At 38.7% G+C, this 72,089-nt stretch overlaps 2 protein-coding genes across 2 annotated transcripts in view; both read left to right on the top strand.

The window, feature by feature from the left end:
• Positions 1-565, top strand: part of tirap (toll-interleukin 1 receptor (TIR) domain containing adaptor protein) — a 3,144-nt gene extending 2,579 nt beyond the window's left edge. Inside the window, exon 3 of the mRNA XM_084716376.1 lies at positions 1-565. This exon is cut by the window's left edge and continues 59 nt beyond it. Coding sequence (XP_084572502.1) covers positions 1-144 — 144 coding nt within the window. The 3' untranslated portion in view covers positions 145-565.
• A 13,756-nt stretch (positions 566-14,321) lies between these two features.
• st3gal4 (ST3 beta-galactoside alpha-2,3-sialyltransferase 4) lies at positions 14,322-54,324 on the top strand. Its single transcript, XM_084717218.1, has 12 exons — positions 14,322-14,728; positions 25,575-25,642; positions 28,803-28,874; positions 34,054-34,135; positions 34,452-34,541; positions 38,282-38,379; positions 38,853-38,916; positions 39,434-39,529; positions 43,066-43,255; positions 43,752-43,889; positions 53,822-53,971; positions 54,070-54,324. Exons 3-12 carry the CDS (start codon positions 28,853-28,855, stop codon positions 54,157-54,159), a joined length of 1,020 nt encoding a protein of 339 aa, XP_084573344.1. The 5' UTR covers positions 14,322-14,728; positions 25,575-25,642; positions 28,803-28,852; the 3' UTR covers positions 54,160-54,324.
• Positions 54,325-72,089: the final 17,765 nt, after the last annotated feature.

Here is a 72,089-nt window from a genome sequence, read left to right as displayed (position 1 = left end):
AATGGATTAAGTGGAGAAGACACCTCAAAAACAGACAATATGATGTCAAAGCATGATCCCACTGGGACTTCTATCCCGCTGGAAGTGCTAGAGAAGAAAGATGGAAGCTTCAGTGATGATTGCTGTGATCTTCATCAAGAGTAGTTATAGACTGTGATGAAGGGCAGGAGGCTCTGAATGGAAAACACTGCTGCTATTGTCCAAACTTTGGTGAAAGCAGCCGACCACTGAGTGATAATAATGTGGTCCCTGTCAACCTTGCTGCCTCACCTCATACATCTTTGGCCAGTCCTGTTCCGTACCCGTCTTCTAACTTATTGTCAAATGTCAGATCCCTCGCAAATAAATAATTTTACAGCAAGGATTTCATTTTTTCAAATCGGTCAGATTTCTTTATCCTTACTGAAACTTGGTCAAGTCCAGGTGAGAGTGTGTCCTCACGCTTATAATTATTTTCATCAGCACAGGCTTTCAGGTTGTGGAGGTGGACTGTGTGATTCACACAGATAATTTCATATGTTCTTCATGCTCTATTGGGAACCTTTCCTCATTTGAATAACTTAGTTTTGTGGATCAACCCTTTTCCCCCTTTTTTTTGACCCCTAAAAATCTAACTCTAGTTGGATTCAGGAACTCTCTGATCTTTTAGCTTTTATTACTATGCCTCACTTTGAAAGGGTCATAATTTAAAGTGATTTTAACATACAGGTATTCTGCTTCTCTCGTTCCTCTTTTACTAAGGACCCTAGAGACATTGTGAAGTCTTTCAGTCTTGCTCAGTCGAGAGAGAGTTGTTCCACTCACCTAAAGCGACTCACCCTGGACATATTTCTCTCCCCTGTTTTTTTTTCTTGAAAATGTTGATCTCTGGGTGGCTAGCTTATCTGTTTTTGGCAACAAAGCTGTTATTTTTTAGGCCTTCCTTCGACCTCATGCTCCAGCACTGTCCACTTATATTTCTCCTTGTGTCTTCAATATATAGATACCAAATTTGTCTGCAGATGATTTACAAAATAATTTCATCATTCAAGTTAAGTTGTACTTGATTCTGTAGCACCAGTAAAGGACAGTCTGGTGGAAATTCTAAAAGACGTAATGTCATCAAAAAGCAGTAAAAGAAATAAGGTCCACTGCAACAAACTGACATAACCCTAAAGTCCTTTTCAAAACCATCCAATCTGCAATTACTTCTTCTCCACATAGTCAACAGACTGAAGTGAGCAATTTTGTCCTTCTTCAAAAACTCGAACTTCAGATCAGTTGTGTCACCAGTGACCCTCTCTACACTGCGACCCCTGTGTCAGTCATTTCAAGGCTCTTTCATTGTGCACTTTAAATGACACAACTGCCAAACAAAAACTTTCACCAAGTCCTTCAGATGTTTCGCCTGTCAGATTTATGAAGGAAGTTTTTTAAAAGTGACCCTCTCACCATTTTATCTTGCAACTAGCTCTCTGTTCACTGGCTTTGTTCCATCCAATGCACCCATTTCTCCTTGCCTTGACCCCCCTGCCCCAATTTCTAAATGAAATTGAAGGTTTTAGAGAAGGCTGTTGACTTAAAGGTCAAATGTGTAACATTTAAGGGGATTCACTAGCAGAATATGGTAGAAATGCAGAAATTGTACGTTCTCCTACATACCTGGAAGAGGAAAATGACACAAGGTGTTTATAATCTACATGCTCACAGCTAGTTGCACCTAAATCCTATACACTGGCCCTTTAAAGTTGATTTCTGTTATGAAAAACATCATTGAAATAGTTCAGTCAGATTTCTGTTTACATCATAGTGTTGAATCTGCCCTAATTAAAGTAATAAATGTTTTTTTTTTACTTTACTTTATTTGCCCAAGACACAATAGATCTTTTTTTTCTATTGAATTGCCATGAAAGTTGGTTTGCATCAGGTACACTGCTTCAGATTAGTTCCAAACAAATCTATTGGACTTTTCAGTTTGATGCCTCTCTGTCCCGTCTGACCTGTGGTGTTCCTCAAGGCTCAGTCTTATTCGAAAGTGACCCTTCATTTGAAAGACTGGTTAGAAAAGTAATTCAGTCATCATATTTTTATCAACTGAGGAGCATCTGAGGAACCGGGTCTTTTCTCTCTTAACCTGAACTCAAGATGGTCATACATGCTTTTATATATTGTCGGGTAGATCACTGTAATTCAGTGTATCCAGGGTTAAGCCAAAAAAAATGATCTCATGCCTTCAGCTAGGACAAAATGCAGCTGCTACCTTTATGTATCATAGTGTATTATATTATTATATTGTATGTATTAATAATAATAGTGATATCTACTAGAAGACAAGACACATCCGCCCTCTTTTAGCCTCTCTTCACTGGTTAACAATAAGTTTTAGGATTGATTTTTAAGATTTTACTGAGTGCTTCGTGGTGTAGCTCCCATTTACATCCCTGAATTGCTGCTCTCCTGCAAACCAGAGCACAGCCTCAGGTCCTCAGGCTGGGCTCTGCTGGCTGTTCCTGCATCCTGGCTCAAGATTAAAGGTGACTGGGCTTTTGTAATCAGGGCCCCTCAACTCTGGAAATCCCTGCCTGGAGATCTGAGACTGCAGAAATGCAGCCGTCTTGAAAATCACTTCTTGAAACTCAATGTTTAAAAAACAGCCTTTTTCAATTATAGCATACTGTTTTATTTCTGACCTGTCTTATCTGTTTTATGATAATAATTTGTATTATTTTTTTCTCCATTCTTATTGTTTGGGTACATTATTTTGTATTATATTAACTGGTGGATTTTATTTGCCTTACTGCAGTCCTAAATGTTTTAATCCAGGTTCAAAGATGTCAAGCACTTTGTAACTTTGTTTTGAAAACCACTGTATAAATAAAATATATGATTATGATTATGATTATGATTATTATTACATCTTCAGATAATGTAGAGAATGAAATAAAAGTCAAGTTACAATTTGCAATGCTTCCTCTTTTACCAACACTGGGTGTGTGTTAAGGATGTTCTTCATACAGGGAACAGGAAACATTTTATTCCACACAGCACAGGGGCTTATTTCCTGTATCAGATCTAGAGCAGTACAGTGTGGTGACCCAGTTAAACAGCAGTTTGCTCATAGTCTCAGCTTGTTACACATAATTCAGTTGAATCGCGGTCCAAGTTTACATGTGATTACACTTAAAATTGCTTAAATAATAGAAATATTTGACAAAATGTTACAATTTTTTAAAGGGGGATAGTTCGTAAATTGTTGCCACATGGCAGCAATGTGCAACTGTGGAAAGTACCTTAAAAAAAGTGAAATGTAAAACAAGGCTATATAAATCCTACTTATAATAACTTATTATAACTGCGTCTGACTCTCACACTTTCCCCTAGAGCCAACGATGAGGTGTCATTTTATAGCTGTGGTCCACGTCTGTGAAACAGCCTGCCTGAAGACCTGAGGGACGCAGAGAGTGTTGTTTTCAAAAGCAAACTCAAGACCTTTATCTCTTTATTTGTTTTGTAATTATTATTAATGTGCATTTATCTATTCATTTCTTTTTATTAATCTGTTTTTATGGCACATTCTTCTATTTTGTTACTTATACATTTTATCCTGTTTTAACTTATTTATTTACTTATTTATTGGTTGATTTAAAATAGTTTTCTATTTTGAGTTTTTAATCCTGCCTCCAGCGCCACAGTTCCTGTTTTTTTATGAGTGCTGTTCTTATTTTAGTCTTCACCATTGCAAAGTATTTGCTTTATGTATGTGTGTGTGTAAAATTAGAAATTAAAATAATAATAATTATTGTATAAAATAATAAAATAATATATATATTTTTTTTTCTTAAAGGAATTTTGCCTGAATATTGAACAATGAGTCAGCTTTGGAAACCTTCAGATCACGATCTTCTCAGAGTCACAAAAAGACCCAATTTAAACAATTTAACAGTAAAACATGGATTTTATATTACAGCCTTTTACTAAAATTGAGATAAAGTGACTGTTGCCATATGACAACACCATACAATAGGGGACACTAAAGCATCAGAAATGCATGTGATCTTCCTTTTCACATAGTTAAAAAAAGATAGTACAGACTGTAATATGATGGAAATATTGTATTAAGAACTACATCTAAATCTTGCTATGCAACCCTGATGTATAAAGAATGAATTTATCTTGTACCTTGTGTTTACCACTAGGTGGTGTATTTTCCTGTTCTATCCAACAGAGGGCACTGACTGCAATGGTAATGAGGAGATACTGCTAATGAAGGTGTGATCTTTCTGGTGTCAGGCCTATTGTTAAGATTTCATGAGAAATAACAATTATTACTGTAACTTAATGTATTTTGTGTAAGTGTGTTTGTGTGTGAGAAAGAGAGAGTGATAGCAGAAGTGCCACAGACTTGACAATAACAAACTGCTGACTGTGGCCTGACCTTTTCACTGAAGCAGACATTAGGGGAACTGTAATAACTACTGAGAAAAAAAACAGCAACTTAAACCTTCCTTTTACTCCCTGTGAACTATCTCTTAAACACAGCAAGAGATCAGACTAATGGCTTTGGTCTGCTGGTATTAATATTCGAAGTTGCACTATTTCTGACAGAATGGTTCTAGCTCTGCTTGCTGGAACAAAGTCTGAACATGTTGAGGAGTTGGAGGGAAAACCCTCTCTGCACCATCCAAAGAAAAACTTTTGAGTTCTCTGTTAGGTATGATTAAATGTCCTTGGCAGCACCTTCTCTTGTTAATCAAGCGTACTGGCACTGATCCATTTCAGAAAGCTGGCATTTTAAACACTCAAAGTAAAATATCAGGTATTCACTGAATCAACTGGAGCAGAACATTTGTGATCCTATATTATTATTATTTTTTTTTTTGACACTGCCAAGGGCTTTTGTCCACCATCTGCCTCCAAGAAGTGCTACATGTTCCTTTTATTTCTAATTCTTATTAATGCTGTATCATCCTCCCACTTCCCCATCCCCCTAAACAACAGCAGGTATTTAGGACAACAATAAAAGACCCTTGATAATCGCATCTTTTGTGGCAAGCCAACATTGTAACATAAAAATTTAGACTAATCTCTGAAAGGCACAGATGTTCTAAAAGGCTTTTACCATAACAAATCCTCCTCCAGATGACACACACATACACAAACACACACAGAGTGAGCCTGCTAGCTTCCAGGGAAAGCAGATTCACATGTAACATACATAAATTATACTTATTTTCAAACCTTTCATAGTCAAGATATATGCATCAACATCAATATACAGATTTGCATTTGTCTTTACTTTCAGGTGAGACGTTTCATTAGTAAAATTGTGACAAATTATATTTGTAACAGCAGGACTATGTCAGAAAGACATGGACTGACATTTAAACCCATCAAATATACAACAAACAAATAGATGACAAATAGCATGGGAAGAAAATGTAAGCAATGTTGAGGAAGAAGCCCTGCTGCCAAAAAATCAGCTGGGGAAAACTACTGCAAACCCCAAAACACACTTCAGGGCACACCACACAGAAAACGATTTTTAATAATCTTATCTTACCAGACTGGTTCTTGGCCAGTTTGCTTCCTGGAATCTGGTTGTCTGGCCAAGAATTTGTTTGACTCATAACAGGGGGCAAAATGGCAAATTGATGTTTTCAGACCTTTTTTGTATGGATTAAGCAAATGAGATATACAATTTCATATATTATGAGCTTTAAAGGTGATGGTAGGCAAATTTATTTGATGTTCAAAAGAGCCAGGCTAGCTAAGCTAAAAAGCTGCATATTTACAACATTTTCTTGGCAAGAAAACAAATGAATGTGTTTCCCAAAGTGCTGGACTGTTCTCTTAAGTTATATTATGTCATCTGCAAAAGACAGCGGGGTAACATTTGCATCTAACAATGTGATATTGTTTGCATGCGGAGTTTCACCCAAATCTAGCTTAATTTGGATTGTGAAACGCGCCAGTCATACTAAAGCAAGCGTAATATCTGTAAACGCAACAAAACTTGATAGTCAAGTCCCGTCAACACTGGATGGGACTGTGTCTTCTGAGTGAGTCTGAGTCTGCTTACAATGCTTGTTATTGGAATGCACAGCAACATTTGTATGTTTAAATATTCAGAGTAGTATAGCCACCTATCTTTGAATTTATGCAAAGATATTCTTTCCAAACTTATGCAAAAGGTAGTGGCGTGTTCTGGCCAATTCTTAGTACCAGTTTTGGTTAGTCTAAAATCAATTTGGATGATTTTATATTAGCATTTTTGGCTTTTATCCCTTTAATTTATAGAACAGCTGAGGATATGACAGGAAAGTGGGGGATGACATACAAAAAAAAACTAAATGCCAAATGTATAAATAGGTAACAAAATTAAAGTAGTCCCTTATTGGCCAGCCCCTGAGCAGGCGTGCAAAGTGTCAGCCTCTGAGAAATTTAAACATGAAGCAAAAAAAGGCAAGCTGGCGTGCTCTGGACCACCAACAGTATGGAAAAGCACTCAGCTGTTAGCCACCATGGTGGTCTCCATACTGGGCGCGGCAGTACAGACCCGGACGGTTCTATCTGTGGTGAGTAAATTGAGCTTGCCGTGCTACAGTGAAGCACCAGCTGAGTTAATTAGAGGCGAGCAGGAGATCCAAACCTTTTTCAGGGTTTCTAGTGAATATAGGCCAGACAGTGCAATGAGACACGAGAGGGCTACAAGTGCAGCAGCACAATGGTTTTACACATCAAATGCAAGAAGAATTTTAAATACTATTAATCTATCACATTAGATGAAGTCAGGTGATAAATTGTTTAGGATCTGCTTTACCAGAAAACAAATACACTTCAAATAAAACTCGAGATGGTGGCGAGTGTATGGCACCCTGTTGCAGCAGCATTCTTACCTTTACTCTGTGTATCACAAGCAGTTTATACAGGTTTGTTTGTACAATACAGAACTATTTATTTGCATCAGTTTGGAGTAGGCTACCATAGTTGCTTACACCTGCAATGAGCTCTCTCTTGGAGCTCAAGAGCGACAGGACATTTGAACCATTCAAACCTTCAACAACAACAAATAAGATGAACTGAGTGCTTTGGTGAACAGCCAGTGTATATATAAGGAGTGCAGTTTGCTCTGCTTCACACAGACAGCAGTTGTCCAGCATCTCTTCAACTGTTTCTTGCGGTTCAGAAAGGTGCCTAAACTATGGAAGACCTTCTGCATTGTTCATTGCCAAAGTTGTTGCAGCTCTCTCAGTGACTAGTGGTACTTAACGTCACATATCATGAAGACCTTTGAAAGGCTAGTCCAGTGGATAGACTGTATATTAAATAGTGAATCTATCATGTGATTGAACAGTCATTCCAGTGCAACACTCAAGGCTTGCGAAACTCAAATCAAACTAGATCAAGATTATGTTACTACCTCGCTTGTTTCTCACCTAAAATGTTTTCAGACTCACATTTTAGGATACTATTTAGCTGTAGTTTGGGGCCATGCATCGCACTTTCCTTTCCTATTGAAGAGACGAGCCAAAACCAAGCACTGCCCAAGTCGCTGCATGTCACTCGCCAGCTACATGCTCATCAGAACTGTGCGGCCTCTGGTTGCAAAGACAGCAAACCCATAATGCCAAACTCAAGGCTTGAAAACAGTAGTCCACAAACCAGTGTGTGAGATTACAGTTGGAACACACTGGGTCCAGTGCAATATGAAGATCCTGCTAACTGATTTCCTGGACTCTCTGCCTGTCTCCACTAGGAGGTGCTATGACTATCTACTTATGTAGATGTGTGCAGGGTGAGACTCTTATCAAACATGTGAAGTTTGGTGTTCATTGCATTGTTTAATCCAAAATTATAGCAATTTTGTGTTTCATGGCAAATCATGTAAGCTTGACGCCCTGCCGCAGCCACACTGATCAACGCTGACCAAATCTTTTAATAACTTTTGATCACAAAGTAGTCTAGATGGCAAAAACTGATTTTGAAGTCAATCAGATTTCTGGAGGAGTTTGTTAAAACTCTAAGACTTCCTGTTGGGTTTAGCCAAGAGACTCCAAGTGACCAAACTCATACCCCTCAAGATTATTTTTCACAACAAACAAATTAAATCCTCTTTAGACAAACCCACAGTTAGTAAAAAATTCCAAACATTACATTAAAGAATGCAAAACTATGTCAGTCCAGTTCCATGTAATTCAGTTCTGTTCACAAGGTAACATAAAAACTTCAAGATTTCCTGCTAATGCAAACCAAAGTCAAAACATGGAATTATACCCAATAAGAGAACCCCAGACCGACGAAAAATCTTGCGAGAGTGACACCATGATTTTTCCACAATCGTAACCGAGTGGTTTATGTCCTTTAACCTACTATATTTATTTAGCCATAGAGTTCTCACTTTTAAAACAAAATTATTGGGTTGTACAAGGTGCATAATGAGGAAACAGATGCGCAGATCTCACAATAGTTCCACAAATCAAGGGTTTCCTTCTAGACTTGGCAACAGTTCAGTTCAGTTCACTCTCAAACAGAAAATTCAGACCCCAAAAGTTTGAGAAAGAAGAAAATAAAATGGCAAGAAAGAAAAGATAATAGCCAACAGATGTAATCAATGTATATTTAGCATGATTTTATAAATCCTTGTTGACTCAACGATAAAATGCCATTTCAGAGTTGGATCTGTTTTACTGTAAACATCCTGTACAAAGAGTGAGACACGTGTGACAGACAGCTCGGTCTGGGACACTGATGAATGTTGCAGGCACTGTGAGACAAGTTGAGCTGTCAGGTAGCAGAATTTTCAGTTCAGCAGATAAATAATATTAGAGATGCACAATATGGATTTTTATTTCAGCCGATGCCGACAACTGACAATTTCCTGCTCCTCATGGCTGATATTGATGAGATAACCAATAATTTCACATTTTTGTATTTTAAAAAGAAGTTCATACAACTAGGGATAAATTATTGACTGATATTGGCCTATTACATCAGTCTATATTGGTATTGGCAAATATTAGCTGAAAAATATTGGCTCTAATAATGTCTGATTTGACAGATGATGTCAAAGCATTTCATTTGAATTCTTCAGTAAAATGTTCTATAAAAGTAAAAGTATGCTTGTTAAGTTTTTTGGTGAAAAAATAAATTAACATTTGAAGAGTCAGAGTTGTTCTTTGTTTTTGTTGTAATAATAATGTTTGTCAGATTTAGTTCGATCAGAGCTGTGGAGTATTGACTTTTAGTTTTTAAATTAAAGTAAAGCTACAGGTTATATGAACTTATTTCAAAAATATAAACGTGAAATCATCGGTTATCTTACTGGTATCGGCCGTGTGAAGCAGGTAATTACTGCAAGGGCTGAAATAAAATCCATATCGTGCATCCCTCCATACAGTTTAACCTGTGGTTTACAGACAGCTGAGGGAAATAAGAGCCAAGATGTCGAGAACAAAGATCAATGATTTGATATTCCAAAGTTCTGACCGAACCAAATCAAACTCACATCACTATATGACAACAAAAACAAACAGCAGTTCTGACTCTTCAAATGTTTTTTTTTTTTAAACTTCAGAAACATACTTAAGCTTCAATAAAACATTTCCCCAAAAAATAAAATGAAATGCTTTTGCTAATATATGTTGATACCAATATAGACATGCAGTGGAAGTTTAATCTGTGCGTTAATCATCCAGCTTTTGAAGAAATTAACTACTAGTTCAAACAATTGAAATATTTACAAATCAAACCATTTAGATTTCCACATTTCTTTTCTTATTGTTTTACAGATTTATATTTTTTTATGGTCTCCTCTGACTCCGTATATAAACACACTGAGCCAAAGATCAGGAGCGAGAGTGAGAGAGGAGCTCAAACTGTTTATATATTTTTTTCTTGAACGTCTCAATCTGGAGATCCGGACGGAAAGAGTTAGAGAAGCTCACTCACACTTTGAGAAGATCCAACCAACAGAAAGTTAAAAAGTGAGAGCATCACTGTAACCATAGAAACTCACTACAACTGACCTCCCTCTGTTGCAGCGAGCCTGTCCTCCTGTTCATGTCAAGAAGGGAACCCTTCACTTGTTAAACTCCGCCGACTGAGAGTCACGTTTATTTTATTTGTCCAGAACACTCTTGTCAATTCCATTGTTCAATGCACGAGGATGCCTAGATAATGACTGTATTTTTTCCTTTAACTATCCCTTTAAGGTTTGAGATTTTTCACGGGTCTGGTGTTCCCCTCTCATCCCTGTAAAAATCGACCTTGGTTCAAAAAAATGAAAGCCATAGTATTGCTCAGCGAAAGTCACCCATTGATGTGAGAGTTTGTATTTTTTACCTTTTTGGGGGGTCTGTAGTGACCTGACCTGCTTCAGCACCTGGTCCTCAGGCCTCACGGCTTCTGGCAGGGGAAAGGATGAGTCACACACAGATATACTGTCACATACTGCTAAATGGAGCAAGCTAGGGCACCAACACACACAGAGTTCTGATTTAACTTTTGTCCAGAGCTGGTCCAGACCTCCATGGGTCCCTAAGCAAAATTCTGCTAAGGGGCCCTCGTAACTAACTGTAAAGCCATGTAAACCGTTACACCGCCACACAGTTACACCCCAGTGCCTCCACTACAGTCCTCCCTCCCCAGTTTGCTCCATGTGTCGGTCAAAGAATAAGATCAATGAGGTACAACAAAAACGATATTTATTGAATAGAATAATTTGTGTAGAATCTTCTTCTTGGCATTGACATGAATAAGAAGTGTTAGAATATAGAAAATATAGAAAATACTAAAACATAACATTGAGCTTTGGGTCTGATGCCTGGTAATTAGTTAATTGATTTTAAATTCCATATTTAATCAACCATCAGTGAATGTCAGTCCATTAATTTCCATCTTGCATTAGTTCAGAGTTGTAATCACTAGTGGATTGTAACTAAGTACCTTTACATCAAGTACCGTACTAATTTTATACTTTACTCGAGTTCCATTTTATCCAACTTTATGCTTCTACACTACATCCCAGAGGCAAATACTGTACTTTTTAATCCACAAAGCTGAAAAAAGACTGTTTTCTGACTTTTTAGATACATGGTTCTCACAGGACAGTGATGCTACAGACATTTGATGGTCTTATAGACCATGATGCATTGCTGTAGATTAAACTCGCCAACAGTGGCCTATGAAGTAGTTAAAATGAGCTCAACCTTAAACATATACAGAAGTAAACAGCAGTAACATTAAAGGAATAACATTAAGGCTGTTGCAGTGTGAACACGGTTATCTTCTCTGAGTTACAGATTATAAACGCTGCTGCACGCTGGCACTCATCAAACGTGATGAAATAGTTTCATTTCATTCTCACGTCTGTCGGACACAAAGTCACAGAGCAGCCCTGGATGTGTCTGTAAGCAGGACACAGACAGACAGAGGGAGGAGCATCAACTTAACGTTACTGTGAATAAATGATATCAAACTTGGAGAGGAGAGGAAGTGGATCCAGTTATCATTCAGAGAGATGAATGGGAGACAATAGAACTTTGACCTTGGGGTCCAAATCAACAATTTCATAACTGATCTCATAACTCAAACACTTTCTTCTGGTAGGGACAGAAGAGACTGTCTTTCCTGAGGAGATTCAGATGACCCAGAGTGTGCAACAGGCTCCAGAAGATCTTCTGTTAGTCTAAAGTGGCCAGTGGTGTTCTGGGGTGGTAGCATCAGGGCTTGTGAGGCCAGCAGACTGGTGAGGAAGGCAAGCTTTGCAGTAGGGCAGGGAATGGACAGTCCGGAGTTAGTGTCGGACATGACAGTGATGGATGAGCTTGAACCTCTCCCCCTCTGTGGCAAGCTAAAACAAAGAACATTTGTTCAACGTGTAATCTTTAACTTTACAGTTCTGCAAAACAACTTTGTTGCCGGCTGATACATCAGAAGAGATATAAATAGACTGGTGAATATGATGATTAATAATTAAATGAATGATTTGTGTTCTAAAGTAAGATATCAGTTTGAAAAACACGTTATAATAAAAGGATCCACTTTTCAAGTCTTTCAAATAAAAGTATAAATGCACTAATAAAAACAAATGCCTGATAGAAGCCCAAGTTGATCTTGTCTCAGACTTCGACTCTGTTATCTACTTTAGAAACAGACATTTATAAAATTACAGCCAACAGCAATGTGACTGTGCAGATGTTGTTTGCTCTGGGGGAAATATGCTGTCAGATTGAGGAGGGCTATAGGACAAATCATCATCATTAGCAGAAGATCACTGACATGGAAAAGTTCATTAACCTGTGTATTTTTCAGCCCACAGGCAGCCTGCATTTATGCAGCCGTGCTGTTTGGACATGTTTGGATCTGCCTGGCTCAAAGTTCATTAGGGATGAACTCACATCACATTACTGCTTCCCTCTGGCCATAGAAAGATGCATATTTCTGCATATTCTCAAGCAGTTTCCTTGCAGCATAAGGCTCAGCTCAAGAACCTGGAACACTTAAGAGCAGCCATACTTCAACTGCTTCTGATTGCACTGTAGTTTCTCTCGTAAGGGCCTGTGAATGTGTCTACATGAGACTTTTCCCTCCCTAATATTTCACTGTCCGGACACAGATGTGGCCTTATATAGACAAAACAAAACTGCAGGAGTTTAGGATAAAGCTTGATAACAATGGGTGGATTTTTCAGTGTGAGAGTGAAGACTGCTCAACTGGCTGGGGACATCTGATCAATCTGGTTAAACAAGCCATGAAACTCTTTGTTCATTATGCACTATTACCCAACATGAGTAAAAAGCATCTGGACACATGTCAGGTGAGAGACCAAAATCAATTCCTTGTTAATATTTAACAGAAATTCCCAAAACAGGAGCTCAACTCAGTACATTTACTCAAAAAATGTACATTTGCCTAAAAAAAATCTGCATTATTTGGTATAAATTAAGCTATAGCAGGAAATAAAGTAGTTATAATTAACTAACTACTAATGTTGACACATTAATATGACAAAAATTATAATCAAATAATATTATTCTGAAATGTGTCCTTCTGCAAAATGGTAGAAAACTGAAGGGTACATGATTTATCACAAATTCATGCTTCATGAAGTATTGGGAATCTACATGAATTGACAATATCTTATGCATGACGTAATGAAAAAACAATATGTAAGTTAGCGCAACAACTAATATATTTTAATCACCATGAGTTCTGAGTTACTAATGATGTTCATGTCTTTAAGGGACAGGCCAAAAGCATGACCAGTTACTGCAGTGAGCACTGGTGTAATCATGATTAACTATGCATTTCTTTCTTTATGATGTCATCATGTTTGTGGCCCTAATTATTTGGGTACGAAAAGAAAATGTGTGTATATCATGTATGCATAAGCAACAAATTATTAACACAGGTGATTTTACAATTATGTCACCATTAATCACATTTTATTCATCAGTGTTAAAAATGCACAGGTCGGCGTTTTATTTGAAGGGCACCGAACATGATGAACTCATGAAAAACTGAAGCTTAATCATGATTTAAAAAGTTACACTTACTAATAACCAAGAAATCAAGATGACTGAAATACCTTCGTTGTTCCATTAATTAACAAACTGTTCTTGCATTATTGTCATGCATTAGAAACTGTTAATCCTTATATTTCCTGATAGTTCATGAAGTACAGCGTGAATGAATTCATGCTTCCTCATGCATTTAGTCATGCATGAATTCACAACAATTAATTTACCCAGTCTATAAAGTGATATCAGTACTTTTACTTCTTTCTTTTGATGCTACTATGTAGGGGAGACTGGAGATTAAAATATAATGGGTTAATAATTTATTTTTCCAGTGCACAGTGTTACAATTGTCTCCACCCTGCATTTTAATTTAACATAGTGTTTTGATGAAATTTTCCTAATTGTTCTTCATTAATTTAGTGCACATGTAAAAGTTTGACTAGTGTATTTCAAGTAGGTCTAGGCTGTGCGTTAAAGGCAAATGTTAAAGAATATTACAGTTACCCCCAGTCTCCCCTACTTTTACTTAAGCAAACTTTTACTTGTCACAGAACTGAGTACTTCTTCTACCACTGCTTGTCCCTGTGTTTCTGTTATCTGTTGCCTTCGGAGCTTTTAAAAAAAATCACAGCCAACAGCGAAGTCTTTCCAGATGTTGTTCCCTCTGGGAGAGAAGTCCAGTTCGAGGCGGATCGAGGTGGACCAAACAATCATAATAAACTAGACATCACATGGAAGACATGGACAACCTGTATACTTAAAGTTCAACCCTGCGAGCACCATCAGGTTTCAGCTTGTACATTTTTTTTTATTTTTTTTGCAGCCATGGTTTTTAGATCCGATCTCTCCAGCGGCTCGGTGCGCGCACCCACACGCGCATGCGTCCCTGCTGCTGCTGAGAGGAAAGGGAACGCGCTGTAACAGAGAGAAAGCGTTCCTGTAAACCGCTATATCTGCCTGCCTGCCTGAGGACTTCATGCCAGTCAGACCGACAGTTAACTCTCTGCGGTTCTTGTTTCCGCTACATTGTTCAGAGGGATGAGCTTTGATGCTCACATCACATCCCTGCTTCTACCCGTGTGTGCGCGCTGCAGCCTCACGCATTTTTCTCGTTTTCCCACACAGTGATCGTCCCCAAAAGCAACGTGAACTTGGTTGCAACATCATTGTACAGTACAACGGGCTCGCTTCACGGATTAAACCTCATCTGTTGGGCAGCAGCACTGCTGGTAAGTAAGACTGTTCAAACCCTGTAGTCCGAGGAGCAGCACCCTGTGTGTGTGTGTGTGTGTGTGCGGAGTTTTGTACATGCTTACACTGATCTGTTGGAAGTGGCCTCATTGGATCACAAGATATCAAATTTAATTTGGCTGGCACGACTCTTGATTTGTACATTTGTGTCAGTGTGGATAACTTTGATCTTTTTTCTTCTCCTCTGGTTGGATGGCTGTACACTGAGATGGAAAAGACTTTGCTGCATTATGATAATGACATATTCTTCAACCACAGACAGTTATTATGTTCCCTGTGATCAAATCTCTCTTGAAGTGGAAGTTTAAGTTACAGTCTGGCACTGAACCACAAGCCTACTGGTTTTATCTAATAATCAGGCAGTGATGTATCGGTCCTGTGAGTTAATTACTGCTGCAAACCCAGATTATGAGTTTTTTTTACACTTCTCACAAATTTGCTGAATCCTCCTAAATTTACTTTTAAGAAATTGATGTAAAAGTTATGTTTATTTACAATAATATTTCTTAATTATTATTTTCTTTAACTTGAAAACTATCCTGTTGCATTTAATGGGGCTCTGCAATATATTTTTCCCAACTTGAAGCACACTGGCTGCTGACCATGCCTTCTGCAGCACTGACTGCTGTCAAGTACTCCTCCTTGAATTGGTTGCATTCTGGCTGAAAACCAGCTAAACTGAGCTGAACTCACATCTGCTCTCTAAACACTCAGTTTAAGCTAATTCAGTCAGACTTTTTTATGCTGGTTCCTGCAGAAATTAGAGCAAAGAACCATGTTTGTTTTATTGTTATTATTACATTTTACATTTTCTTTTTCTACAAGAAACCAGAGCTTTTCATGGTATTTTACACTATTCGTTGGCTACAACATTAATTCAAAACATTTGCCTTCATTAAAAAAAAACATTTTAATATTTCCCAAAAGTAAATGACAGTCGAGTATATTTAAATTAACAAAATGTTTACCAACTAAATGATTAAGTGCTATGCAATATTTCTACATATAGGCTATATGTAGACTATACAGAGGAAACAGTGAAATGTAACATCACTCCAGGCTTGGAAGCCCGTTTCCGCCACTGAAAGAAAAAAATATCCTCAAGGTAAGTCATAATTATGAGATAAAAAAGTCGAAATTATGAGATAAAAAGTCGAAATAATGAGATAAAAAGTTGAAATTTTGAGATAAAACTTCAGACTTTTTTTATCTCATTATTTTGACTTTTTATCACATAATTTCGACTTTTTATCTCATAATTTCGACTTTTTTAGTTACTGATAACCTGTTAAAAAATGTAGTCAGAAACCAAATCCAAGTATCACAATATTAAAATAACGTAACTTGATTACTTTCTGTTACTTTTTAATTGCCTCAGTGCCAAATATGTTCAAATAGTTTAACCTAATATGTTTTATGTTGATTCATAGGGTTTATTAATTATTTGTCCTTTCTTTGTTCTGCACAAATGCATGTTTAGATTAATATAGATAAATATACACATTTAAATGTTATTTGTTAAGTAGCTACTTCACAATCAAACTTCAAGTAAACTGCCATAAATTTATTCTGAGGCTTGTGTTTCTACCCTGACTCCACCCTGGTCACCAGCATTTTTTCAGTAGTAGCAGTACTGACAGATTAACTTCCTGACCCGTATAACCTCATTTCTGTGTAACTAAGGTTAGTGATGTCCTACCTGAAACATTGAAAGTTTATTTAAATTAGATGTTCAGTCTTGCATGATGACAGTGTTTTCATAGCTGAAAGCAGAACTGTGTGGTGATGTTCTTCTTCTTTGATTTTAAGGCAAAATAATGGTGAAATTTTCACCAAGTGAAAGTATGTTTTCACTGGAGGAAAATGATAATGAATCGGAAACAGTGAGATTAGCTGGTTTCCCTGAGACGAGAGTGGTGCTGTGAGACTCATGAAGATTCATATTAATAAACCAAGGAAACTTGAGCGGAAAACACTGACATGTTAAAACTTTCCAGTCATGTATGAACTAAGATTCACCAAGTCTACAGTATCTATAGTTTATTGTCAAAAGTATCAGAATATATCGATTTTTCAAAACCATGTGATTAAAAACAATACAAAACTAACATTTCATAGTACTGAAAGTACTGAAGCTATAAAGAAACATCTAAGTGCTCATTGAAGACCTCAGTTCAGTTCAGTTTTTTTTGTCCTGCCGGAACTTTTTTCTCTTTTTGCCAGGGTATTGAAAGAGGTATTGAATTTATTTATACTGTTATTGTATCAAAGTTTAAAATTTTGCGATCATGATGACTCTCAAAACTCATATAAACTCACATAACATGCAGTGTGTGTAGTGGTGGTAGACTGTACGTCACCTTGGAAGTCCAACCTTGGCAGAGAGAGAGGTTTACAGATTTGCTTGAGTGACTAAGGCAGTGGACAGAAAGTATAATATGTCTGGTGTGTAATGCACCTGGATTGCATTTGCTGTATTGAACTGAATTTAAAAATAAAAACTTGCATTGTAATACAATACCATTAAAAATGCTTACAACCATGGCTGCAGACATCGCCATGGAGGTAGTTTTGATGTTTTGACAGACAGTGTTGTCCCTCAGCTATCTCCTGAGTGCAGTTGGGCAATTAGAGTAGTCAGAGCAGGATATTTTCTTTATGACATAGATTTTTTTTTTTTTTACTTTTCTTTGTGATCTAAAGCCAAACATGATCCATGCATCACAGCAAATAAGTGTGTAACACACCCTGAAAATCCTCATTTAAACAGCAGGTACATTGAAACCATATTGATAGAGTACTCTATCAGTGTTGAAGACATAACCGTTATACAATGTTGATTCAGTGGCATTTTAAACAGCAACCTTTCTGACCACAACTCAATGCCCAATTTACAACCTTTTGCAGCCTTTTAGAAATATGATTCTTGTATTTAGTCACCATAGCAGCAGCTACATAAGAGATATTTTTCTTTTGCACAGATGTTGCATTTAATGGGGCTTTAGAGATGTTTTGCTCATGGCAACTTGTGGCAAATCAGCTGAGACATCATGATATAGGCCCACCCTCTGCTGTGATGACTCACAATCAATCTTGCCTCAAAAGTCTGATGAAAACACATCTGCCCCCAAAACGTTCATCTCAGAGAAATGTCATCATACTGAATGTAGCAACATCTTATTATATATTATCTCTCTCCCTTTCTCTCCCTCGCTCCCTCTCTCTATATATATGTTATTTGAAGGTGATATCATATGAAACAGAATTGATTATATTATTATTTTGTTCACTTTCACTTTTTACTGCCCCAGATTAGACCTCAGATCATCCTATCAAACGCTGCACACCATCCCAAGGTCAGCACTGAAAAACAAATGAGGCTTTCTGTTAGAGCTCCACCCTTATGAAACAGCCTTCCAGAGAAGACATAGTCACTGTCTTGTTTATGCAGTCATCATGCAGATTCTTCTGAACTGTATCCCACCTCATATATATTGTGTTGCAATCCTGGACAAATACGGGAATAAGACAAAAATCTCTAACAGTATCATTGCACCTCTAATAATGCTTAGAGCTTGGCGCACAAACCAAAGGTTAGGTCATAATGTGTACTGCTCAGAGAGATACTTTTTTATACTTCAAACGGTCATACCTTATCTGTCTGTCCCGCTGATACTTTCTTTTGCCAGGTTTGTTCCACTGCTCCAGTATCTGTCCTGACCTCTCTAACTGTTGCAAATTAGCAACTTTCTCTGATATTCCTGTGGGGAAAACGATCTCTTTCCGAGGCACCTTTGCTTTTAGATGCCACTGCGTTACAAAAGATGTTACATCTCTCTGCACTGTGCAAACATTTAATCACATGAATTATGTGTAACCTTCACCCGAGCAGCATGAATGCCAGCCAGACCGCCCACCAACACAAACAGTGTTCTCTGCTGTATCTATGAGCAACCAGGCCGGGCAGGCCACACAGTGTAGGACTCAGAATAATCAAAACATAATAAGATTTAAATGTAATTATTACCAACCGTGTGTGGCTGGGGTTGTTTTCACCTTGTGAGTCTGTGTGTGTGTGTGTGTGTGTGTAAAAAGTTTACAAATACACGCACATCCAAATGCAATAAATAATAGGTGGTAGACAGATGTATGTGTCAAAAAAAAAAACATTGCTATGAACATTCATTCTTATACCACCACGGTGGTATTTCTACTTTTTTGTGTGTGTTATCATGGCAAAATATGTCTGTGGACAGATTTTGTCGATGTGACAGCGTCACAACAGTAAAAGATACAGTAATGAAACTTCACTGGTATGTAATGATTATAGCGTCACAATGTGTGTGGCCCAAGTTAGGGTGCCAGAAATAGGAGGTATAAGTCAGTCTTAGTGCAACAGAAAATTACAGGCCCTATAACTTACAGAAAGACAGCAAAAGTTACGCCTCTTCCGGCATGCCCCATTGGACCTAACTTCAGAAAAAATATGAGCAATGGTCTACGGTGAGAGACAATGACTTTTTGACTCCATTTGAACTGTGTCTTGAATTACACGTTTTTTTTGTCCATTTAAAACTTTAAAACACATCAAGAAAGTTGCAATTTGAGCTGTTTGTCATAATTTAGTTTTGTGCGAATATCGCTTTCCCTTGTGATGCCGTCTAGTTAGGTCCCAAAGTGGTCCAGCGGTGAGGGCGTGACTTTGCCTCTCTATTACTCCTGGCAGGTTAAAAAGATCCACCTCATATCCAGTCTCACCATACCAAGCGATCGGAGATCTTGCTGCCTACCGATCGTCTAGGATTTCTCAATGCCAAATAGTTGCATGAATGGCAGCAAGTACAGGCGCTAACAAATCTATGCCCAATACACTTTTTTAAAGACCTTCGGTGCTTTTCATTGCACTGAATTTGCCTCCTCGTCTCCTCTGTCAACCTGGAAGTCATGTCCCCTCTGCCATGATGGATTTTCCAATTGCTTAAATGCACCTGGAGGAGATAAGGAGAGAGGAGGCTTCTTGAGGACCTCAGAGCGAGGATACACCGGTGTATCCTATGCTGAAGTCTTTTATCAAAAGGAGTTATGTTGATTGGACAGTTTCGGTGACAGTCGTTCTGCATCATCAGAACAGGGAACAGAAGGAAACAGGGAAATCAAATTCTGACTGACAGAAGTTTCTGCAGACCTTTAATATTCTAATGTCTAATGTGAATATTTATGTCCTCCGGTGTCAGAAAGAGCTCACGAAGAAATAACTGATTATAAGCATTATTAGTATTATTAGACTGCAAATTGCTGCATGTTCTGAATGACACAAACAGGATGAAAAGGTGTCTTGTACAGTGATGATTCAGATATTATTACTTTGGAATTAGTGTAACACACTTTTTAATGGTCTAATCAGGGAAAATACCTGCTGTGGCATCCTGACTATGTAGTGTCATGTACAGGGATGTACAGATAATAAAATAAAACACAGTTTATAATAAGATAATTTAATTCCAAAGAGTTGTGGCATCACACAAAGCAGCAGTTTGTCTTCTTTTTTTTTAAATTTCACAATAAAGTCGATACACACTCTTACACAGCTGTGTGTGTATTACTGTGACGATAACAATAATGAAAGTAAATAAATAGTAATAAATAAACAATAAACAAATAACAGTTATCTGTTGCCTATATAAATTTGAAGATTTAAAAGGAATATAGTCATATAGTCATCTATTTTAAACAGTTTACAGGTCTAAATTTATACTGTCAGGTGTTGAAATTGTTCTTAAATAAGTGTTTGTGTGAACATTCGTACCAGTCAGTTTAACAGCTGATACAGCTGTTATCAGCTCCTCATCAGTATCTGTCATTGCTTAAGGTAAAAGGAACCGAGGATTTTTCATTTCACAACTTCGTCTCCGCTGTCCTTCCTGCGTCTCTTCTTCACATCCCTTTCGCATATCCTCGTTGGGTGGAGCTAAGACGTAAGAGGAGGAAGTGAGTGGAGAAGAGAAGGAGATGACTTTGCAGAATGAAAAGCACCCTTTATCAGACACGACAGTCTCCCCCTGTTTGCATGTCACTGCCCCAACATGAAGTGCCTCCCTGAAGGCTTTGGATAAGTTCTAAAGTGCTGGTTTTTTTTTTGCTTTTTTTTTTTGCAAACTTTGTTTCCACCCAGTTTTAGGAATGAAAGCTGGGAGATTGTCTTCAGTTTCTACTGAGTGAAGCATTTGGAGACTGGCTTGTGTGTCTATTTCACATGTCGTCAGCAAAGTCTTAAGACCTTGATGACGTTAAACAGTGAAGCTTGTGAGTTTTCATGAAACAGCAGTGCCAGGATGACTCATGATTTGCCATGAAACAGGAAGTTGTTGTAAGTTTAGTGTATAGTGTGGCTGGTATCATTTTCACCTTTTGTGTCTTTGTGTGTGCGTCATCATGGTCAAACATAGTCCTAAAAATACCTACTATAGCAGGAAGAAACACACGTAATTCTCCTTTGTCCTTTGCCAGGTGTTAACATGTCTTTCTGTGGACAGACTTTGTTGCTGTAATGTATAACTTCCCTCGTAGGTATCTCTGTTTCCCAGAAACAGTTAATTCTGTTGTTTGTGTTTCAAACTTTATGATCATATATCAAAGTTATACTCTTGTTCTTGTGATGTTAGCAGAGTGCTCTTCTGTTGCTGTTCTTTTAATACGAATAGAGATAATACATGCCAACAACTACCCAGAGATGTGACACGATGCGCAATCGATTTCTGATGGGATGGATGAAAAAACCCAAAGATGTGCAATCTTGCGATGACAAAATGCAAATGACCAGTTTCTGCCAAAATACGACTGGACAAACTTTCTCTTCCTTCAGCTAATCATGATCAAACTGATTCCCAAAGTAGTGAGAAGGATGAACATACAGTCACCAGTCCACACACACACACAGACACACACACACACACACACACACACACACACACACACACACACAGCAATACACAGTAAAAATTAAAAAGTTGAGAAAATGCAAAATTTTAAGACAACTTCATTAGTTTCAAGTCAAACTCTGAAGTTTTATCGACTAATAATATATTATTGTGATAAATTGCTTTTAACAAATAAAACAAACAAACAAAAAAAGTACAAGTACGCCCAGCTGAGAATCAATGTTGACGCATTCATGTGTGTCTCAGAATAGCAGACAGAATAGCCTACATATTGAGTAAAAATGTCAATATATCGAACTGTTTAGAGATGTAGGTTTACGAAAAAATCTTTGGATATGGATAAAATAATAGTGAGTTGTCTGAAATCTGGGAATGTGGAAGTTGACAAAAGGATTGGGATACTGGAGGAAAGCCATTTCCCAGGATCATAATTCATCGCGACTGCCACAAAAAACCCCTACAGGGAAATACCATGTCTCATCTACTGTACATTCTACATAGTTATGGTTCCCTGAAGATGCCGTTTCACATGCAGATGCTTTTTGAAGCAAACGGGGGTTGATTATAGGCTGCAATTTCTTTGAAAGGCTTTCTTCGTGAAAGCGGTCAAAATGTTACAAATGGGCACCAGATTTAGCTCTTCTGACTGGATTAAATTCTGGGATTATGTGTTTTAGAGTCGATTTTCTATTGTGAGCATAATGCACATGTGACTTTCTTTAGAAAGTGTGTCAGCTGGTGGGTGAAAGGGGGTTTAGAGGTCATTTGGATGTATTACTGGCATGTTTGTTCTGACCACATTGCAAGGACTTTTACTTTACACTAAATTTCACAATAAATGTGTTGGGCCTTGTATTCTGTGTTCAACTGTTAAACAACTGAAGACACATTCTAACAAAAACTCATAATTAATACGTGATACAAACTCCATGCATCAGTTTAATCAGTAATATTGGTTAAAGTAAAAATTATGAACTTGACTGAAGCAATGAATTCCTCAGTGTGTGCTATATCGACCAAGAAAGCACTTAGGCTGACCAGTTTAAAAAAAAAAAAAAAATCAAATTGCAGTTATTTTTACTGGCATTGCAATTGTGTTACGATTTGCAATATTACAACGTAGAACAAATTATTATTTTTGCAATGTTATTTTCATTTCAATTTAAAAACAGATTAAATTATTATGCTGTGATTTTTGTAGGGATCTGTATTGTACGGTTTTTATGCTAGTCACCAACCCAAAGTGTCTTCATTTAACGACCAGGTAATGCGACTCAACAAGACTGTAGAATATGACGTGAAAGCCAGGACATCAATTCGATACTTCATTTAAAATGGTATTTTGACACACATTTTGCTTTTAATAAATATTGCATCTTCTGTTGGATTAACTTGAAAAATGCAGTTGGCCAAATTTTAATTTCAATAAAATTTCAATTAATTATTCGGCCCTACAAAAGCGCAGAGAAAGAGTTTTCCTGCTCGCGTTGTCATGCTGGCAGTGCCTACATGTACCGGGATGCACTGCACACAAGCTTCTAACGTTCACGACTATGTTGTCGTGTGTCACCACCCTAGCATGTAACTATTACTTTGTTGGCCAAAACATAGTGTTAGGTGCCAAATACACTCATCTCTCAGTAGCCAGGAGAGGCGGAGCCTAGAGATCCAAGCTAAAATCGCCTGTAGTCCCAATGACATCACTGTGACATCACTGTAAGCAGGAAGAACAACAGATTTTGGAGCAGGAGAACTCAACTTTCTCTGTCACTATAGCATCCACTGAGAAATGTATTGCTTTATTTGATTTCATGATAGTACTTCCACATAAAAAGTGCAGAATTTTCCCTTTAATATGAATGTAATGATTGTTTGCTTCCATCTTTACTCAAAGCGACTACAACAATGACACCTTAAATACAGAGCTCATATTACTGTTAAACCATCTTTGTCTGTTGACATAAATATAATATTATAATTAGATTGACTGACAACATTAGCCTAAGTACCCATAGCATTAACCTTGTCAACCCTCACCTTTCTTGAATTTTAGGGCTTTAAACAACAGATCAGTGACAAATTTCACTGAATTTCCCAAGAAGTGCTTTTGGCAAAATTGCTTCCACTGAGCTGCCTGACTCATCTTTAATCATTACAGTGTGTGACTAAGCTCTTTAAGTGGTCTGTCTGCATTTCTTTCGTGATCCACGGTTAGACTTTTAGTGCAAAGCTGTAAGAACATCTGTGGTGAAGGGCATGTCTGACAGGAATGAATCTAAATCTTCCTCCGCTGTCGCTCTGTGGGTCCCGTCACATCTCCAGGACCGCTGCCAGTGTCAGTCAGCCGGCCGGCGTGCCTCACGGCATCGCACAGCGCAGCTCTTGACCCCTTCTGCTCTCTCAGTCGCAGCCTGCCCCTCTCTTCCCTCCACACACTGTTATCACACACAACCAGTCATTGTGCTGCTCAGCTCTTGTGTTTCCTGTGATTCTGTGCCTTCTGCGCCTCCTGTGCTTCACGCCCCTGAGAGCTACAGTATGTTCAGCTGTTGTAACTCTCTTATGTTCAGGATGATAGGTAATATTTTATAGCAGATGTTGTTGTAAATAGACGGTGATAGGGCTATGTAGGGCTTGTTTAGTTTACAGAATGTTAAAAAAAAAAAGAAAAAATGCCATGAAGCTGGCACCAGCAAATCTCCCCATTTCAGAAGGTGGATTTTAGCTTCATCCAGTGTGTAATATTTACAGGGATTTATTGGCAAAATGTGGCAGAAATAGAAAATAATATTCTTAAGTATGTTTTGCTTAGTGTATAATCATCTGAAAATAAGACTCATTGTGTTTTTGTTACCTTAGAATTGTATCTACAGAGGATGTTGGTCTTACACTGAATCTGCTGTGTTGCGTTACCAAAACCACAGACAAACCAAACAGTAGCTCAGCTTCAGCCTTTCATAATGTGTATGAGTTGCCATGGTACAGATTTTCCTGCATACTTGGACGGGTAGGGTGCAACGGTGTGCAAGCTCGCCACTAAATCCTACACACTGGCCCTTTAAACATATAATTGATTATTGAAATGGCAGTGTGTTTATTCTCTGTCAAATGATTAAGCCATAATAATAATTTCAGAATTATACAGATGTATCGGCTCATATCAGAGCTGCAACTAACAATTATTTTCATTGTCGATTAATCTGTTGACCACTTCCTTCATTAATCGATTAGCTGTTTAATCCATAATATGTCAAAAAATAGTTTAAAATGTTGACGTCAGTGTTTCCCAAAGTCACATGTCTTGTTTCATCCTCAACCCAAAGATATTCAATTTACTGCAATAGAGGACAGAAAGAAAAAAAATACATTTGAGAATCTGAAATCAGAGAATTCTTAATTTTTCTTAATATATTACTCAAAGTGATTAATAGATTATCAAAATAGATTTAGTAATTGATTGATCATCGCAGCTCTAATTACAATATCATAATACAGCTGATAATCAATACAGTATCGCTAAACATAATGTTGTGATACTCCAGTGATATTTTCTTACTACCATAATTCATAATAACCATGTCAGCATTAGCTGTATGCTATAAAATAAAGAATAGAAGAAGATCAGACAAACATTACTATATTTCAACATGTCATTTATTAATGCATCTGTTTTGCTGCTGCATCCATCCCTGAATCCTTGTTACAAAGTGTAGTTCCTGTGTGCAAACATCCCTGCTGTGCATTCATGGAGTTTCCTGTTAAGGAGTGACTTTCCGTTCAAAGCTGCAATTTTATTCCAGTTTCCTAATCAAGTATATAACAAGCTGATTGTGCGGATATCCAGTTGCCTTCATATGCCAGATAATGTTTTTTGCTTTTACAACAGGGAGAAGCCCAGACTCTTTACATCTGTACCACTGAGGATTCAATCATTGGAAATGAAAGAGGGAAAAGGTAAGATGCCATGTAATGATGTTGTAGGTTTTTTTTTTTTTTTTTTTTGTGGTTCAAATGTAATCAGCAACTACACAGTTTCCTTGGAAACATAGGCATCAGTTTGCGATATTGAGGGATGAGTTAATAATGAAGTGCTATAGGAGAACCTGTGCTCGAAGCTGCTGTTTTCTAACTGTGCTTCATAAAGTCAAGCAATGATTAGCTGCATCAGCTGCACTGGCTTTGATTGTTTGTTTTGTCCGAACCCAAAGATATCATTACAATTATAATAGAAAAAGCTGCATATTCTCAAATCTGAGACTGTTGGACCAGCGAATGTTTTAGCATTTTTGCTCAATAACGTCTGTAGTTTGACTGATGATTACAACTTCGGCTCTACAGTTCTGCCCCACAGTGAACACAGCCACAGAATACCTGGATCCTGTGCTGCCTCACCAAAGCACAGTAGAAAATGTGGGAAAAAAAACAATTATCTTGCTTGTTTGGTTTGCTCCTGTCCACATTAGGGTGTTCATCATTTCCTAAACAATAACTTAGGAAACAAACAGCCCAGCCTCACATCCGGATGAGGATGAGAACAAGCTCATTCCATTACAGCTCCAAGAAAACTACACCCTGAGTCAGGCGGTTGCAGTATCGTATCGTATTTTATGTTTACAGGGCAGGGCTTGAGGGTCCATATTGCACAGTAAAATCTGCAGAGCGTCCCTGTGGTGGTCTTAATTGATCATGTGGTTTCCAGTCCATCCGCTGGCTCCAAGTTTGGGTGTGCGTGATTTACTCATAGCTTTACAGCAGTATTACATTACTGATGTTGCAATGTAGCACATGCACACATGCACGTCTTAAAATAGATATTCAGCTGTGCACTCCTCTGGTTTGCGATTGATTTTCAGTGCTGGTTTTGAAGCAGTGTCAGTCATATTGAGTGCAACCATTTGGCTGTATGGGTGGCTCCAGCCTCAGGAAGATCATGGAGAAGATAAGCATTGTGCATTAAATAGTCAGACGTGTGTCGCGTTAAATGACTTTTAATCTGATCTAAACTGTAATCTGAGCTCTCTGAAGCACAGTTGAACCAGTCAGACAGTGTTGGAGCTGATGTGATGCTGTAAGATTGCAAATGTCTCTCTGTTCAGATCCTCTTAAAGTGACTGGGCTTCATCTGCTGCCCTTGTCTCTTTCAGCTTCTGTCTCTGTCTATATGTTATCTTCTCCTCCAGGGCTGCGTGATATGGTTAAAAAAAATACTGGTATTGTGATTATTTGGACAACTTTTAAAGTCATTATGATGGGACATTTGTTGGGGTCTGTACCAGCATCTGGAGAACAAGATTTGTAGGCCAAGGTATCTGTGCAGCACTACAGTACTTAATTATAATGCTGTTTTGTTGCAACTGACCCTTCCCAAGTCCCTCCCCTTCTCACTGCATGCTCCAATGACGGTTGTGCAAGCCTGATACCTCGGTCAAGTTCCTCCTTTCCTGTTTCCTGTAAACCAAATTTTTGAAGATGGCTAAAAAATGTTATTTCAGTACCTGTAAAAGCCATATTTATATTCACATGTTAAGTTAGCTATTTTTAACAAATTTTATTATTGTAACATAAACCATAGACAGACACATAAAAGCATCAAAGCAAATAACAAGCAGAAAACGCTATGAGAAAAAAAAAAATATATATATATAAATAAATAACGTCATTGTTATCCTTCTTCTAAACTTGGCCTTAATCTATTCTGTCTTTTTACATATTAGCTAGTTAGTTAACTAGCGTTTTGCTAACATTAGCTAACTTAACACTCTGGGGTCGGTACATGGCCAGTGATATAGACACTGTATTTATAAAATAAGGTGTGTTTTTTCATTAATATCTTTTTATTTTTTACCATACAAGCATGAAAAAATATTGACAGAAACCTTAAAATGTACACATTCCAATAACTCCACTAATAATGTAATAAATGTTTTTCCATTTAGCTAGAGTACCACAGTCCCCACACCCATTCACACTGATTCACACATCCTCCTCCCCACTCACATTTTATTGTTTTTTTGTTTGTCCATTTGAATGAGCCAAATTTCAAATCATTTTGTCAACTTTTCATTGCAAAGACCTTGTACAACCACTTTAAATAACCAAAACAATTTGCCGCAATTTCTCAGCATGTGCTTTTTACAGTTATTTGTGCACATATTTAGAACTACTGTTCACAATGTCTATGTGTTCTGTAGATTTAAGAACAAATTACAAACCTGGCATTTATACTGCTTTCATGTTATTATAACTGAGTTTGTGCTGAAAACAAAAATATGAAACACCTTGGAATCACTGTTTGATGTTGCTGAAATGTACAAAAATATCAGAGCATGATACGATCACCACAGTTTCTCAGTTAGGGCTGAGACCTCTGAAGGGTTAAAATGTGTCACAATATGTTGCTTTTACAGGAAAAGGAGAAAGTTGACGTGACACCAAGCTTGCTCAACTGTCACCATAGCAAAGAGCAAACATGGGGCAGGACGTAGAGTGAATTGCAGTTTCTGCGGTTTCGATATTGCAGTTGAACAGATTGTGATTTTGATAGTATTTCGATTTGCTTTGCATCTCTGCTTCATAGGGATGGATGATTTAAAAATATATATATTTAATTGCAATTATTTTGACTGATATGTCAATATTATATGGATTGATATACATATGAAAATGGTTATGGTTTGATTTTTGTGAGAAACTGTTGTGTAGGTCGGGATGTCTCTGCAGCACAACAGTGTTTAATTTGAAATGATATTCTGACACACATTTTGCCTTTAACAAATATTGCGCATCCTGTGATTTGAAAATTGCAGTAGTCCATACTCCCGTTCGATAAAATTTTTATGAACTGTTCTGCCCTACTACTTTTGTGTGTGTGTGTGTGTGTGTGTGTGTGTGTATCCTCCACCTCTCTTCCGTGTACCCTTCTGTTGTGTCTTTTTGCTTCCTTCATCACTTTTTTCATTGCCACTCCCAGTCACCCCTCTGAGCTTAAGCCCAGTCATTTTCATTGTGTTTCCTCTTTCAGATCATGTTGTCAGTTGGGAGTATGCTGTTAAGAGTGCAGTTTAGATGCGGTGCTAATATATGTGCTCTGTCATTTTCCTGTACCTGTCACCAGGATAACCTCATGCACTGTGTCGACATGAGAGGACCAAGGAGCACGTGAAGATGTCCCAGAAGGCAACTAAAAGTAAGTGGTTGAGGACATCTCTGTGTGAAGATTTTTTTTTTTTCATATAAGATCCTGTTATCACTTTGCTCTGATTGGTTGTGAGCACACAGTGGATTACTTGAGTGGGACTTTACTCTCTCTTAATATTCAGTAAAGCGCTAATCTGATCTGTGTGTTATTTCTCATGCAAGTATGAGAGGATTATGGGGCAAAACGTCTCTCTGACAGATTAATGAGGAGATCTATAGCATTGTAATCACAGTTATTTTTCCACTAGGTTACCTGTGTTCAGTACCGCCAGCTACTTTTATGATTTTCGCTTGTGAAATTGGCAAAATGTTGAGACTATTCAACTTGAGTTCACAGATAATAATCTACAACCATCACTGTAGAATGACACTGTACGTTCAGGTCTGACCAATACTTTGGGGCCAGGGCTGATTTAGGTGAAAAAATGTTCCAATATTGATATATCGGTAGCTGTTCTTTATATAGAATATAACATACAAAATATAGAATAAACATTTTTTGCAATGATCTCTCAAAAGACAAAGATATGTAATGGAAGCAGGATATTTCATAGTTTAGCAATGAATTTCTCAAAGTGGCATCTGCAACAGTAAACTTTCATCAGTATTTTTTAGGAATTATAAATAACTAAAAATAATTAAAAAACACAAATGGAATAAAGTTTGTGTATATATTAAACCAGACTTAGGAAAAAAAAAGATCAAATATGCATAAGGTGGTATCTGTAAAGCTAAGAATCAAAAACAAGTCTGCATTAAGTTAAAAAAAATTGTCATACAGGCGCATATCAGGCAACACATATGCCGCTACTAATATCGACAGATGTAGCTGTGGTAGGCCAGTACTGGTAAATATGGGGATGGTCTATACCAGTGCTAAAATCATACTTTTAAAACTGTGCTTAAACAGCACCTGAACTGATACTTTAAGAAAACAGAAGGATAAAATTATTGAATTAATTAAAGAACGGCCTTTTAATTGCTAACGCAAATCTGAGCTTGAAATTGAAAGATATATTAACTTTTCACCATTTGAAGTATACTTAACTATTTAAATAAATAAAAACAAAACATAATAAATCCACACAATAAATAAAACCTAACCAACTACAGTAACTTAATGCTAAATGACAGTTACAGTGCTAATAACAGCAAAATATATTTTGAGTTGGTATTCTTGGTATTCTATAAACTCTAGTAAACTCTAGTGTGCATCGTATTTGCTAACCTGAGGAACAGGTGTCGTTGTCATCATTATCAGTGGTCATCATCATCATCATGCATCATATCGTCATGTGTGTTTTATATCTATGTGCCCCATCATCAGGGTCAGGGACGCCACACTGCTGGCGGATGCATTTGGCATGGGGTCACACAAGAAGTTGAGCATGTTGCATTTATCTACTTTCAAGTGTGTCCCAGGTGTCACCAGATGCTTCCCCCCTTTACATGTGAACCTTTTTAAATATTTGTTAGGCTACCCACAGTGTTTCGGAATCCATTTGAGTAAAACACAGCCACACCTGATACCGCTTAGCTTGGCATGTAACCAGTGGTGGCTGGTGATTTTTTCTCCAGGGGGGTCTATAGCAAAAATCAGGCAAACATCTTAAGGTATCGCATCGGTGTATTTTAATGTACGAAAAGGGCCTTAATGTGTACTTACAGAACTAAATGAATGGAACTTGCTTTGTTAAGGTAAGTTAAGGTACTTCGATTTGTGCAAATCCTTTATAATAATTATATTTTATTTTACAATTTATGCTGAAAGACTAAAGTAGGCAGAAAGTAGCTCAAAAAGTATGAAAGAAATCTGATACCACAAACCTTCAGACAATGAAAGAAAATTATGAACACCCTAAAACCTACTAGAAAATAACAAGATTTAAAAATAAATTAATTAATTAATTAAAAATTGCTGTGTACTTTCTGTACATAAATTCTCCCTGAGAGATGTAAATGTCTCAGTGACTCTGTGGTTAAATGTCTTTGACAGGTTTATATAAAGTACCTACTTTAAGGTGTGTCACACTTTTCTGCATAAAACAGCAACTATTTAAAAGTTTATAAAAGACCAACACCACACATTCAACTTCTGTCATCTGCAGTGGAGGAATGTAACTAAGTACATTTACTCAAGTACTTTACCTCAGTCCAATTTCAAATTACATCCATATTATATTACTTTTTAGTTGTATGTAACTTTTTTACTCCACTACATTTACCTGACAGGTACAGTTACTAGTTACCGACAGGGAACATTTTACTGTACAGTGAGTACTTTTACTTTTCATACTGATAACAGCTGATAATGTTTACATACTTAAAAAAAAAAAAAAGTAAAGTGAAGTAAAAGTCTTTAAAACATTTAACCTTACTTGAGTAAGGTTCTAAATGCAGAACTTTTACTTGTAGTGGATTATTTTCACAGTGTGGTATTGGTGTTTTTACTGAAGTAAAGGATTTGAATACTTTCTCCAGCCTGGCTCACCTGTCTGAAGATCACCTGGTCCCAGAGTGAGGCTGAGTTCCACTGTCACCATGTTCTCCTCAGATATCATCATCTTCCTCTCATTGTTGTTGCTTTATTATGTCAGAATGATCAGGTTCTTTAACTCTGAGCTTCTCTTCTAATGTTCTCCTCTCAAGACACATTGTTTATGCTGACTTTGCAGATTTTATGTCTCCATTCTAGCAGCTAATGTACTAAACTCTTCCAACTATCAACACATCTTACTCTGCTGTATTAATTGTCAGATGTAGATCGAGCCAGTCACTCGCCGCTGCCATTCAGAGGTTGACGATGTGTGATGAATGCTGTGTTGTGATTCGGTACCCTACCCTAGTCAACATGCTGTATTTTATAATGATAACCATCCCTACTACAGTTTTGTTGCTGTGCTTGCAGCTACACAACATTAATCACTTCTCAAAAATGTCAAGTCTTGTTTGCTCCAGATGTTGCCCACTGTAAATTACCGTGGGAAAACACGAAACCGTCTTGATGCTTTTTAATCTTTTGTCCTTTGATTTAAATAAGGGCCCTTTCCTTTGTGCCACAGACAAAAACCCTTTGCGGTGGTTCCTTTTCAACAAAAAGAGCTGGAGTGGCAGTTGCGCTGAAAGTTGCTGGATTTTGTTGGAGTGTTTGAAACATGGTCCCTCACTGAATCCCAGTTACAGTAGATTTCTTGGTGCTTACCATGATTTTGCTAGGCAACCAGCAGAGACTCCAGGAAGTCACTGTGCTTGGGAAGGACACAGCCCCTCACACAACCTCCTGTAACACTGCAACTTGTCATTTTTTTTAACAGGAAATACAGCTTTTTAATTGTTGTTATCTTTGGACAGAGCTGTTTTTGCTGACCGTCTGCTGACTCTACCTTCATATTCATTGTCTGCTTATTGCCCAAAATATTTTAAATATCCATAATTATTATTTTGTATGTGTGTATGAAGCGTCAGCTGTGGATGGACAGGTTGAAAAGAAGCGTACAGTATTTCATCACGCAAATAATTCACAGAGTTGCCTGCACTTCTCATACAGATCTGTTAAAATTCAAAAGCATTTCACTGATGTCCAACTTTATACGTGGTCCCAGGACAGAAACTCACAGAGTGTAGTATATGAATGGAACAAAAATAGAGTAAATGAGCGTCTTGAGGATAATTTAATAATGATATGGTTAGATTTCCTGTCTTCAAACAACTCAACACTGACTTTTCCAAAACTCATTCAGTAAAAACTCATGATTACAGTGAATATCAAATTTCATTCATGTGTTTACATTTGACTGGTATTTTAAAGGAGAACACATTTTGGTCTTACTGGTATATAGGTTATAGTGGGTGTAGGCTCTCCTCTATTTGTAAGCTAGCTTCACTTTTTGCTATCAAGTTGAAACCACAATGGGTGGGGTCCTTCCTGTAGAGCTGTGTACTCTCTAAATAGCAGCACATACTTCAAATTTATTAATATTCATCTCAGTTCCATTTTTCAGTACCCAGCCTGGCACTGATACTACACCTGTGGCAAATCTGACACTAGTTTTCTTTCTTTTCTTTCAAAAACTTTTATATGTGGTTAATCAAAGGCGCACTAATGGAGATAATTCTCCGTCACAGGGTCAGCAGTGAAGTGTTTCTTTACGTCAATGGCCATAACATCAAAGAAAACTTGAAATATCTCTTTAAGATACCAGTTCACCCCAAAGTCAAAAATACATATTTCCCCCTCTGGCTTGTAGTGCTGTTTATCCATCCAGATCAGGCCTGTTCAGTTGGTGGCCCGTGGGAAGAATCGGCCTTGTAACTTCCTCACTCCGGCCCTTTGATCATGTAAAAATATTTCAAAAACTATAATTGTGATTTTATTTAAATAACCTGCTAATATTCTAAGTTTCTGAATGTTTACAGTGTTCATTAGGGAATCATCATTTAATTAGGACCTGTTTGTTCTTAATCACTGGTACTTATTGTGAAAAGAAAGCACAGGCAGAGGGAACTCAAACTGAATAAAAAAATGTACTAGGTGGACTGGTAGCTCAGTTGGTAGAGCGTGTATCCCATGTGCCGAGGCTGTGAGTCCTCTGCATGTTGTCTCTCCCTTTCCCATCCGATCAAGTAAAGGCAGAAAAACTCCCCAAAATATATTTCTTTAAGAGATAAATTCTACATAGTGTTTATTATTAACAAGCTACTTCTAATCTAGGATTACAAAAATGCATTTTTATCCTGTAATTTGTACATAATGATTATTTTCTAATTGTGAAAATAATAAAAAGTTTTACACATTAAAATTCCTAACTTGACAGGTCAGACATAGGAAATGTAAACGCATAAGCAGCCCTTTTACACTTTACTTTTTCCAAATCTGTCCCTTTTGAAAAAGTAATTGAATAGTCCTGATCAAGAGTGTTTTGGTGTGAGTTTCCCAGTTTTGAAGAGGTTTCTGTCTTCTCTCTAATATAATGGAAGTCACTGGCACTGGATTGGCACAGTCTGGATGGATAAATAGCACTTCAGGCCAGAGGAAAAACATGTATTTTTGGGGGAACTGTTCCTTTAAGCCACAATGTGTTGTATGTGAAATTTGATAATGGTGTTTTTCTTTCTTTTTTTTTAAATTCTCATATGTTTGCCTCTGTTTTTGTCTTCTTTGACTCCAGCATGGTGCCTTAGGCTTCTCCCAGTTCTCCTCTTCTTCATCTCCTTCGTCACATACTACTGTTCCTATGCCATAATTCAGAGGTAATTACACACACATGCTAACACAACCAGTCCTTTATTTCTCAGTAGCTCTGGTATCGAGGTCACACAATTACAGAAATGCCCATTTCTGGTAAAAAAGTAAGCGCAAGTTCTCTGCAGTGCTGAGTCACTAAAAGTGAGGAAGACAACCCCACATTCTGATCATCCGGCGGTCTGAGCTGCTGGTCAATTTAGGCCCTCACTTATGCCCATTCTTGCACTTTTTAAGTGTTTTGGACCCAGTTACTGGCACGCTATGTTTTTATGGATTCAGCAGCAGTTTTCATGCCAGTTGTGGTGATTGTCTGTCTTTCAGCTACGGAGGCACCAGCAAGTCTCTGAACAGTAGCAAGTCGCTGTGTGGTGGCTGGCTAACCCAGAAGAAGTGGGAGAGCCTTAACTTTAAGTGAGTAATGGCATGTCTGTGTTTTTTCTACAAACTGGAGGGAGTGGATGGCTTATTAAGGGAGAAAGGTATGCCAATATTTTTATTTGAACATAAGGTGCCAGGCTCCTTGGAGCTGCTCTTTACCAGCCATGAAGGAAAAGCATATTTTAGTGAGAAAGAACAGGACTTATTATAAGAAACGATTTTCCATCTAAATCATGATTACAGAAAGTTTCAGTAACTCAAGTGGAATGTGTTGATGAAATGGTCGAGAGGGAGAGTTGATGTAAAACCCAACGATGGTCAAGAATGAGCTCTTGATAAAAGCTGCGTTTTTCACAGCCAGACAATAGCTTGTTTGTCCTCCTCAGGTTCTGCCTTGTTAAGTAATCATTGTTCCACAGCCCTGAGCTCCCTCTCATTTATTTTCTCTTGCTCTATTATCAGTTTATTCAGCTGTATATTTACTGTTGGTCTTTTTGTGGGCTCTGTTCTCTTACAAAATACTGATATGCTCTCCATCTGTGGACCTCCTCCAAGGTCACTGTTTATTTCTTCAGCTCAGTAGACCCTGCACTGCTCGCCCTTTGACCTTTCAAACAGTGAAGATTCATGTCCTCTGTGTTTACTCCTGTAAAAGAACATGTAGGGCTGTGACATTATGGATTTTTTTCTGAGCGCAGTGAAAAAGCAGTGTATTAGGTTGGGGGATGGGGGATTTACCACACCTGCCCATATTATCATGTTTTATTGGACTTTATTTAGGAGTAGCGTACCTTTTTTAAGGAATAAGGCTGTGCGTAAGTGTGTGCACTGTGCAAACGAGGAAGAGAAAATAGACTGTACAGCTCGTAGCAGAGCGGAAACTTTAGCAGTCAGTTGTTAATCTGTTGTTAATCTGCCACTGTAGTTACAATGTGTTACTCCTTGTCTAGACCATAAACATCATGTCAGCATCATCTTGCACACTGAAGCGCCTGTCTATATGAGATCCAACTTGTCTGCATTTAAACACACCCAGCAGCAAATGGGTAGTCACATTTTATGTGCAGTGTACATCTTTCCTCATATGTGTGAATATTCCTGATCTATTTTCCATCAACATGTGTGTGTGTGTGTGTGTGTAGAAAGAACAAAACAAAGTGCCAATGGCTGCACCCAGAGCAGACAGGTGTCGGCGATCAGAATAGACGGACTAAAATTTAGCAGGGAGGTTGTCTAGCAGCAGTAAATGTACAGTTTGCCCATAAAACACTGGAGAAAAAGTTCAAGTTCTGTGTCTTGCTTACCAGCTGCTGAGTGAAATGAAAGCAGAGTCTCTGGGATTAAACTGGAGCAGAATGAGCTGATCTCGATCTCTGCACCACCAAGGTTACAAATTGTGGATTAAATATGTTTTTATTGTCTTTGGGCACCGACTTGGCGTTAGCACGTCTTGTCAAAAAAAACACTAGGGGTGTGTCTCACTGACTGAGATGGATTTGATGCGTATCTTGATACATATTCAATGATACGATATGTCTTATAAATCTTTAAATGACCAACGATTTGGTTCGATACGATTCAGCTCTGCCACAATACGATGTGATACAAGACAAAGCAGTGTGTCAGTCTTTACATTTTGATTCAATTAATGCTACATTTGCAGAGTGCTTTTAATTGCAAAAAATCCTGATAGTTTTACTAAATGTACAGTAGAGACAGAAAGAAGGAGACATTACAGTGATGTTTATATCTTATTATGAGTCTCGTGTAAATGAGATCCTGTAGCCTAAATGAGAATCTGTGAACAAACTTTAAAAGTGTTTAAAATTTCTGCAGTAAGATGATCTGCTGCACTGTTTCATATGAAAAGTGATGTGGTTTTCATCAGTGTGGAGGAACAGTGAAGTGTTACCTGCTCTCACAGTCACATGACGTCTCTGTGGGTCAGACTCGTGACTCTGTTTTTTGCTGTCAGACACGTTTTGCATAAATGATTTGCAGCAGCATTTCTCATCTTTCTTATAAAACTCAAACTTATTCTACACTTGAGCGTTATGAAAGTTTGGTGGTGTGATGCAGTACAATGTCACTTCTGTTGCTGTTTTCAGCGCCATCTGTTTTAAGCAAATGAAGACACAGGAGAGGATGAGGGGAGTGCTTGTTTTTGTGATAGTGGCAGCAGGTGTCCAGCGAGAGCGGTGCAGACAGAGACAGCGCGAGAGAGACGACTGAGGAAAGTTAACAGTGGCAGCTCCCTGATGCCAAAAATGAAACGTATGCACATCCTAATGAGATGTATCGATACGCTAAGTGCTGCATCAATTTGTTTCTGATTTATGTTCAGCTTTTTACCGATACAGGCCGTCTGAACTGATGCACTCATATCTTACACATTAAAGTCTGATGCATCGGATGCATGAGTGAATCGTTACACCCCTAAAAAATACACTTAAGCTTGTGTTTACACGTGTCAGATGCAGCTGACACAAAGAGCTGCACTGATGAAAATGAAAGCGTTTCTTTGCAAGACGTATGGAAAACATGTCTGTTGTGATCTAGACAGGGGGTTAGTTAATAAATGTTACAGCTTCTCCAGACCAAGAAAAGCCTCGTCTCTTTGTCTCTTATGGGGAAGGCTGGGTCGCCGGAAGTAAGCTGAGCAGGAAAAGCTGATGTTAAGCTAATGCTAATAGAAGCTTACTGCTAGAGTGCTGGATCCAGTGCAATCGTATACCTTTTAGAAGCATTGTAATGCATCCTTGAACTGGAGTGTCTGTGAAAGTCTTCTTTGACTATTTTTCTGAGTTGAAAACAGGTGTTGTTGTCATTAGCATGTTGTTAGCCACCCACTGGCATTCCCAAGATGCCTTGGATCGAGTCTGTTGAACAATCAGAGGCTGTAGTCTTGACTTGTCGTGTGCGTAACTCTGATCTCAAACACATTGTTCAGTGGAATGACATGAGAGCAAAATAAAATTTGCTGTGATGCCGATAATAAGCTCAACCCCGCGGTAGGCATCACACGACTGAGGTAACGCGGTAATCGTCACAGCCCTTAGAACATGACTCGCATTCACACATTATGTTTTTAGTACGTTGTTCTTTTCTTTTCTTTTTCTTTTCACATCAGTCACTACAGTCACAGGGAGGCCTTCCAGGCAATCACAGTGACATTTCTCTAATTAGACCCCTCCCCGGAGATTTATCCTGATCTCCTGGGCAGAGCTATCTGGCACACGAGGGTAATAAATGTCTGTGAGACTCACTGTCAAAGACAGTAAGGTCATAAACAGCTGGAGTCTGAAGCCAGCGAACACAGAACAGCAACAGTTTCACATATTACAACCTGCCACATTTGTCTCACTCCACAGGCTCTGTGAATATTATTGTTTTCTTTTCCCTCTCCTCAGTAGAGAAATGCCAGCAGAGGGTTTTAATGAGGGAAATTGCTATTGAATGACATCATGTAATTGGCTGGTTTACTTATAATGAATCTGGTTTACCTTCTTAATAGATACCAGAACATTTGGGAAAGTGCACATCAGGCTTTTCCATGTGCCAGTATGAACTGTACTGTACTGTTTGGCATCACGGTTGGTATTGTTCATTGTGCGGCAGAGGTTTCCTTCATCCTTGCTGTCTTACGCCTCATTCATATCCTCTCCGGTCTCTCAACCACAAACCTGGCTGTTATATAATTCATCCATACAGTGAAACCATGTGCGCGGCTGCAATATTATGTTGTAATTTCTGCTCTGACATTTTTCATGCAGCATTAGCAGACGGACGCAGCTCTTTCTGAAACTGGAGGATTTCTTCTGGCGGGAACATCTGTCTACGCTCACATTACCTTATGGCATTAAGGGTAGTGGTATGTTGATTTTACATTATCCTCTGCTCTGTCTGCTCAGTTTACTCAGCACATGTCTCACATTTTGGTGTAGAGTGCTGCAGGATTGAGACCTAAAACCTGGAAATGAGTTAGCATATCCCATTAGGTTTTTGTGGAGGGAACAAGAGTGACGCTAACCTCCAGGCTGGTTGACAAAACACATCTTTGCAGTACTCTTTTACTAGTTGTTTCATGTTTATTCACTCATGTATTCACACATCTTTATAGGTCGGCTTCACAGAACTGAAACTAGCTATAATAATACTCTTTTAATACAGTCATAACCGCAACATGTTATAATTAAAACATTGCGAACCTTTAATCAGACCACATATCTATTGTAATCAGGACATTAGATTTCTGATGTGGTTTTTTTTTCTCTTAATACAGTTGAAACACCACACAGCAGACATTTTTGTGAATTGTACTTCTTCTCCCACTTTCCCTCCCAGAGCTGCTGCTGCTGAAAGTTCTCGCTGTAATTGCAAATTATCAGGTGCCAGCCAACATCGAAAAGTAAGTGTGAGCACACTTAAGCTAGCCTGGAACAAAGCTCAACGTTTTATTCCTTTAACCCAGGTTTCTATTATTTTTCAGACATGGTTGTCATTTATTTTACTTGACTGATTCCATTGTCCATAGTGCAGTGAGTACAATAGTAATTGTAAAATACTTTGCAGCAACAAATATCTAATAACTGACTACAATAGGAAAATTCTTCCAAACATTATGAACGGTCGAAGGTTTACCAGCTGTACACATCCTGTAAAACATTTTTAGTGACTTCAGGTACTTATGGATTTCTGTTAGCGCCTCATACTCAGCCACAAAACTGTTTCATATAACAGTCACGAAACCACCCGAGGCGGCTGTCTTTCTAGTGACGAATAAGTTGTCAGTTATGTCTCTAAAAAGGACGGCATTTTGTTCTTGTTTATTTAAAACTGTGGGAGGAGTCGATGAACATAAATGTGCCACATTTGAACTGTGTGTGTGTGTGTGTGTGTGTGTGTGTGTGGTGTTTTCTCCACAGCCTTGAATGCAGAACCTGTGTAGTCATAGGCAATGGTTATGCCATTAAAAACAGCTCTTTGGGAAGCATCATCAACAAATATGACGTGGTCATTCGGTAAGCACTACCACTCCTACTACTACAAAAATGTCTTTTCTAAAACTACTTTGTAAAAGTAAGGAAAGGAAATTATCATAATCTCAGTGTGGAATCTCATATCGCAGCCTGAGGATGTATTTTATAGGGAGCAATTGATTCTTCTTACTGTAGGTCCCACCCCTTTTTGCTCTGTGATCAAATAGCTGAGCAAGCTTAGTATCTTCCTCTTCCTGTCTTTGTTATGTTAGCTAATGTTGGCAAAATGTTCGTTAATTAGCTAGCTAAAGACTGATGTAGATTAGCTAGGTAACATGGCCGTGTCCCTTTCATGTGTCCCCAGCAACATATTTTATCCATCTTATGAATTTAACACATAGCATATCTAAGGACAGGGAACAGGAAAGGAGAAAGCTGACTGAGGTTCGGAGGTCAGTACCAAGTTTTTGGAGCACAAAGCAAAAAGGGGCAGGACTTAAGAAGGGTCAGTTACATTATATATAGTCAGTACTATGAGGTGGAAAAAGGTAAATGCTAAATTCTAGGGAAATTCAAAGTACTCAGTCACACATCTTGCATGCAAACCACAGGTACTTTGGGTCAAATAGCAGGTGTTTGTCCTTTAGTGACAACTGTGACCAATGAGCTGTGGAATTGTGCCATATTGTATGGAAATAAATAACATGAGAATATTATGAATATGTTAAAATACCACATGACAAAAGTAGTTAACTACTGATAAAGCTACTACCACCCAACTACTTCAAATTGTAGTTGAACTCAAGTTTTATAAACTTGCTTTGCAGCATTGTAATTTCAGTGACTGTACTGTATTTTCATATCTTACAAATTGTGACCCAGCAACAACAATAATTATACAATTTTAAAACTCAAGACTTCTTCGTAACCCCCTCAATGTTTCAGGATCGTTAGGACTGAGAAATTAGGAACAGACAGATCCTCGCAAGATGACCTTAAAAAAGGAACGTGGTGAAAGCAGGATATAATTCACTTGGCCGTACACTAATGATGGACAGTATCCGACTGTGTGACCGTCTGACCCTGACACAGAGCCGTTCCTCTCAGCAATTAGCAAACTTTTAGGTCAAGTGAAGTTCTTTACAGGAGAAAAGAAAGTGTTTAGTTTACTCAGGGACAAAGGCACTCTGCAAATCTGACTTTACAGCCTTGGAATGAACACATGCATTCTGAGTTTTTATAAGCCTCTTTCAAACAGCCAGAATTTGGCCTGGCCACAATGCATTTTTCTCCCTCCATCAGTCCCCCCCCCCCGCCTCCTCCCCTCCCTCACGTCTCTCCCTCTCTTCTCAGAAGCTAATCGTTCCCTGGCCAAGTAGAGTAAGGTTATTGACATTCAGAATTCAATGCATGCCGGAGACTTTGACGTCATCTGGCTTTTTCTGTCATAGGAACACCGTTAGACTCTATTAAAGCCTGTGGAGGCTTAAGTCTCCAAAGTGCAGACCAATCATTAAACCAAACAAGGCCTCAGTCTGTGCTACTGTCTTAATTATTCGGTAAAGGAATGAGTTATGATGTAGTTTTTGAAGACGTTGTGTCAAGAATCTGTTGAAAATAATAAAGCTGGGATGTTTCCAAAATGAAGCGCATGTCGAATTTTAAGCTGTGAACACTCTTGTGTGTGTATTATTAGACAGTCAGCTGTGGAAAAGTGACAGGATATAATGTGGAGTGAGACGGATGACCTCAGTAGAAAAACATCCAGGTTGCTGATTTAATGACAAAACCAACATCAATGGGCTGTCTGGACACGAAAGTCAGCATGAGAACATTTAATACCTGTTTGATTTAACACAAAAACCCTCTTCCACATAGAAAGAGAACAAACTTAATTCACTTAAGAAACAGTAGTACTTATAAATCATGCTCAGGAGAATCAAGTCGCAGGGAAAACAGCTAGCTTGCATAGCCAGTAGTCTGACTCACCAGATGTTGGTAAGCCTGCCATTGATCTCTTGTTACAGCTGGCATTGCAGCATCTACTATCTGCATTTTCAGAGTCAAAGGGAAACAACATCTTCCTGACCTACACGCTAAAAATGGCCAATTAGCTCCTGGGCTAATTAGCCATTTTATGAGCTAAACATTTTATGAGCTAAACGTAAACATGCTAGCAGCTGTCACCTTTTCTTTTACAGGGATTTGGTAATTTTAATGCCAGGGCTTGCCTCCCTATCTGCAAATGCTCCTTCAAAACAAGTTCCCCTTCAACACTTTTTAGCAGGGGCACTGTCACTGTATCCTGGCTTCAGATTACTTGAATAGCACACAAAAGCTACAGCCTCATCTAGCCTGGCACTTACATCATTATAATTTTTATCCATATTTGTCCATATCCATATTAGTCACTAACACTCTTCTTTGAAATTAATCATTCAGACTTATTTGTAATCTACTATCTAAAAACTTCTACACCTTTCAACATGTCTAAACTTGCCGCAGTCTCCGACTTTCTCATGACTTGTCCCTTGTTGAACTGGTGACAAGGGATGAGCGGATTGATTCTGCAGGATCGATACATGGATTCTTACAAACTACACATGCGATATTGATTCCTTTGTAATAATAAAATAACATCAGTGCATCACTTTCAAATGTATTCAGTGCTTTTGTATAACATTTTGTACAAATAAACAGCACTGACATTTTAATCTAGCTGGTCCATGTCACATGACTGTGGAAACCTATGAGACGTGACAACTGAGAGCGCAGTAGAGGACAGTCACAACTTGTGAGAGAATGGCTGAAAGGAAATGGAATAAAGATAATCGAGATAAAAAATACAGTGGGATTTACTAACGGAGAAAAGACAGTGCCACGCACACGTGTGGATAACCTCTTCAAACATTTAAAAACAACACATCCAAAATATTAGAAGAAGGCTGAACAAAAACAAGAAAATATCTATTTATTTTATTAGCATTTTATCATGATTTTTGGGTTACATAATAATAATTTTACACAAAGGATTATCAGTGTTCCTGTCAGTAAGGAAATACTGGTATCATATCGAATTTAAGTTTGGTAAACCTCATCCTTACTCGTGACATTTAACCTGAAAGTCTGTTTTAAAGGCCACTAAAAACAGTAATATTGAATAAATAACAATATGAGATTTTCTTTAGTATGTTGTTATACTGTTGAGACTGTCTGAGGCTCTATTTGTAGTTAAAGTACTGTTTTAGATACAAATCTCTGTGAAATTTAGGACGTTTTCTTACTTCTGAAAAATAACCTGAAAGTTTCAGTTACATTTAGGTTTCTCCATTTCTGTGTATACTCTTGGTTGCACTCTCCAAGAGATGGGAATGCAAATCAGTGCAAGTTAGTTCGTGCCACAATAGACACAGATATGAGAACACCATCCAGGTTGCAAATTTTGCCTTCAGTGCTCAACAACTTACAAAGGTCATTGTGTGATTGCACCGTTTGGTTATAGAAAAACTGACCACATAATGGAAATCCTTGATAAAACAAACTTGTCCCTGAATGTAGCATTGTGTCCCCCTCCTCAGGTTGAATGATGCCCCGGTACGAGGCTATGAGGAGGACGTGGGGAACAAGACCACCATGAGGTTCTTCTACCCAGAGTCGGCCTCTTACGACCCTGGACTGCACAACGAGCCTGGCACTCTTATGGTCCTGGTGCCCTTTAAGCAGCAAGATCTACGGTGGCTCAAAGAGATCCTCTATAACGAGAAGAGGGTACAGGATATGTGTGAGAATGCACTCTCTCTCACACAAACACACACACGAACATGTGCTTTCCGTCTTACTCTGTCTCACTTTCTTTCTCTCCCTCTCTGCCTCGCATAAACACACTTCTTTTAGCTTCTTTTCCAGCCCTTGCCAACCATCCATATCAGGAAAAAATACTTAAAAGGTTCGACTTCAGTGATGCCAGTAGCCTTGAGAGTTAAATGTAGTTTCCATTGCAGACATTCTTCTCTCTGTTGCTCCCGGCATCTCCGGCTTCCTCCTGCTAATAGTTGCAGGGTCATTACCTACTAATTTGCACATCGATTTAGTTGCCTCCAGACATGAGGGAGTCATAGGTTCAATTGCATCTCTGTTTGTGTAAATGAACTTGGTGTGCAGACCAAAAATAGCAATCTTTCACCCTCTTTCTGTCCTTTTGTTCCTTTCAATTTCACAACATCCTGTGTCTTATCTCTGTCACTGTTTATGTGTTGCATTCCAGGTCAGGAAAGGCTTTTGGAAGCCCCCTCCCCAGATCTGGTTAGGTGATGTCAGTAAAATCCGAGTGCTGGACCCCCACTTTCTACACCAGACCGCAGACAGGCTGCTCCAGATCCCTTTGCACCCCAAGAGTAAACAGGTGAGAGATGGCTTCTACTTCACTGTTTTGAGAATCGTGCAATGTTCTGCTGTGGACAGGATTGGCCAAAATAGGTATTTCATGATGGGAAACTGCCATTATACAAGCCAAATATCACTCTGTCCAAACCAACCAGACTCTATAAGGAAAATCAGTCATTTTATATTGCAAAACATAGGAGTCGCTGGTCCAATGCTGCATCAATCTATTCGTTTGTTTCCTATGGAGTCTAATTGGTTTGGAAGGAGCATAATGGTGGTTTCCCATCAGTGAAAATATTCAAAAATATACTGTACACTTAAACTGATATTGACTTTTTATGAATACCTTTTTGCTGACCCTGTCCACAGCAACATATTGCTTAGCTTCTGTGCTGGTACTCCTCCTTGCCTCTCCTAACTGCTAGCATGCTAACCGCTATCTACTGTAGCTCATACACTGAATATCGATAAGTACCTAACTTCACTTCAAATAATCCAAACTATCCCTGTAATCTAACCAAACAGAATGAGTCTAAAATTGCAGGTTTATAACTGCGGTGGCGATGATCTTCTGCTCTAGCTCATTAATATTGACCATTCTGGCATCCACAGCTGAATTTTCCCACCAGAACCTTCTCTCTTGTTTGTTCCGTCTCCCATACCTCCCTTTTTTCCCTTTCTGCCCTTCACTACTTCCCACATGAATGTTAACAAGGCTGGATGGAGAATCCACTGATTAGCCACAGCTCCTCAAGTGATATGTCTTGAGCACTGTGATAAACAGTTTACTGGAAGAGGCATTTCTCTTGAAATATAGCTGGGTCAATAGCAATTTTGTGGATCCAATTACTGCAAAACATGATGAAGATTAGCTTCTGCTTGGCATTCTGGCATCTCATTACAAGATAAGCTTCTCATGTCTTCTAGGCCGCACAGTGAATCCCTGGGAAATAATTGGCTTTTGAAGGAAAGCCAAAATATTGTATAAATTTCAACCAGATGCTCTGTTTTTAGAACCAACACATTTCCCAGTGTTTCGTCCCTGCAAAGATGATTATTGCAGTTTTCTTTGGAAAAAGTCCAAAGATTTTATGAACATCACTGTTTTTTTTCATGATTTCAATGTTTAGTTGGTCTTCATTATCTCCGCCCAGACCGTGTGTGTGCGTGTGTGACTGACCAAGGAGCCTGTAGCTTGTCCGCAGCTAATTTTGCATACAACTGGACCATTATCCTAATATTTTTTATGCAAATTTATGACTTAATACTCAAGGACCTCTCATGGTTGCAATGATTCACATTTTTTTGAATATCTAAACCTACATCTAACCTATCTTATACACCTTTTGGCCTTTGTTATGGCTCAAAAACTGACATTCATAGAAAAGTTCAATTTCATCTTGAACCAGAGCTATGCAGATTAATTCCATACCCAATATTTTATGATCCACTAAAGTTAAGCATGACAAGTAATGAATAAATTCCAGCTATATGTCGCTGTTATGTGTCTGCACAGTTGCCATATTGGAATTTTCGAGGTCCACTAGTAAATAAATGAGAGATGCAGACTTCATAATAAAATAGTCTGTAAGTTATATAACTCAGAACATAATATTGGTTGAATAGTTCTATGCCAGGACATTAACTTTCTGAATAGCCGTAACTTCCACTGGAACATGCAGGCTGCAGCCTGTGAATAGACAACATCAAATGTACATTATTTAGAATTTCAGCTTTTGTGAGTTTCTCCCAAAATGTAGATTTCTATATCGATAATGTTGCTGTAAAGCTGCCTGGTCGCTGGTAATGTTCTAAATAAATAATAAAATGCTCTTTATGGATTATTCTAAACAAAAACATTTTATTAAAAACCTTGCATATACCATACAAAAGACTTAATTCAAACCTTTGCAAATCTCTGCTGGTTGCATCTGGCAATGGTGGCATTGCGGTAGGTGCTTTATTATCTGTTGCCTGGCAGAGATCTGCACTCTGCAGAGTACACTCTTCTAGTTGAGCATATTTTCTTACTTTTGGCTCAATTAACCAAATATGAAAGTAAATGATAAATTCAAGACACAGCAAAATCATCCAAACACACACACACACACACACACACACACACACACACACAAAAGTGAAAACAACTATAAACTAAAGTGTGACTGAGGAGCAGCGGTTGTGCAATGAGAAAACGTGACGCATTACATTTTCGTGCCGTGTACTATTGATCTGTTTTTGTTTCACAAATTGGACTTCATCTCCCTCTTTGGCTGAGGCGACTGGATTTTGAAACACCCTGTAATTTGACTTGGACCATTACTCATGTAGAATGAAGCTTTTATTGGCCCATTGCATCCCATCTGCCATGTGGGGCTTGTTGTATGCTTGATGGGGATTGTCTCTGACATAGGCCCTAGCCAAGTTTTGTTTTGGTTCTGCTTGTTCCCTCTCCTGAGCCCTTTTTGTCAAAGAGTGAAGAGGGAGGCGGGGTTACCCTTTTGGACTGTAGTACAAACACAACTGGCTGGTGCATGAGAAGAGTGAGCAGTGGGAAGGCAGCAATCCTACAGGCGATCAGTGGGCTCGCCCGACAGGAGCTCCGCACCATCTGCACAGACTGTATAGAGAGGGCCAGAGGGAAGAGCATGGCAGGCAGGAGGAGGCGGAGAAAGATGGAAGGAAGTAGTGATAGGGAAGTGGGGGACTTGCTGAAACTGAATTAGCTTCATGCAGGGCTACAAATGTTTATCTTCATTGAGAGGGGCGCTAGCATGGAAGCAAAGTAATGTACTGCCATTGACTAGGTCAGCAACAAAAGGCATTTGAGGCCCTTGATATGAGGTCCATCTAAATAAATCAATATCAGTTTAAGTCTATGCTATATTTAAAATATTTTCACCACATTACTTTGCCACCAGACTGCCTTTTCTGACAGTAAACCACCATTATACAAGCCAAATATTGTTCTCTCCAAACCAACCAAACTCCATAGTGAAAATCAGCAATTTTACATGGCAGAACAGGGGAGTTGCTTTTCTACTGCTGCCTCAATCAGTTTGTTTGCTTGTGTTACTGTGTGGCTTTGGTGTTTTAAAAGGATAGTTTTGAGTCGCCAAGGTCACACAGCAACAGCCACAAACTAACAGATCGAGACAGCACTAGACCACCAACTCTGTGTTCTGCAAAATAAAATTACTGATTTCGCCCATGGAGTGTGGTTGGTTTGAAGAAATCAATATTCAGCTCATATTCATATTATATTCAGCTGTTTGTCCATCAGAAAACTTTGTCTGATGGCAAGGTAAAAATATTTTAAACATTGTGTACACTTACATTGATGAGAGGTAGACTTTTTTTTAAGTGGCTAAAATACCTTTTGTTGCTGACCCTGACTACAGACAGTTCCTGAAACTGAATTTGTGTCTTTCAGAACTGCACATGTATATTTTTGAGCAATTTATCATGCTAAACATGGTGGGAAACCTAGCTTCTCTCACCATCTTCATTCTTCTTCTGCCCCTTTCCTCTTTTCTGTCCTTCTCCGCCAAATACCAGCAGGAGGCCTGACTGCAGCAGACCTCCTCTTTGCAGGCACGCCACTTTCCCTCAACTAATGACCCTGCCAGATAGACAAGGATCCCCACAACACACACAGGCAAAAACACGTACTCACACATGCAACCGCTCCTCTCTTCTCTCCCTTTTCCTTTTCTTTTTTGCTCTGCAGTGCACACATGCACACACCCATAACTCTCATGTTCACACCCGCCTTCCCACACACACACAGGCTTGTGTTGAGCTCTCGTACTGTAGGTCTGGCTTGCAGTGGTGACAGTATGCAGCCCCCCTCGCCGCCCTCTCACCAAGGCTCCATGGGCCTGCGTCCAAACTATGCGCCGGGCCGCTGCAGAGCTCTGGTGTTCACCCGTGTACTGGCGACCACATGAGGCTAATACACACAGAATGTCAGCTGTGTCCCATTGCGGGGTGCTCGTCAGTTTCTGAATTGGAGGAAAAAAGACAGTCATGCTCAGAGCAATAGGAAATTGAGCTTGGGTAATGTTTTAGAGAGGAAAGAAGTACAGGAAAGAGGTTGTATTTCAGTCTCTTATCAAGGTTATCATGATCAGATAAACTCATCTATCACTGCAAGAGAGGTCATAGTTGTTTGGACAGACCTCTATTTTGGCAAAATTTAACCATGAATCCAGTTAAGCTAAGCAACATGCACACACAGATACACACACACACACTGCCAAACACACAATTGCCCATGCTCTTTGTTTCACTCTCTGAGCCTCTCTCTGGGCTGTCTGAGCTGTTGCTGAAGAGCTGAACACTTGAGAAAACTTCTTTTAGCACACTTACGTCAGCTCAACTAGGCGCTGTGCTTTGTGAAGGTCTTGTAGGATGAAAGCTTGTTCAATAATTGTAATTTGCATCAATTCAGCACTGAAGATTTTTTTTTTCCTGAAAATGTCTATTAAAGTACATCTTTAGACATCACAGATACACATTTGTGAATAATCATGCAAGTACATTGTACACACATTTAATCAAACACACACATAGATCATGTGTTTGCATATACACATTCCAAAAAAGTATAGTCCCTCCAGAGAGAAGCTTAAAGCAATAGTTAGGCAATTTTATTTCACAACAACATGTGAATGAAAAGCAATGTACAGCAGGTTTACGGGATTACCCAGTTTAATAGATGAGGTATGTATGTACAAATTCTGTTATGGCACTTTTATATGAATTGTAATCTCCAAACTGAATTAAGAAAAAAAAAACCAATAAAAAACAGTCATTAAAAAGCCAGTCAGCTTAGCTAAGCACAAAACTGCACAACTCTGTACAAAGGTAACAACATCTGCCGACCAACAGGGACTTTGAGGTTGCTAGGCAACCAGCAGAGACTTGAGGAAGTCACTACTTCCGGACAAGAAATAGCAGATCATGACCATGATCATACCATGATCGTACTGTGTGAAACCACATCAAGAGATAACAGGTTTGTTCAGTTGCTTACAAGCATCTTAACTCAAGACACCTCTTCAAAACTTCAAAACAAACCAACGTGCAACTTGATCAAATAGTTAATTTCACCTCCAAAAATCACTCAAACCACCAAAACACTTCATACATGTCTCAAAATAAGCTTGTTCAACACTGGCAACAATCCTCTCTCATTAAAAGCATTAACTGTCACTCATAACACACCGACCTAAATATAGAAATGAATCAGAAATGCAGAAATTCGCCTCAACATCCTTACAGTAATTGCTTCTATATTTTTGCATGTAGTACTTCACAAAAAATAGATAGTTGAAACAAAACAAAAATAACAAAAATCCTGAAATAATACAATCATAATAAAAAATGAAATATAATTAAATATTATATTCTTATTATATTATAATTAAATAAAACACCTTAACAAAATACTTTAATCACTTATTCTCTGCAGTACTGTGTGCATAAAGCAGGACACCTGGATAGGCTTTCAGTCACCTGTGTTTGGAAAGATTATTATTTCTCTTCATCTTAAATATACTGCTATGAGATCCCATATATATTTTAAACAGATGTTTTGAAAACAGTGTGTTAGCATTTGTAAATGAGCTGCAAGTGTTTTGCAGGTGGTGGAGCGTGAATGAGAAGAGTTTATGGATTTTGGGAAATGTGTTTATTGAATTTATTTTGTGTGGAGGCAGTGAAAAATGATTTACAGTTTGGTCCACACAGATTGTGTGGAGAAGATTTGACGGCGTGACTTCAGTTTTGACCGATGCGTGTTTGCAACTGAAGAAAACCTGTGAACAAATGAGACATAACATTTAAATTAGTGAGTGTAAGAGGTGCTGATAGGAGGATTTTGTTACTTTTTTTTTTTTTTTTACCAGGGCCATGTTAGCAGTTTCCCCCTGTTTACAGGGGGCTTAAACTGTACTAAGCTAAGCTAACCTGCTGCTGACTGTAGCTTCATATTGAAGGGACAGATATGAGAGTGATACAACAGTAATCTTCTCAAATAACTCTCCTCTCGGCAAGAAAGCAAGTAAGTGTATTTAACAAAATGTCAAACTAGTCCTTTAAAAAGTATACACTTGCTTTAGAGAGCCTGCTGCTCTTTTATTTTTTAATTGGATACAAACAGCATCAAAGGCCACTTTTTCTGCAGCTGGAGTTTTCATGGGTTGAGTAATTTCTATGGACAGTTTATGTGAATCTTTATTTAGCTGACAAAGGGGCTTTTGATTTGGTAAAAATCCGTAGTTTAGACAATCAGTAAACCTTGGCTAGAGGAAATGAGGGAGGGAGACCACCGTAAACAATGGTCTATGCAACAGAAGTTTCCTTGCAGCCAGGGCTCTCACAGAGGAAACTTTGTGATAACATGGAAAACTGTAGAGGAAAGAGATATGAAAAGACTGTTGGGAAAAGTGTGCGACATTTTGGAGAGGGATGGAAAGAGAAAGTTTCTTCTATCTCACGGTCATATGGAAACGATTCTTCTTCTTTTTCTTCTTGCCTCTGTGAACACGAATAATCATTGACAGAGTCATATGGGAAATGGCAAACAACACACGGAAATCTCTGTGCACAGTAAAAGCCTGCCAGGGACAACACAACAAACACGTCTCAACTCATTAAATCTCACATTAGTTTTATTTCTACAAAGATGTCACCGAGGCCAGATAATGTCACAATATTTTTTATGTATTTAACAAAGGCAGATCATAAGTGACAAGTAAGAGAATTGTGGAAAAAATGAATTTTAGCACTATTTTTAGGACAAAGATTTCTTTTGTCCGCGGCTACACAGGACATTGTCATTATCTTTTCAATACTCTGAAATAAGCATTGTGACAGAGAGACAGACATGGAACATTGGAAACAGGCAGACATGCAACAAAGATCCCCAGCTGGGATCAAATCGAGGTAGCTACTTGGTATGCTTCATTCAGGATGCCCTTTGATTTGTCTGCAATCTCTTTTAGATTATGAGTTAGCCAGAGGGTGTAAGATCATCTACTGTTAAATTTATTTATTATGCCTTTAAATCTCTTATTCTAACAAATTCCTTTGTAATAATAATAATAATAATAATAATAATAATAATGATAATAACCTTTAAAACAGAGTTTACAACCTGCTTTGACAGACATAGCAGAACATTGTCTGCTGTTTTGAATGAGATTGAACTCCAAAGAGATTTTTGCTTCATTGTGGGGATAGAGGGCAAGGAAACAACACATCAACCCATCAAGTTGATTTTTTTATTGTCCTTAGAGATGTCTGTCTTCTCTACAATATAATGTGACCAAATGGCACGAGTCCTGTAGTGCTCAAAGCGCCAAAAGAATACATTTGAAAAATTCAAAACCACTTCTAGTTCCATTGTATTGGAGAGAAGGCAGACATTTCCATGGCAGATATCTCCAAAACTCTGCCATTCACCTCAGATCTATCTAGATGGATAGATAGCACTGGTGAAGTATCCCTTTTTTCTTTTTTGTTCGTCTTGCTCAGCTCCACTATTTACCAAAATGAGACCAACTAACAGAGAAGGGAAAGAGCGGGGACCCCCAGTGAAGTTAGAATGGACTGGACCAAATCTAATTGGCTGAGAGAGATGTGATTTTCAGACCTAGGCAGCACACACACAGCACTTGGTGACTTTTATTTAAGCAGGGGCTGGGGTTATTTAAAATTACCTAGGTTTTGCATTGGATTGGTCCCAATTGCCAAATGGCCCACCTGGTGTTCCAGGTGGCCAGTCTGTCTTTGGTTATGTTACGTTATGTTTAAGTTAATTTGATCCCAGGTGATTTGTTGTCAGCCCGGCCGCACATAGCTGCCAGCCTCTCAGTGCTCCTGTTGATCGGTCCAACTGGTGCTACCAAAAAAAGTCCCAATTAAAACCATTATCAAAATGTATCCCCAGAGGCCCAGAGATATAGTTTTAGGTGTATGAAATGTTTATTTTTGCTTGATTTCCAATAAAAAATAATCTCAGTTTTGTGCCATCCAGTGACCATCCAGTTTCTCTAATGGAATTAACACAGTTGTCAATAGATTTTTTTAGATGAAGCAGAGAACTGTCATCTAACAGTGGGCACATGTACTGTATTTGCTATGGACAGAACCTAACAGCAACCAAGTAACAGTCAGCAAATAAGAAAAGGCAAAATACACTAGAATGTTTTTTTCTTCTTTCCTTTTCTCTGCTATCTCTGCTAAGTCTATTTTTATATCAACACTGAATAAAACCAATGCCAGTGGGTACTTTGCTTCTTTGCCAAGTGCCCTCTTACATGTTCAAAAACAGAATTTGAATACATTTTCTTGCTGAAGGTAAACCAGTATCCCAAATATTTTGCACAGAAATGTAGCATGGGAGATTAGGCTGAAGCTGTTAGTAATTACTGGCATCGAGATGCTTGACCTTAAAAGAGGCCGTTCTAAGGTAGTGAGTGAGCAGCTGGAAAACATCCAGTTTGCATGGTGGGACTTGTTATCGAGCAGTTCCTCTTCTATCATGCAGGTACAGGTGTGGTCTTACTGCAAGAGACGTGATTTTGCTGCAAGGCACTGTGTTTAGATAACAGATATTTCAGTGTCTACAAAAGGGTGAGGGTTTCGTAACAGATCACCATCTGAATGTAAAATATGAGCATTATCTTTGTGATAAGGAAAGAATAATTTGAATAGGTCAGCCTGACGAGTTCGATCCCACTTTTGCAAACTTCTGGCTGTTGTTTTCAAATGCCGAGGTTGTTTTGTTTTGCTTGAAGCTCACATGACATCACACGTTCCACATTACATAATATCAATTTGGCAGATACTTTTTTTCTCAAAGGGACTTTCACTACGTGCATTCGGCCTTTGTGGGACCAAGACCTAGATAAAAAATTGTGAGCCTGTTGTAAGTTTTGCTAGAGGTTCGCAGCAATTAATGTTGAGGTCACTGGATAATGTTCTGCACATGGAAAAGATTTGTGCTGATGAACTTCAAGTAAAGGTCAAGGGCAGCAGCAGTTAATGTTGCCCTCTGTTACCATCTAGTGGTGAAATGAGAGACTACAGTAGAAAATGAAAAGGAGAAAATCAACTTTATCCATCACATACACAGTCATACACAGTACAACATATTTAGTGAAATGTGTTCTCTGCATATGAGCCATCCTTAGTATTAGGAGCAGTGAGCAGCTACTGTCCAGCACCTGGGGACAATCTCCAGTTTAAAGCCAGTGACTTCGTAAAGGGCACTGACAGGAGTAATAAATCATAGTATTTCTGCCTGCTTGACGAGTATGAAACACTTGACTCACTCCACAACGGATGCATAATTAACATTTTGCTGTTTTACATAAATGCTAATGCCATAACCTCTGTTATTTGTCTAGCAAAGGTCATGTGGAACACATGTAGGTTTTTAGCAGCCCTTTTGTTTAACATCACACCATACATACTGACAAACATTTTAATTTAAGAGCTGCTTAATCTATCTACACTGTGAAAAAATGAAAAGTTGAGAAAATTTAAATTTGATGTGTCAGCTTACAGACATATATCATAAAGTATTACTGCAAGATGCGTGTTCTTATAGATTAAACAAACTGACAGCACTGCTTCAAATACCTCACAATAGGAAAACACTTTATATATTTTGAAATAATGCATACGGTGTAATGTTCAATATGTTAAAGCGCCTGTGAGTAGAATCTTTGGCACATGTTTTTGTTTGTCAAAATAAACAAAAAAAGTGAAACTTTTCTGTGAACTTCCAGCAGCCAAGGCGTCTGTTTTGATGCTGAAACTACAAGTTGCCAGCGTCAGAAATGATCAGATCCTGCACATAGTGGCTTTAAAAGGTTTGTCAGGAAACACAGATTCATTTCAGTTTTCTGTAATGAAGTTTTGTGTGTCCCCCCGCAGCCAGTGCATCCTACCACGGGTATCCTCGCTGTGTTTGTTGCTCTCAACTACTGTGACGTGGTCCACATAGCCGGTTTTGGATACCCGAACTCTAAGAGCCAAAGGCAACCTATCCACTACTACGGATATGACACCATGAAGTCTATGAAGGTGGGTAGCTGTACATCAAATGCAGTCTGTGTTTTAACATGCTGGGAAAGTGTTTACAGTTGTCTGAATACTGATGCTGCCCATTCTCTCTGTTGCAGAATTCTTACCATGACCTCAATCATGAAGCTGAAGCCTTAAAAAGACTGGAGGATATAGGAGCCATTTTATACCTGCACCCACATTTATGATACACACACTTTTCCACTCAATTTAATCAAGAAAAAAAAAGGTTAAAAACCAAATAGTACTTGAATTTGGTTTTGATCACCTGATCTAAATCAGATCTTAATGTGCCTTCTGCAGTGGGATATAAGACATTTTACTGGTGCATTGAGTCATCATGTAGTGAAGCTCTGAAGAATGTTAATCTCTATGGCACCTTATATTCTGTAAAACTGAAAGCTTTTTAAACAGCTCTCCTTCAATTTTTCAAATACAGCAACCCTTGGGAACATGACTGGGCACTTTGCGCAACATTTGAGGGTTTGTAATTTTTATGGGGGTTTTGGACTTTCAAAGTTAGTTTGCAGGACTATTCATGTGGCAATTCAGTTGTCTGTCTGTGAAAACCCAGTTCCACCAAATAAATTATGTCAGATTATGTGGGATTTGGGATAATTCCAATGCTTTGATGATGCTTTTAGAGCCATGTGATAGTGTGGGCTTATGATCGTAGGAATCAAGTATTACAGCTCAAATGTTTTTTTTTGTTTTTTTGTCCAGAGATTTCATGCATATCATTGAGCTGTAAAACTAATCAGCCCAGATTATTTCTTGCGGTATGCACTCACCATGGTTTGAAATTCATTTTCAGTTTTATCAAGTCTGAATATTCTTTCTTCTTGACTGAAATCAGTTTTAAGGTTAACAGGTGTAATAGAATCTATGTTTTTTTTGGGGGGGAACTTCACTTTCAATGTATTTTAGATCAAATGAAAATGAATTGATAACAAACCTGATTTACACAGTTAGCTGGATTAGAGTCACTTTACTTTTAGATTTCTTGGACTGGAAATACTACAAGTATTTTGCTCAGTTGTCTTATTCTTTTTTAATTTATTTAATCTTTTTTTTTTTTCGGAAACTTTATTGGTAAATGGTACCACTGGATATTTTTTATTGTACAGAATGAAATAAATTTTTAATTAAGATGAAATCAAAATTAATTTCATCTCATTCTCATTTAACATACATATTCATATTTTGGTTGCAATTTATTTTACAGTACACTAATAAAACATAACAAGCTGTACTTTGTATGAAATTAGACACAAACTAGAATAATATTTTCTTTATTAGACAGTATCAGATCCTTACTATTAGAAGATAATCAGGGACACATTACAACAGAACTGTACTGTAAATTGAAGTGAAGTTATATATCTGCTGAGTTGAGATACACCTTCTTTGGTTGGTCCCCTGTAAATGACAGAGTAGCCAAGACTGATGTCTCCTTTCTTAATAAAATCACATTATACCTTATATTACAGTAAGTCTGTGCAGTCAGCCATAGACAAAATATTCCTCTACACCTCTATCATTAAGCCTTTATTTGGTAGATCTGTTTCACATGTGTTTTTAACCTGGAAGAAGCAGATATCTGATTTAACTTTAGTTTACAGTGCACTTCTGTTTTAATGTGTCCCAAATTACCCTCTAAGAGAGTCTTATAAGGTTCTAATAAAGGGTATAATACTGTCAAATGAAAAGATTTTATTACTGGTTTTTGTCTGATTTGATTCAAAATACAGCTTGTTACGTCTCATTAGTTTGCTGTAAAATAAAGTGCGACCAAACCTATTTATGTTCACATGAATTATAGAACACTCTTATGCATCTACTGTGTAGAAGTCACTTCACTTGCTTTTGTCGACCCGAGTGAACCTGCATTCAGCCACAGTCTGGTATTCATTTTAATACCACTGTCACCACTAGATGGCAGAGAGCCTCTATTACACGCATATTACACAGTAGGTACTCAACTACTGCACTGCACATGGTGCAGTCATGCAGCAGCCCATCTTAAAGTGCCTGGGGATAGTGGTAACAGCAAAACTAGCACTAGCACACATGTTCGGGAACACATCTACAGTACGAACATCTGGAAGAGCAGGAAATGGCACAGTGCTAATAATGGAGATTGACTAACATACATGTGCCGCTAGCGACAGATGTTAGTGATGGTTTCTCCTCTCTGTACACACGGCCCTCTATTAATGTTGACGTGAATGGAGTTGTGCCGTCGGCATTCATAAACTCGGCTGACTCATATGGTGGTACAACATCGGCTGTGACAGGGTCCAGTTCTTCCACTGAGATTAGAAAGACCGAGGATGTTTGTTGTGCTTTCAATCATAGAGATGTACAGTAAATGCTGTAATACAACCGGTACTAGAACTACTCTACTACTACCATGATATCAATAATAGTTCATTATTGAGCCACATTCCTGATATTCTGGTGTGTATGAGTTATATTAAGGTTAAAATTGATGTGATGCACACTTGAGTGCTGTGTTTTGAATAGTAATGTAGACCTTCTCCTCAAGGTCAGACAGTGAGAAAGCTACCTTTGTACTGCACCTTTATACTACACATATACTAACAGAACTCACTGCTCTACTACCATGTATTAACACTACCATTGTACATTAGCACAGCTGTGTGTTCTGTTCTGCCTGAATCTGTGTGTTTTGCCTGCGTATCACTGATACCGCGGACAATCCTGTTTGCGGCAGGGGTAGAGACCGCAATCTTACGCCCACCCTCCTATTCAGCTCACCAGAATTGTCAATGGTTCACACGAACTGATTTTCTTGCCACTGAAACCCAATCTGACAGAAAACAAAACATCCTTTTCAGCCTGTTTGAAGCTCATCATTTCAGTTCTGAGAGCCATCCATTATGTGTGGAGGGGGTATTGTCTCATACTGGAAAGTCATCCCTTTTCAACCCTACTCCCCTTCATGCATTTAAATATGTTTAAAAAAGCACACAAGCACAAGTCCCGCATATTTCTTAAACACTGGAAATATCATACCCGTGTTGCCTTTTCAAAATATATGAAATTAGATGAACTGATATGTTTATGCATTTATTTTCCTGACAACACAGGGGAAGCATTGAAGGAAAAGAGTCCCATCACTTCACACTTGATGGGCTATGTTCACTTCACTTACACAACGGGGAGTTACATAATTGAACAGGGTTTGTGTGAATCTGCGGGCTGTTTATATGACAACTGAAAATCAGGTCAGACTTTTCTGGAGACTCGTCTATTGTACTGTAAGCACACCTTTGAACCCCCAAGTCCAGAGTGTACTTCAGTGTGCTACAGAATGAACATGTTATGTACAGTGTTGTTAACCAAAGCATCTTACAGTACAGTGAGCATTTATATTTTTAGCCTGGGCCGCTCCCACGTGAATTAGATTCCTAACCCTGGCACTGATCACACTGTGGTGTACCAACTGAGCCCTATACGAGCCCATTTATGCATGTTGCAGTGTACTGAATGAGCTCATGGCTGCACTAAACAATAAGATTCATTTGAAATGCATAGCTTTGAACTTTGAGGAAGACCCCCCAGTACACTGTGACCCCGATGCATCGGTTGTAATTTTACAATGCGGCAATTTCATAGAGAAAATCCATGATCCTTGGTGATTGCTGTGCCACTGTGTAAGTGCAGCCTCATGCAGGCAGAAGCTCTGACCGTGTGATCGTTATTACAGTATATCTCATTACACCATCTGCTCTCTGCACAGTGCTCTCAGCCTGCCAGCGCAACGTCTTACTTTGAAGCAGTTGTTTTCCACTTAGAAGTCATTGTCCTCTGATAGATCACATGATGATGTTGCAGACCCTGCACTTCACCGTGGCAAGAGTGTATCTAATACCACAAGTGAGAGTAAGTCACACATGTGCAAGACACAAGCAACTCTTTAAATCTTAATCTTCACATCTTAAGCAAGTCCCAAGTTACTGTGGTGAGAATCATGGAAGTCAAGTCCCTGTTATAAGCAGTGTTGAAATGAAATTTAGTTGTTACAATACTGCTTTCATTCTCCTTTTAACGCACAATTAACTTTAGTATTTTATCATAGTTTTTTTTTTTTTTATCTATCATTGTACCCATTATAACTAACAGGAGTTATTAATATTATTGATCATCAGAGGGTAGCAACAATTAGTGTTTACTCACATTTATTGCCTTGATGAAAATGAAAAGAAAGCCCACATCGCCTGAATTGCCTTGCACGTAACATAAGATGATGTCAGATCACAGATCAAGCTGCTTTTATCTGCTACATCTGCTGTCCTCTGCTGTTGTTCACTGTTTACAAGTAAGACAAAAGTAACAAATAATGAGTCCGTAATTGTAATTACATTATCAGTTTGAGAAAAGTAATTAGTTAGATGTCTAGTTACTGCCGAAAGTAGTGGAATTACAGTAAGACTTTATTCTCAACAGCGGCTATGAGCCAAGCAAGTCAAAGGTCAAGTTAGCAATTAATGTGTCTGCATAGTATGTGATTATATGGCCCAGAATCAGTGCTCTAACTCTTACATAAAGGTAATCTTAGATGTGGTGATTGTGTCACTGATTTCTGAGCTGCAGACTTTGCATATAGTTGTTTGTCTTCTCACTACTGTCATCAACAACATGATCCTTGAATCCAAATTTTATTATTTTTGGAGTGGGCCCCTCCATGACAACTACCTTGTGCATTAGCCTCTGCTCCAGTTGGCTGCTTGGTATGCACGTATTGCAATCACCCAATCATGTTTCAAAAACAAAACCTAACTAATCAATACTTAGAAAAATGTGAATATTTAATTTAAAAAAGTCCTTTCGAATCATGAATACCAAATCAAAGCCAAGTCTTATTATTGTTAGTCAAGCAAGTCTCAAGTCCACAAATTTGGAACTAAAGTCTCACTTCAGTCAAGTAATGTGACTTGAGTCCCTCACCTCTGTGTAAGACATGTTTATATTGCATTTTATAACAAACTGAAAAATTTAAAAATGCATTAAAAGCGAAAAGACTGCATCTCCTAGGCAGGTCAAGGTTGCAAGGTTGCACAAAGGGGATCAGACGCCGGAAGACTTTATTTTAGGTGCCACAAGACAAAAAGCAGAAGAGTCATCCATGTTGTCACAGCTTTCTACAACACACCTTGAGTCATTGGACAGATGATGTCAGGTACACAGTGATCTTGTGAAGACACCTGAGGCCTCCTTTATTCTCAGAACTGTTTAAAAAAAAATGAAGAGACACACAATGTTGCTCTACGGTGTGTCTGTGTTGGGAGCCCAGTGGACAGTTTGTGTGGGAAGAGGTAGAAGAGGTACAGCATGTAGCCAGCTACCTAGAGAGAGGGCATCTGGCTTGGCTCACTGATAACTCCCCCACAGCCCAGAGAGCTGCCGTGAGTCAGGTGCTCATGCAAACACTACCATGGGAACCAGGAGAATGAGTAGGAAATAAGAAGAGTGTGTGAGAGAGAGAAAAAACGATAAGCTGCTTTTCTCCAGTGTGAAGTTTTTTGCTAGTTCTGCCTTTTTCTCCGTAAAGCCCCTTTTCGTGACTCTCATGTGGGCACTGCCTCCATGTGACGTCGGATTTTCAGTGTGATTTCCATCCGTTCCCTCCCTACAGATGCTTTTGGCGAAAAAGCGGTGTGTGTTGCACAGTTTTCTTCTGTAACTGAAGAGGACAACTCTGTAAAAAAGAGAAACAGAGTGAAAAAATAAAAATAGAAACAGACTAATTCACAACACTTTATGCTAAGTGGTTCCACGTATCTGTTGCACAGCCCAAAAGGTCAGCCAACTCAGCTGATTTAAAGGCTAACACAGCATCATTGTTTCCTCACAGGCAGCCAAAGGAACACTTTATGTTAGCTCACTATTTGTTTTTGCTGTGAACTCATTAAAAATGACAGAACATCATGGTTTCAGTGTATACTGGCTGCTGAAATGTAAATTTGGTATCAAGTGACAGTTTTATAGTCAGGTTATATGTATGTGGAGTAAACACCAGAGGAAACACGACCTGTTTTGAGCCACAAGTCTGTTAGAGCAAGTCAAGTTTCCAGCCTTGCAAAGAAAATTGTAAGTAAAAGGTCACTACAATGACATGGAAGTAGATCAAGAGGATTTTTCTATCAAAGCTGTTGTAATTAAAGGAGCAACATGTAAAATATGGCCATCTGTTGAAGGTAGCTCCAAACACATAGGGAGCAGTATATCACCAGAGTAAATGCTAACTGCTGCTCACTATACTATTTGTTAACTAAATTTGGCTAGCCAGCTGCTGTTAGCTGTACAGCTAGAGGCAATATTTACCATATACACACGGCAGCCATTTTCCTCTGACATCATGCTCAGGGTGGGAAGCTCAAATGCTGTTATCAAAATGGTAATGTCATACTGCTGTGTTCCAGGACGTAAGTCGTAAATGTACAAACTTGTTATCATGTCACTGACTTCAGATTGATCAGGAACTAAAAAGACAATGGATGGTGAAAATCTGGAGGGACATTGGACCTTATTTCAAGGTAAAACTACACATCTGATAACCCATTAGCTACCGTGAGACAGCAGCTAACATTTGCACCTCCTAGCTAACAATACCATTTGATAGTGTCAAATGATACTATAGGAAAAGAATTAATTAATTCTTCTGTTGATACTTCAGAATTAATTTATGCTATTCCTGTTGTGTATCAAACAGCTGTTAGCTAGGAGGTGGCTAATGCTAACATTACCGGTTGTCTCGCGCTATTTGGTTATCAAATCTGTTGTTTTTCCTTGAAATATGGCCTGATTTCCCTCCCAGTTTTCACTTTCCATTGACTTTTTAGATGCTGATCAGGTGGAAGCTGGTGACCTGATAACAATTTGTCACACTTTGAACATTTACAACTTGTAACCTGAAAGACAACAGCATGACATTTGAGCTCTACACCCTGAGTGTGACGTCGGGGTAAAATGGCCGCTGTGTGAATATGGTGTAGTCTGACTTGAGTCTGACCAGATCTGCAGCTCAGAGAGCCAGTTAAGTATTTGTTTTTTACAGCACAAGCCTTAGTACCAGGCTCAGCTGCCTCTCAGTGACCATGGTTGAACTGGGACCGACAAAGGCCAGCTTGTCAGCAGGGAATAATCTGCAGAGGTGATTTACAATGTCTCTGATGAGAGGAGTCATGAAGTGGAGAGGAAGGCATCAGAGAAACAACAGACAGCCAGAACATTTTAACATCTAATGCAGTGAATTAACATTTTATTTTCAGCCAAACCAGAGTTGGTGATTATTGAACAGTGGGAGGAAAAAACAGGACTTCTTGGTGAGTTTTGTTTTGTTTCTGTCAATTTTGAAGTGTGTTTTGTGAATAAATCTATTTTGTTTTTTTGTTGGAATAAACAGCTAAGAGAACTTGTGAAGTAGCAACCTCACCACTTGAGTACATCACCCAGCTGAAACTATGAATGGTCAGACTGCCACCTTTTGAGGTATAATGTGGTATGCTGGACAAGACAAGCTGGAGCTAGCTGGTTAGCAATTCTAACTTCAGTAGATATCTCTGCAACACAAAACAGAGATGAAACTTTGAAATTTGTCCACATTTTATATGGGCTAAAAAAAAAAACAAGTAAAAAAGCTTTTGCTTTGACCAGCAAAAAAACACATTTGCATCCAAGTTACTTCTTAAAATAAAATTTCTCAAATAATGATCTCATACTTACAGCTCTTTCACAGACATGTCCAACAAATATGTCCATACCTCTTCTCAGTTGGCCCATAGCGAGCCAGAAAATGACAGCTATTACGTTACAGTCCACTGCTTCAGAACAGACAAAGATTTCACAGTAATGAAAGAAGTACACGCTGTTGGTTAACACTCCAATCTTTTCACAAGAACCTGCATCACATACAGTATTTGTGTGACCAGTTTGGCAAAATAAACCTGTAAGTAGAGCCAACACTGGTTAAGCATGGCTAGTATTATGGTGCTGGATGTATGGCCTGGTTAGATACACAAATGAGTGTTGGATAGCTGCCTGGTTTATTGTGTGTTCTGCCTGCATCATTGAATCTAAATGAAGGTGAACGATGCATCTTCATTTCCTCCCACTGTAGCCAAAATATCCTGGATACGAGTGCCGCCATTTTGCGCTTAATTTGCAGCCAGAGACAGTGCAGGAGAGATCAGGGGTGGAGCCGCTGTATCGAGCCCGTGAACAGAGTTCAGCTGTCAGTATTCACATGAAACCCCCTTTTTTAAAGCATCAAATAACTAATTAAAACCAAACTTACCATAAAAATGAGCATTTGAACACACATCAGCGTGATCGTGAACTACTGAAAATGATGGAAAACATCTTTTCAGAATATTTATTTGATGTTTAAATTGATTTTTTTGGTTTGGCACATGTCCTATCAGCTAAAATGGACACAGCTGGGTTAATGACCTATACTGCAACCAGCCATGAGGGGACAATCAAAATGTTTTAGCTTCTTCTTTGGGGAGCTGTCATGGGGCCATCTTTATGGTTTGCACTATAATTGTCAATTCATAACACTGTTTCATAATTATTGCTATAATGCAAAGATGCAAATGCATCAAGAACTTTCAAGCTATCATTATCTTCAACATTTAAGAAAGGTTTGCAGCAATTTTATGATAATCCATACCTAAAAGCTGGTACGAGTGTTAAAAATATCTGTGCTACATATCCTTGCTTTATTCTCTTCATCGATTTTTTTTATTCAGCCACAGGGTTACAGGCCAGAGGATTAAATGCATAAGATGTTTCATTAAATCTAAATCGAGTCTGATTCAAGTGTTCAGCTTAGAGTCCTGGTAGAAACATGGGATGAGAAATTATTTAAGCAACAAATACTATAAATATGCATTAACCTGTCTGATGCCGGAGAGGTAGACAGATGACGTGTTCTGAGCCCCAGCCGTGGCAGAATAGGGGTTGGAGGTTGGAGAAAAAACCGAGAGCTGTTTTCTTAACCACCCAAGTAGCCCCTTTCTGCCTGACCTCCAGATGCAGTGAGGAATATAAATCACAGTGTGTGTGTTTGGATGTACTGATTTGTTCTGGCTCAATGTGCAGATCTCTACATTGTTTGTATCGCTAAGCTATATAAGACCGTTATCCATCTATACACATGGAGTGTGACTTGACAATCCTGTCCTCCTTCTGTTGTGCCAGAAAGGGTGGAGTTTTATCCTGGCACCACTCTGTCTGTCAGTCTGTTGGTACATCTGTCTGCTCGTCCTCGAGGACTGGTTGTCTGGAGGCGGCAGTGTGTACTGTTCCTACATAACGCACGACCCAGTATTTTATTTTATTTTGTGTCACTGGAGACGGCACAGGATCCTGCAGATGCTGCATGACCTGAATGCTGCAGCTTCACTCTATAGTGACATGGAGTCATGGTACAGCCAGGTGTGTGCGTTTGTGTGTTCATGTGAATGTGTGGCAAGGAGGCATAGGGTCCATGTCCCTTGAAATGCTGAACTGCACTAAACTCATGGCACGAACAGACTCCAAAGCTGAATAAGTCCTTTAGTGTGAAAGCCACTGAAAACTTGGTTTGAAATCCCTACAGTAAATATTCTGACTAAATAATCGACAATTTAAGCTCAACGTCAGTAGAAAAAAACATGGTGTTATTTATTTAGTGGTTTTGATACTCAAACACTCAGTTAATCTGCTTTATTAGGACGGTGTGGGTGCTTTGATCAGCTATGATTGACAATTTAAGGTTGTGACAAAATTCTACTCACAGTGTGATTTAAGTAAAAAACAAAATATCAACAGTAAATTAATGTTCTGCAACGCTGTGTTAAAAAGATCATACATTCATGAGCAACAACGTTTAAGAGCTGATTAAACTATAAAGTTGTGCTGACATTCAGTAAAGACCTCCAACAAGGAAGTCACGTTTTCTGTTCTGTTTGTTTGGAAATCTACTGGTGCGATTTTAATGAAATTTGATGGAAAGGTGTACGGTGGGCCAAGGAAGGATCCATTAAGGTTTGGAGCGGCTCCAAATCAAAAGGTTTAAACATCACTTGTAAACATCACTACAGAAACAAATGCAGTAGGTATTTAAGAAATAAGCAGTGTCTAAATTAACCTTACATGTTCCACGTTGATATAATCAAAATAAGCCTATTTAAATCTATCCAGGTATATACGGTGGTTGCCTTATATGTCTTATATCATAGAAAACTAGACTATTGGCCTTGGTGGCTGTCTGCCCAGTCCGAATGACCTTTCACTTTCTTTAAGGTTAAATGTTCAAAAGTGTTATTTTTTAAAAATTGTTTTATTGTTTACTTTAGTCTTTATTATTTAATTGACGCTGTGTTATCAGTGGTCCGCCAAGTGGTCTTGATCAACCAGAAAGTGCAGCAGAATGAATCAATGTGAAATATTGATTGTCGAGGCTTTTAGATGTACAGTACCAACTATACTTATAGGGCTAATTAACTGGTGCAGCTGGTAAGCAAAGCACTAGTGTATGTGGGATTTGATTTTATGTTTATGGCAATTATCTTTCTCCAGAATCGCTCACCCCACCTTTAATAAATGAAGACTTCCTCTATGCAGTGAAGACATAGCCTTTGCCAGGCATAAGAGTAGAGGGTCCAAGACATCATCTTTTATAGTGTGAACTTCCAGTTCGTATCCCAGGCATCCAAAGTTCAGACCTTCCACCTCCACAATAGTCAATACAATGTGAACATGGGAGCTACTGGTGCACATTATGAGCTGAGTTCATGCAGGACAGACGCTGCCTCCTCCTCACTCTGGAAAAGGAGAGATGGATATGAAGTTCGATTTGCACTCATTATTAGTCTTTACCTCTCGTATCTGGTTTCACACAATACCACCGTTCATTACAGCTCATCAGATCAGACAGCAGAATAGATATCATGAAGGCTCTCAGCATGAGCATTTTCACAGACATCGTACCTTATTCATCTCATACGTTAATGTATTTAGTTACTACTGAGTAATTTTGTATTATACATTTATACTACATTTACACGTGACTGTTATGGTGACGCCAGCGTGGTACAACAGAGACAGTCCCTTCATGTCTGTCCTGCTTTCTCCTTTATTGTTCTTCAATAAAACTGTTTGCTTACACATGGGAGCACTTCACTCATCAGGTCGTGTTGACTGTAAATCCAGATGAACGGTTTTAGAGAAGAGTGATGATGGGATTCCAACCTGCGTAGGATCTTACTGTTTTTGTTATATACAGATAAATAAAAGTCTGTGCACATGCTAATGTTTTCAGCTTGAGGCAAACTGGATTTTCTTTTTTGCATTATTTTTTTTTGTTTGTGTCTCTATCTTTCCCTCTGAAACAGACTCAGCTGCTAGGTATAATTCTGTGTTGTACTGCACTCTTATGGGAAAATTCTTTTTTGCTTGTAATGTGCACTTACATAATAATATGTTGTCCCTTTTTCAATATCCAATCGACTTTTGTGGAGTAAGCTGAAGCCTTTTGTACCTGTCAACCACCTCTCGATGTGGTAATGCCCACCCACATTATCAAGAGGTCAATTCTCTCTTTCTCCCTCTCCCTGTCTGCTTGTAATACAGAGGCTTGAGTAATGACCGCACAAAACAATGTAAAAATACTGACACAAGTGGATGGTTTCATAATGCCTCGAAATGATTTTTTTCCTGTCTAAACGATATTCATAGGCGAATACTCTGAGTGGGGCGAAAGAGCTCCTTTACAGAATCCACTCGTCAGCACTGTCACAGTAATGGGAGTGTCTATTTTGTACACAGGTTTTATTCTGTTTTGGGAATTGACAGCACAAATGTCACAAGAACGCTTTTGTTGTCTTATTTTAAAGGGACAGTTCAGACTATCTGAAGTGGGGTTATATCAGGTACTTATACATGCACAGTGAATTACCTACAGTAGATGGCAGTCAGCACGCCCCCAGCTTGTTGAAGCAGCAGGAGTACTGGTGTAAGAAGTTAAGCAATAAACTGCTGTGGACAGGGTCAGCAACAAATCGTATTTTAGCCACCTGCAGTTGCATGTCCAAAAATGAGTACAGAAGTCCAAGTAACAAGTTGGAGCATAGACTGATTGAAGCGAGTTGTTTCCACTCGCCCCTCCTCCCCACATTAAAGGTTGCTCAGGCAGGGTCACACAGTGTCACAGTGTAATCTGACAATAACAAGCAGTGACAAGTCCTACACAGTGAGTTGATCAGCTGTTTATAAATGTCAATTGCAGGCCGATCTAAAGTGAATCCTGTTATCCTGAAAGCAAAAGCCCACTTCTCCGAAAATACTCACTCTGGAGTTCAGTGACCACCTGCCTCACTGCCTGCCAGACTCAATTAACATATTGCTCACTTTAAACATTATAAACATCTACTCCTTTTACAAGAGTATTAATGATTTCTTACAACTCATAAACAGACACTTACTCATGTGAACATTCTGCAATAATTTTAACTCTAACAAACATGAAATGGGCAAAATAAAACCCGGCGGGAAAAGTAAATGCAGTAAAAATTTCACTGTGGCTTATCATGGAATATCACGGTCATTTTATTATAAATTACAGTAAATTTATTTAAGATTTCGCCTTTAAATGTATGCTATATTGTCATCTTGTTGTCTTTTCTGATATCCTGTCAGGAAAGGCTGTCTAACAGTAAGGTAAAGTGGTGAAAATATTCCAAATATAGAATGCAATTAAACTTACATAGAATTTTTTCTTAGGTGGACTTTTAAAGTAAAAATTAAAAGTAAAATGTCTCTTGTTGCCGACCCATCCATGCTGCTACTCCTCTCTGCCTCTTCCAACTGAGGGAGTGCCGACCACCATCTACTGTAGGTAACACTGGTTATGGGTAAGTACTTCATACAACCCCGCATCCAATAATCTGAATTATCCCTTTAAATAAACGTTTGCTCTTTCAGATGACATGCTGGGCAAAATAACATTAAAAGTGAATAAAGAGCTTGTACCAAATACACTGTATGCCCTACAGCCACTGTCTCTATGTATTTATTTTCCATATCCCTGTCTCAGTTTTGCCACATACTGTACACAGAGAGAACAAGGCTCTCACTGTACTGTAAGCTCAGTTTCTCCCATCTGGGGATAACTTGAGAGTGATTCAAGCCTCCTTCTCCCCGAGCCCTTAAATGACAGTGATAGATGATGCTGTCATTAGAAGCAGTGGAGCTCATCTACTGGCCCTATTTGCTGATTTCTGTGAACTTAACCCCCTCCCCGTGCCCCCCCCCCCTTTTTTTTTTTACCCCGCTCCATAAAAGGTACAGGCAGTTGTAAAGAAATTCTTGCACCCCCTCCAACTCAGAGCAGCTCTGTTAAGAGTCACAATCTATAAGGTAGACTGCAGATTTTTCTCTTACATGATTAGGCAGGAATCAGAGGAAAGGTAGAAGGAAACTAGTCTGAGTCAAACGTGATTAAATAAGAGTCAGGGTCTGGTCTAGAGGGGTAACATCAATACTCTCAGTACAGTGAGGGCCACACATGCATGGTAATTCATTCTCGTCTGAGTGACGTATTCTACCTCCCTACAGATTATTCAAAAGGAGACCATGTCTGACACATCGGAATTTATTCCATCCTGTTCAAGAGGGAGAAAAAAGTGCTACAGTAAGCAGATGAGGGACAGGACCTTGATTAGCTGGCCCTATGCTAAAGCTGGCTTGTGGCAATGAAAAGGACCTTGGTGAGAGATTGTCTGCTTCATGTTTTTTATGTGAAACTATCCACATGAGAGAGAAGAGAGGGAGTGAGACCAGAGGCAGGCTGGGAAATCTATATACCTCCTTATCTTAAGGCACCAAATTGAATAAAACCTTAAGCCAGCATTGCTTTACATCTCCTTGGCTTCAAAAAGAAACCCTGTGGGCCTCAGTAAGTTAATAAGATCTAAAATGTAATGCAACTATGACCACAAGCAGAGCAACAATAAATCATGTTGTGGGTGTCTACAAAACAGCTTTTGCTTATGGTGTGATTCTGGGTCATCCAGCAAGGTTGACTTTCTCTTGTCAGGCGCCAACGAATCCTGAGGACTCGTGTTTGCATTTACAAAAACATCAGAGTAAATTTACGGGCCCTGACTTGTAAAGTGTTTCTCATAGAGAAATATCTTATTTTACAGTCCAGGGAATTAATAAAACACAAGTGCTCTACTAGACTGCAGCTAAAAGTGTCTGTCCTGATGGATGTGAATTCCTGCAGTACTGCAACTCTACAAATATTTTCTTATTTCTTTACAGTAGATTCAAGTGAGCATTAGTGGCTTGGTTATTAGAGATATTACCACAAGTCAAAAGTACAAGTTCATGTCCTTGCATGAAATCTAATAACTTGTTGAGTCCATTTTTATTTTTACAGATTTTATTTTATTTTACACTATAGCCAGATTTTTACAATATCGTTTTTTATTACGTGTCTTTATGATATCTCACACTCATCATACTATGTGCAGTTGCTTAGATAATGAGTTTTTACATGCCTCACATCTTTAGAGAGGAAGGGGCAAATTCTCCCGATGCTGTATGGGAGAAATTTACTGTTTCAGCGTTTGCTGACAATGAAAATTTGTCATACTGGGTTACACTTGGGTTCCTCGCTGCACCAGATGGCAACACGTCAGGATTGTCAGCGGTGACAGGCTGATCTTGGTGTGGACTTCCTTCCTCCTGTGTGAAGACAAGCTCTTGTCCAGGTACTGAACAGGTTTTGGTGGTGCCTCGACTCCACTCTGGGATATGGGCCACACAGGCAGTGACACATGTCGGATGGCGGGAAGTAACAAGAATCGAGGCTATACACTTTCCCACTGGAACACGCCCTTCAGTTGGATTGAGTGCCAAAACATCCTGCAACACAGCTGCCTTTAGGAGGGAAAGTGCAAAATCAGGAATAAAACAAAGGATTATCTGCTTAAATAAAAGGCATTTTACTCAATATTTTAGAGGGTCCTAAATTTGTACCTGCACTGGAAGCCACACAGTACCCACAGAGTACCAGCTGTCAGTTAGTTGTTAGAGCTGCTGTCTGTATGAGAGCTGTCAGTTTTAATGTTCAGTTGTCCCCAGTTTCAGTCTCTAGTAGTTTGAGGACCTCTTCCCTGGAGTGTCAGACTTGTCAATTTTAGTCAGTGGTAAAGTCATCACCAATGTTGGAGTTATTATATCTCTTTTACAACAAACGCCTGTGTTCAATCCATGTTTCCCAAAGCGTGCCTGAAAGAAACCTGGGCCAGGTGCATCGCTGTGCGACACCTGGGTCAGTTGTCCCGTGTTTGTCAACCATTTATGACTAACTGCTCTGCCACAGGGCAGCAGGTTTTCAGCTAAACTTGGTAATATTTCTCTAAATGACCTCTGCTCACAGATAAAGTTTTACTTCAAAAAAGCAGGAACATTTGGCCCATTTCCATGACCACTGATTTCAGCTGAAAGGATAAAAATGTCATTAAATTAGTCAAAATCTAAATAAACAGCTTTCCAACTAGGTTGAGCTCATATCAACACAAGAAAATCCTAAAAAAAAGAAAGGAAGAAAATCTGGGACACTCCATTAGGCTACAATTATTTTCAGTTAGTTATCTTGGCCTGCAAGAAGCCCCAAAGTCAAACTGTCATTGATCACTGTGTATCTTAAGTGTGCAGTTGCTGGTCTGGTGCAGTTTTGTATTCAGAACCGAGCAGCTGTAGTAGTATCCTGGGGGCTGTTTTCTCAATAAGATTCTGACAGCAAGCTGAGTGGTCATGCAGAGCTGCAAATGTCACTTTTGACTCCCTTTTTTGCCTCCTCTAAACTATCAATCTTAACCTCTTGTTCTCCTTCCCTCCCACTGACACCTCCTCTCTCTTTCTGTTTCTCTATTTCTTCTGCGTGAGCATGTGTGTGTGCATGTGTGTGTGTGTGTGTGTGTGTGTGTGTGTGTGTGTGTGTGTGTGTGTGTGTGTGTGTGTGTGTGTGTGTGCATGACTGTGTGTATTGGTCTCAGAGGAGTGAGTTAACCCAGGGGTACAGAGGCGGTGAGCAGCAGCTGGAGATCCACTCTCCCTTGGTTCCTGTCCCAATTAATTAGCATGGACATAGACATATGCACGCACACACATACATGTATTGGTGGGTGTACAAACACACACACACAAACAATATATATAGACTATGTAGTGTATAATGTGAGTCCAGGGATTGTCCCAAACCTTTTGCAGTGTTGGGACCAGAAAAAGCTTGACATTCAGTAGCTGATTATTCAGACAGAGATAATTTTCTCCTTCTCTGAACACCAGATAAGTGGGTTTAATGCATTAGGACAATTCATGATGCCAGTTGTTTGAGTGTCAGTCAATGAAGGGCTTGAGGCTCCAAACCTAATGTATTTGACACAGTCCTTTGTTTTGCTGTGGAAATTATAGCAGTTTCTACAGTCTTGCTTTCTTAGTTTGAGAAATATCCTCAAAATACAGTCTTCTGATATTTTCTGCTGCCTTTAATAAAGTTATTAATGCTTTTATCTTGTTTATACCGACCTGAGCCAGAGTTGTCTCAGCTGGTCCAAAGTGTAGCCTCAAGGCTTAACAGATTCAAGAAAACATTATATTAATCACTCCTGTCTTGGCCTCCTTTCACTGGCAACTGATTAATTTTAGAATCATTTTTTAAAAATTGATTAGCCCTACCCTCAAGGCAAAACTAGGCCTGGCCCTGAACTATATAACCCAGTGGTATAATTCCTGTGGGGGATGAGAGGACAGATTACACCCTAAAGCTATAAGGCAGAAAATGCGTCACCCAGTATGTGTTTGGGTCTAATGGCTACGTGATACATATTGGAAAACAGAGACACGGTCAGAGATATGTCCACATAAGTACACAACCACATATCTGAACAAAATTATTTGTAAAATTCATCAAAAATCATCGGCTGTCATGTCAAAATGAGTCTTTCTGAGTAGCTCTCCCTCTCTGTGAGCCTGCGGGTCTAATGCTATGTCTGAATGTGCATCAGTGTGTACAACCAACCCATCTCCGGCTCACTCACTCCGGTCACTCACCTACTGCCAGCTATTCCCTCCCTTGATTCTCCTTGTGTTTTATTCCTCCAGTTAATAAACAAAAAAACAACAACAGTTACATATTCTATCATTAGAGTAGCACAAGTAAGACATCAGTGACAATCAAAATGTTGAAAGTGGCTATAATCTACTTTTTCTAATAACAATGCATCAAATGTGAGTCAGACAGTGAGTCATCAGCTAGCTAGTGGAGCGAGTGTAGATTTATTAGCTAAAAAGACACATATTTCCCTTTGGAGGTGGTGAGGGACCAGAAACAGAGGTAAAAGAAAAAGAATATTGGACTTACATTCATCAGGTGACCAGAATCACAAGCCCAAATAAATAATGATGTTCCTCCATAACTGCTGGATGCTTAAATAGGCTTTTTAAATGGCTAAAAAAAAAAACCCCACAACATAAATAAATACATAAATACATATATACACAGGCTTTGGCTTGCTTTGAAGTACTCAGTGAGTGTAAGTAAGTACAACAACTTGCATCACCAGAGGGTTGTCACTTTTTTTTTTTTTTTTAAATATGAACTACTATTCAAACGTGGATAAAAGTAATAATCAGTAAGTAATTATCTGAAAAAAAATACGGAAGAAGAATAAGTTTTACAAATATAAAACCTCCTTGGGGGAAATTCCTTTTTAGGCTGCATGCAGAGTTTTTGCCACAATACTGCGAGTGGCCACTGGACAAGTTTTTAAACAAGATTAAGTGGCAATTCTGTAGATTTTCTCATATATCTATATCCAGTGGACCCAACTCAACAAATGATCATGACATCCCACCATCTGAGTCAAAATGTTTGGAAGCATTTCTATGGCACCACAGATTAAAGGCAAAGCCAATGAACAAAATCATATCAATTTCACAATAAAGTGTAAGATTGGGCTATGCGGGTTGCATTAGAACTAATAAAAAGGTTATTTTTTCATCCTGCTAATGCAGTTTCCCTTACCAAGCAATG

Source organism: Lutjanus erythropterus, chromosome 4 (assembly GCF_056507025.1).
Source record: "Lutjanus erythropterus isolate fLutEry1 chromosome 4, fLutEry1.hap2, whole genome shotgun sequence".
Taxonomy (NCBI): Eukaryota; Metazoa; Chordata; class Actinopteri; order Lutjaniformes; family Lutjanidae; genus Lutjanus; species Lutjanus erythropterus.
Note: the sequence above shows the minus strand (reverse complement) of the source record. Positions and strands in the feature narration are given on the sequence as shown.

What these genes read in the sequence shown, in the direction of transcription:
- st3gal4 (XM_084717218.1), top strand. Translation starts at nt 28,853, where the DNA reads ATGTCCCAGAAGGCAACTAAAA. An exon ending in GTGCCAGCCAACATCGAAAA is followed by an intron (nt 38,917 to 39,433) that starts GTAAGTGTGAGC and finishes TTTTCTCCACAG; the next exon opens with CCTTGAATGCAGAACCTGTG. An exon ending in ACACCATGAAGTCTATGAAG is followed by an intron (nt 53,972 to 54,069) that starts GTGGGTAGCTGT and finishes TCTCTGTTGCAG; the next exon opens with AATTCTTACCATGACCTCAA.